Here is a 72,089-nt window from a genome sequence, read left to right on the forward strand (position 1 = left end):
TGGGGTGGTATTGGTGGTGGTGGAGGTGGTGGTGTGGTTTTGGCGGTGGTGGTATTTGTGGTGGTGGTATTGGTGGTGGTTATTGGTAGTGGTATTGGTAGTGGTGGCGGCATTGGTGGTGGTTGTTGTATTGGTGGAGGTGGTGGTATTGGTGGAGGTGGTGATATTGGTGGTGATGGTGGCATTGATGGTATTGTGCTATCTGGAATTCACATGACTTAATTTGCTAATCATTTCTAAATCCATTTTACTAGGGGGAGGGGGTTTGAAACAGACATGAGATAATGCCGGGTTAAAGTGATTGAAAGCCGGCGCATGTGTTACGGGCAGCCATGCTGCTTAAAAAAACACAAGCGGTTTCAGCTGAAGCAGCGCATGTCTGGACTGCAGTTAGCGAAACTCAATAAAGTAAATAGTGCTTACAGACTAAATAACAGGTCCCATGAAACAACCGAAGTAAAGGGGCCAGTCGCCATGGGAGGGTACAAATTAAGACAATGCCGTCCTAAGGAGGGACTAACAAGCCTGTTAACGAATCCGAAGGCAGTATTTACGAAATACAGTGACACAAGCCATTGAAAAATATGGGAGGAGAGTGGGTGTGGCTTCTCTCCCATACTCTACTACTGCCATCTCGCAGAGCATGTAATGCATGCCCACTGCCGCTAGGCTTGACCTAAAAATCAAAGTTGGCACTAAGTCCAGAAGGATCTGTTAAGGTTTTTTGACTGTAGCTGTTGGAATTCTAGATAAGATCCCCTATACTGAATCTTCACTTAAGGCCACTGCTTACATTTTCAACTTGAATTGTCCAGCCACTGATTAGAGTTTTTTGAACCAGCAAATTGCTCTAGTGTTACATTACTCACTAGTTCCTTAGAATCCATGTATAGATTTTCAAATTGTGACTAACCAGAGCTCTCTTGTACAGGGGCAATAGCTCATAGATAGGGGGCATTAGTAAATTAGGGCATTGGTGATAGGGTTTATACAACATTGGTTAGTACTAAGTCTTTGAAAGATGCAATGTATGTTTCCAATATCATAGGACGAATGTGCATTCCTACTTTGTGCTCAAGTTAACCCATATAAAGATGAATATATCACCCATTCCAATGAAGTAGGAGTATTTGAGAAGCCATGGGAGGAAGGGGTTCTAGTGCTATTATCGTATCCACTTAATGAATATTTTAGATCACATTCATACAAAATAAAGCTAGCTTTCTATCACTTTTCCTAGCCTGCATCTGATATTCATCCTTCATCTGGTAGTAGGCAGGAAGTGCTAGATTACTAATTCTTGTCCACCACCCTATATATTATCCAGTATACACACTATACATTTTGGCCATTCTCTCCTTTGTTACATGTCTACAAGGGAACAACGCAGAAGATATTTCAGCCCCACTAACTAAGTCACTCAATTCAATTCAAATAAACGGTATTCGATTGCTTTTTACACAATCATAAAAGCACATATAAAAAACACAATTTGATACACAATAAGATTTAAAAAAATTAAAACATGCGATTAATCATAAAATTAGATCATTATCCCTTAATTCTTGGTTTGTTAAACATTTATATTATGATGCTGTTCCTGTGCTTGTAAATACTCTTTAAAAACATGGCTACCCTCGAGACCATATGTTTGTTTTCCAAAAGATGTAAAGCAATGAACGCAGGACGACATTGTCTAATCTCCAGTAATTTTAAGATTGTGACAATCCACATTTTCCTTAATTCAGAATAAAATCTGCAAAATAAAACAACATGCGTAGTGGACTGTACTGAGTGATTGTTACAGGGACAGAGATGCGTTACTCGTGACCAGTCATTCATAGGGAAACTTACAAGCTTATGAAAAATCTTAAGTCTGAATCTGGTCAATAGATATCTATCATATCCACCTCGTACTATGGTTAAATATGTTTGAATATTAAAAGTTGTTAAAAGCATTTGATTCGACAACACCGTGGGCTTTATGATCTCTACTGATATTCGAAGTGTATCTAATAACATAAGACCTTTTTTTTTTTACTCTTTTCTTGAAATAGTGGACATAGTGCTAGGCTCAGAATAATATTCTGAACGCCCAAGGTCACGCATGAAACCATGGACAAACCGTAGCCATGGGATGGAAGAAGCCCCTTCCAATCTTAAACTGTCCCTTAGGATGTCCCGATTAAGCTTTGTTTATGGCAATGACCAGATTCTATACCATAGGAGAATGGGCTCCATTTTTATAAGATGTGCAATGTGTGGTAAACCCAGTTCAGAAGGCAAACATACGATGATGTGCCACTTGGAATCTAATTGAATGAATTTTATAATTAATCGTATGTTTTAATTTTTGTTTTATCTTATTTTGTATGAAATTGTGTTTTTATATGTGCTTTTATTATTGTGTAAAAAGCAATCGAATAAAGTTTATTTGAATTGAATTGAATAAGTCACTCTTTTGGCTGCACCAGAATACTCTAGCTAATTATCTTAGTTTGTACAATGTTTATATGCCATGAAGAATTGAATTTAATAACAGGCCCCTACTTATTAATGGAAGGGGATTCTATGTCAGGACCGGAGGCTCCGATTATGCTTCTCAATCTTTACTAGGAAGCTCACAGCAGCCAATAAAAACAGAGATAAAAACCACGTGACAACCATAGAGTCTCGTCCATATAAGGTCCCTGTCAGCACATAGAGTCCTCTTTCTTTGCTGCTCCGCAGCCAGTTAAGTACCATATGTATATTATCTCTTACAGTGTGGTATTACTTGTTTAATTATTTTAATTGGTATTACTTGTTTGATTATTGGACGCTTGTACGCTGCGGCTGTTGTTTGTTTTATGATGCGCTGCCTTTGATGCGCGATCGCGGTTAACGCGATTTGTTGGGTACGAGGGTCTTCACCTCGTCGAGGTTACTTTGCCGGTTGCCTTTCACCTAAAAGGATATTGAAGCGCTGCGAGCGCTTTCCGTGTAGCCCGTCGGTGAGTTTGTTTCCTCACGTCGCTCGGGTTCGTGGAGCGGGAGGTTTAGGGGAGCGAGGACGCTCGTCTGTCTGACGCGCAGTCCTCTTTTACTGAGTGTGAGAGCCTGGGCCAGCGCGCATGCGCGGCGGCCATTTTTGCCCGCGAAAGTCATTCGGGCTTAAATTGAACACCGGAGCAGTGTGTTGACTGCTTATGACCCGTATTTGTGCCGATTCTCGGCGAAAAAGGCTCGTTTTGGCTCCCCAGACGCCCTTCTGTTCTGCAGTCAGTGGGGCTGTATAATTCAGCATAGGCTTTGCCTAGAGTGGGGTTTTGTTGTACAAGCCCTCCCTCCCTCCACATCTAAACATTATCATTTTGTGTCACCATTGGTGACTGTATTGGGGGCTTGCCTGGGGTTACCACTCCCCCTGATCTCCTGTGTGGGACTATTGATTGTGAACTTGACGGACATCACAAGCAATCCTCAGGGTCGGTAATTGCTCACTGTGTGGCAACTATGTCTGAATACTATGAAGAGGATTATTATTATTATGATGATGAAGACCCTTCAGGGTCTATGGAATATGACCTCGTAGAGGCATTGGACGCAGGTGTGCAGCATTCAGTCAATTCCGCGTTGGTGAGGGCGATTGCGCCATTGAAGCGCCATCTTTGCTCTTACGCAAAGAAACAAGGCTGGGTTCCATCCTCAGCTTCCCGTCCTACACCTGGGGGTAAGGGAAGAGCGAATCCCCATGCTGCAGATTTCGCTAAGCTCGCAAGATCGATGGCGGAGCAAGAGCGTTCTACTCCTAGTAGAGAGGCGACAATTACTGAGATCTCCCAGGAGGATGATGGTCAAGACACCACACCTGACCCTACTACGGACGAGGATGAATCCCCTCGCCCTTCCAAGAAAGCAAGGAAGGAAAAGCATTCTGGTCCGTCCACATCACCTAAGGTGCTCACGTTTGAGCCAGCGGACATTATCCACCCTAACTCCTCTTCCTGGCTGCCACCGCAAGAGGTGGCGGAATATGTCCAGACCCACCTACGTCAAGCGTTTGACACGGACGTGCGGGCACGACTGCGGTCGGAGTGCCCTCGGCCGGAACTGGCGGATAAGGTGGCGGCTACCCCGGAGGTGGATCCGTCCATGTTGACTTACTTGAAAAAGTATTCGAAAGATCCTAAGAAAGGTTTGGACAGGTCCTGGCGATCCTGCCAGGATAAACTGCTGGACGTCATAGGCCCTCTGACCAAGATTCTCGAGATCGGCTTTAGGGCCAAAGAATCCTCCATTGCAATTAGCCCTGATGAGTTGATTGGCTGGGCGCAGCGGGCAGTGTGCCAGCTGGGCAATGCTAATTGTGCATTGTCAACGGAACGGCTCAGGTCCATTCTCTTAAAGTTGGATCCCAGGCTGGCCGAATTATCTACGTCTGAATCGGGTCCGCTAGCTCAAGGTCTCCTGTTTGGTCAGCCTTTTCTCAAAGAGCTGACCAAGTTTGTAGCCACATTTAGTGGGCTTGACAAGGCCCAGGGTTCTTTAAAGCGGGCTTTCCGCCCGGTTTTTGGCAGGGCCGGACGCTTCCGGGGGCGCTCGTTCGGCCGGGGGTATAACCAAGGCACCCAACGTGGTCAACAAAGAGAAGGTTATCAAGACAACTCAGCCAATACCTCCAACTTTTACCCCTCGCGACGTTCCAGAAACAGGTTCCGCAAAGGTGGCAGATTTGGAGGAAACTCCAACAACCAGCATGATGCCGGAAACTCAGGTGAGCCTCATTCCTTTTTCGGAGGTGACATTGGGGGGCAGAGTGGCATGTTTTCTAAACAAATGGCGCGAAATTTCGCAAGATCCATGGGTGTTGCAGACGGTACAGGGGTACAGGCTGGAGATGTACGCCTCCCCTTTGCAACACTCCCGCCCCCCCCGCTCTGTATTTTTCCCGACAAGATCAGAACTTTATCACAACAGAAATCAATTCCTTGTTGCAGAAGGGCGCGATTGCGCCCTCCGAGGTCCACCCTCACGGTTTCGTGAGCACTGTCTTTCTCGTAGAAAAGAAAGGGGGCGGTTCCCGCTTGGTGTTAAACCTCAAAGAATTCAACTCCTGGATTGTTTACAGACACTTCAAGATGGAAGGGATCCATCTACTGCGCGACCTTCTCCAGGAAGGGGACTGGATGGTCCGTTTGGACCTGAAAGACGCGTATCTCTCCATTCCCATTTTTCCCCCCCACAGGAGGTTCCTGCAGTTTGTCTGGGGAAAGGTTTGCTACGAGTACAAGGTCCTCCCGTTCGGTCTGTCGTCGGCACCGTGGTGCTTCACGAAGCTCCTGAGACCAGTGGTGGAAACTCTCAGGGCCCGGGGAGTCCGCCTCATAATATACCTGGACGACATAATTGTTTTGGCGTCCTCCCCTCAGACGGTCCAAACGCACCTCAATTGGGCGATCAACCTATTGCAAGGCTTGGGGTTCATTGTCAACCCGCAGAAATCAGTGTTAACCCCCTCTCAGTCCATCGAATTTCTGGGGTTTACGATCAATTCAGTGACGTGTCAACTCTTGCTGCCAATGCCAAAGGTCAGGGCAATCAAGAAAGAGTTGCGGTCCACCCTGCGCAAGCAGACGACGTCCTTGAGATCTTTAGCCCGCATAGTGGGGCTCCTGGCTTCTTCCATCCAAGCGATCTTCCCGGGCCCCCTTCATTATCGGGCCCTTCAGAGGCTCAAGATCCGCCATCTCCGGAAAGGTCTCAGTTACTCAGAACAGATACCTCTCTCAGAGGAGGCGAGACTGGAGATGGATTGGTGGTTAAACCACATGGAGGCCTGGAACGGCCGGGCGCTATTCGGATCGACCCCGGATGTGGTAATCGAATCGGATGCCAGCCGGTGGGGTTGGGGAGCCCGGTGCGGCACGTTGTCCACGGGTGGTCGCTGGTCGCCGGAAGAACTTCTATTGCATATCAACTGCCTGGAACTGTTGGCTGGTTCTTTTGCGATCAGATGTCTTTCGCCTCAGAAAGCAGATTGTTGTATCCTCCTTCGGATGGACAATATCTCGGCGGTACGTTACGTCAACAAGCTGGGCGGTACCAAGTCGCGGATGTTGGCGTAGATCGCCAAGGACTTCTGGCACTTCTGTCTGCAGAACAGAATTTCGGTGGTTGCGGAATACCTGCCCGGTTCCAGCAACCAAGTGGCCGATTGGAATTCCCGCCATCTGCAGGACTCCAGCGACTGGATGCTGTTGCCCACGGTGTTTCGGCGCCTGACCCATCTTTGGGGCCCTTGCCAGATAGACCTTTTTGCGTCCCGACTGAACAGACAGGTTCCCCAGTTTTTCAGTTGGAGGCCGGATCCGGAGGCGTTAGCCACGGATGCATTCCTGCAAGAATGGCCGAGGTCCCTCTGCTACGCGTTTCCCCCGTTTCTCATGATCCCACGGGTTCTAGCGCGAGCAAGAGCCTTTCAGGCGGAACTCATTTTGATCACTCCTTTATGGAGGGCTCAAGCTTGGTTTCCGGTGTTGCTAGACATGAGTTGCGCGATCCCGATTCTTCTTCCCCAGTTGCAGAACCTATTGCTGGACCCTCTTCAGAATCCTCACCCTTTGGTGGCGTCGGGCCAGCTTCCTCTCGTTGCTTGGCGGGTTTCAGGGACAGGTGGAGTGTCCCGGGCCTTTCACGAGAAGCTAGTAACTTCATCAAAGAAGCTTGGTCGGCCAATACCCACAAGCGATACTCCTCATCTTGGAAAAGGTGGTGTGATTGGTGCGCTCAACGGGACGTGGATCCCGCTAAGGCACATGTGTCTTTAGTAGTCAACTTTTTGGCTTCTATGGCGTCCTCCGGGTTGGCGTACAGGACGGTCAACAACTTTCGGTCCGCCATATCGGCGGGACATTTACCTGTAGAAGGTAAGCCCATTGGGGAACATCCTTTAGTATGTAAATTACTGAGGGGAGTCAGGATGGTGAAACCCCCTTGCCCAAAGTACTCTCACCTGTGGGATGTTTCTCTTGTCCTCCGATTCCTGGAATCCTGGCCATCCAATAGGTTCTTGTCTCGTAAACAACTCTCGGCCAAACTGACTATGCTCTTGTGTCTCGTTTCTTGCAAACGGGTTTCTGACGTCCGAGCGCTTGATTTAGCGGGGCGTAGATTTACCCCTGAAGGGGTGTCCTTCACTTTGTCCAGGAGAACGAAGTGTAACACTACTTCAGTCACATACCCGGTTTTTCCTAACAATCCTAAACTGTGTGTGGTGCAATGTATTAAGGATTACGAGGTGAGTACTGAGGAATTTCGTGCTAATTTGCAGGGGCAATTACTTATTGCTTTGCAGAAGCCTTTTCGCCCAGTGACTCCAGCTACCTTATCGCGGTGGATGCGCTGGCTCATGGGCGAAGCAGGGATTGAGATCTCCAAGTTTGGGGCACACTCTGCGCGCGGAGCCATGGCTTCCAAAGCATTTGTAACGGGTGTCAGCCTAGCGGATATCATGAGTGCGGCTGACTGGTCTAATGAGAATACTTTTAAAACGTTTTACTATAAGCCGATTGTCAATGTTGCTTCAATGGTGGTGGCTCAGCTTAGAACAAGTATAATCGGAGCCTCCGGTCCTGACATAGAATTAAAAATTTGCGAACATTCGTGACAAGAATTTTCAATTCTATTAAGGACAACGGAGGCGAGGATTATCCCACCCAGAGATACACATTGTTTGATGTACTGCTATAGATTGCATATTCGCATTCGAGATTATGATGCTGTATGTATTTGATCATGCTATATATTTGCATTGCTGTGTATTTTTCCCACCCAAATTTCTCGTGATGTACTGCTGTTGTTTTCACAACCTCGAACGGTTTTTACGGGGTGTTTCCTTTCTTTCAGGTAATGACAGCAAGTAACCCTGATTATGGTTTATCGGCGATGGGACGCTTCGCAGTTTGTTGTTCCGCTCTCAAGCAAGTTGTCTGGATCGGGATCCAGTGAGAAGTTCGGCCCCGTTGGGCGCACAGTTCGTTGGTGGGAGAAGGCCCTAGCTATCGGTGATCCTCAAGAACAGGTCGTGCATGGACTTATCTACTGTTACAAAGAAAGAGGACTCTATGTGCTGACAGGGACCTTATATGGACGAGACTCTATGGTTGTCACGTGGTTTTTATCTCTGTTTTTATTGGCTGCTGTGAGCTTCCTAGTAAAGATTGAGAAGCATAATCCTCGCCTCCGTTGTCCTTAATAGAATTGAAAATTCTTGTCACGAATGTTCGCAAATTTTTAATTGTGTTACCCTTATTCTATAATCTCTAGAACTGGTCACTGTTTTGTAAGCCAGATGATGGGAGTTGATAATCTATTTTAAGGGTTGAGTTTTTTTTCTCCAAACAATTTTATAGCACCTCACAAATATATTTGTATCCATCTATTGAGAAGGAAAGCCATGAGCCACTCTGTTTTATTAATCTAATAATAGTCACTCCCTTCTGTGACAAATGATGCCTCATTGAGGAGAGGAGTTGTTGTATGTGAACTTGAGTGTCCCTACAAAGTCGCTTAGTTGAGTGATGGAAGTGGGAAAAAAGGGTCTGGTATCCATTACTGGGGTTAAAGACCTGGGGTGCAAAACAATTTGAGTTTTTTATCAATTTCAGGGCTATTGATTGACTATTGAGGGGTCACTGAGCAATGGATGCCCTGCGCCTTAAGACCAGTGCAATAGCCACTTTATCCGATACTGGGCCACTGATGTTATTTAACACCATGCTGGACACTGTATGCAAAGCCCAGGGGCATTTTGCAGTGAAGTATTCCCTTTAACAAAATGGAATGTGGTAGGCATCAAAGAGGAGTAATATGACACTAATTAGGTTCATTTCATTAGGTCAGATGTATTTACAATACAAGAAACATGATCTACAGAGCCATGCCATTTTGATCGGTACTAGGACTACAATGTGACAGCACAGTCAGGAAAGGGGGAGCCCACACCTGGAGTTTCTGACACTTGTTTAGTTACGACTTTGTTGTGTCTGTAGCTTTGAAGCTATTCTTAGGAGGTCATACTCAGGTTGCTAAAGAGATTTTTTAATTTTGACTTATTAAAGTAACTTTTTTGATACCACAGTCTCACCATATCTTTTAGCTCTCTCAGGATTTCTGCAGTGTCGTAGATACTTAGCACTCAAATGATTCTTGAAGTTTTCATTTTATTCATAAGTGGTTCTAATCCCAAACTGTCATGAGAAAACCTGATGAATCCAGATGAGGAAAGATCGCATAAGGAGCCAGGGGTGGCTCCTCCACTACGGCGGAGGAGCGTTGCCCCACTGCTTTCTCGCAATGCGAGAAACCAGTAACATAAAATGGTAATAACTTTTGGTTATTACCATTGTATGTTTCTTTCCGCATTGCTGGCGGGCAGGTGGGCAGAGCAGGAGTGGTTTGCCCACTCCTGAGTACGTATGACTGGTTTGGTCGTCCCTCTCAGGCCGCCCAAACCAGTCATGCACACTCTGCACTTCTTCATGCAGAGTGCATTGCAGCCTACATGGAGAACATGCAATCCCCTAAGCCCCTGGCTGGGTGCCGTGCTGACCAATCACAGCGCTACACTGGGAGGTTGATATTGGCTTAGGGGAGGGGAGGGAGGCCGCCTGCTTCCCTTCCATCCTGCAGGAGCAGACGGAGCAGTGAAGATGAAGGACACAGGCAGGCAGAAAGGTAGGTTTAATTTTTTTATTATTATTGTTGAACCCCCTTCCCTTGTGACCCCTCTCCCATCCTCCTGTGCTACCGCAGACCCGCCCCTCTCACCTGTGAGCCATGCTGGCTGCGACTGTAAGGAGCATCAACTGATGACTAGGAGCAAGGGCAAAATGCTCAGTGGAAAATCCTCCGAGATTTCCTAGACACACAAAAGATATATACTTATTGGGTCGTATTTCAGGGACCAGCTTGTAAGTTACACCTATAAAGGAAGGACCTCATCTAGGATGTCCATCATGATATCTGGTCATTTATCCAGTGACGGACGGTAATTCAAGCAGAGGGTGGCGGGCAGGACATACACTCACACCCATGCAGTCACACACATGCACACACATCCATTTGCAGCATGCTCTGACAAATACATACACACATGCATGCACCAAACATAAAAAAATAACACTTATTTGCCGTCAGCAGTGATCTTGGGTAGCGGGAGGAAAGCCTTGGTGATTCCTGAGGATTGAGACTGCCCCGCCTCCCCTCATTGGCTGACCTTGTTAGCCAATGAGAAGAGGCAGCAGTCTCTTACCTGTCAGAGTGGGGATTGTCAGTGAGACTGCTGACCCCACCCCACTTTGACAAGCCTCAATGATCAACACTTGGCTCTGGGCACTTCGGGGCTTAAAACTGAAGTGTCCACCCAGGTCCTATGCTATCAGGGATTCTATCTTGTCATGGACCACCAAGAGCTTTACCGCGCTGAAGTCATCGCAAACACAGGGATGTGACATCTTCAGTCCAGCAGAGTTTAGCTTAGGCAGCCAGGCTCCTGTAAATTTAGTGCAAGTACAGCACCTGACTGCCTGACCTGAACATAGAGTGTCAGGCTGACCTTTGCTCAGCCCTACACTCTTCGTGTTTAGAAAAAGGTTTGGGAGGGGCAACTCCACCCTTAAGGATGGGCTGCCTCTATCGAAGAATGTTGAGTTCTATGAGATCTCTGGAGACTAGAAAGTAACCACAATCATATAACTATGATGTTCAGTCTCCTTGTTAAAATGTAATCAACACAGATACATTGATCACAGGAGGAAGCTACACCTGTTGTTGGAAAGAGGTTGCGTTGACCCAGAAGGGCAGACTTGCCGAATTAGATATTTTGTTATCTACTTCTGTTGTATGGGGTTAAGAGCAAGTAATTTGGTAAATAGGGAGGAATTTATGAATACTAATCTAATTGCTTCTTTAAAGCTAAAATGGATATATTTAAGCACGCATATGTGGTTTAACAATAACTGAAGGAAAGCTAGATATTATCTCTGAAAAGCTGTTTAAACCTGTCCAAAGGCTCTGGAGGAAATTGTGGAAAAAGTCACTATGGATGGATTGTTCAGAGAGGCAAACAGGATTATACTTTGAACACTTAAGGACTTGTAATTAAAAAGTAATGGTTAGATTATAGGCAGTTTTGGAAGATTGTATTAGGAGGCAGAGACGAGAATACCCTGAATGTAATTATTTCAGAGGATACCTTGGTTCTCCCTTTTAGCAATTTGTTTTGTATCACAATCAAAAGTTGAGCTTGGTTAGTTGAACAACCACTCAAGGACAGCCCTGCTAATAAGTGCACAGATCTCAATGAAGTGCCTATTAATCATTTTTAGAAGTGTTGTTCTTTATGGCTCCAATTAGTGACTATTTCGATGCAGGCCATTTCCCAGACTGCGTTTTATTCTGGTGCATAAAATGGGTGACAGAACAAATCATAGTAGCTGTCATTCAATATCCGTCCTCGATTCACCAGTTGAAGTCTGTGAAAGAATACTCCTAGTAAAGTTACTAGAATTGAAATCTAGAGTGGAAGTCCTCTCAAAGGTCCAGTTGAGCTTTTGTGAGGGCTTGGGATTGAAAGAACACTGTATGAATATGTATCTCTTGATCGAGTAGTATAAGATCAAAAAAGAGGGTTGGGTCCACCAAGCATTTATGAACCGGTCAACAACTTTCGATCTTGTCATCCGGGCTGATGACTCTAAAAAAGACTTCACTTTTCCTTCATGTCTACCGTCTGTGTTGCTCTCCAGGGGGAATGCACTAACATTAGAATCAGTGAAAGGGGTTTGTCGAGAATACATACTTGCCCCCTTTTTGTTGTCCCAATAAAATTTTGGCATGGAAAAGAAGAGTATTTTGCATCATGCAGACCTCCACCCCCCACTCCTCCAAAAACGGTTACTTTCTGATATGTGCAGAAACAATGTTGCTAGCTAGGATGGCACCTGATAACTTAATCTGACAAGTTGATAGAAAGGAATGACTTGAAAATATGCGTCATTAAGTTGAAGACTGTATCTGTTGGCCCCAAAAGCATGAAAACAAAACCTTTTAAGATGGACAATGTGACATTGGAGAATGTTATCCTCTTTTCTTATTTTGGAGTTACTTTTGATGTTGCTTTTAATTGGTTGCCTCTTGTGTACCAAATCCAAAAAATTGGCAACAATTAATGGGGTATTTTGAGCTTTGCTGTACCTAAGGGTGGATTATTTCTTGAATCCATGATTTATGCCTACAAGGTTATGCATCAGTAGCTGTATATGGTACTACACTGGAGATATGCTAAATCTTAGCTATTGCTTTATGTGCAGTCTGCGTTAGAGGTTATTGTCTGTGTTGAAAAACACAGTAAATCTGAGCGAATGCTCCCATCTTATAAGAATCTTTGGGGTATATTCTCAAGAACGTGTGATAACTACCGCAAGAGTAGCTTAACGCAACTCTCAACATTGCAGCCTATCGTGGTAAAATTACTCCGTGTCAACTAAGTATTCACAACACGGCGGTACCATGCGATAGTCATCAGACAACACGTAAAATGGCCGCGATAAAATAAACACCACGCCGCAAAAATGCAAAACACGAACGCAAAAAAAGCTGCGATAAGGCCAATCGCGATACAAAAAGCAGAGAAAACTAGCGGCAGGCCTGCAAATCCCACGCGTCTGGCGGGAAAATGCACTATAAAAGCTACAAAAACAACACACCAGTAACAATCCGAAGTGCGTAGCAACATGGATGCACCGTGACCGAGCGCAGAGGCTAACGTGAACCCCACAAGCCCCACAGACCACCAGCAAGGAACAACGGAGTAGTGGAAGGCCAAGGAGAAGAGGGAGAGGAAGACGGGGTGCAGTCCGCAGGAAAACAAGACCAGCATCACAGAGGTGACAGAACACAACCATCAACTGACCCACAATTAGACCACAGGGAATGCAGTCGGAGTGTCGAGGAGGCCAATGGAGGAGGCCAAGAGGCGCTGGCATGATGTGAAATTCTAAACCAGGCACAAAGCTGCGGCGAACAGGGTGGCAGCAACGGCGACAGAAGGTGGGAGCCCTGCGCCACAGGAGGAGCTGGAGGAAATGGAGGCCACAGTCAACAGTGTGGAGACGGTGCAAGGAGTCAAGAGTGCGGACACAGTTCTGGAGGACCTGACACAACATCAACAGGGTGAGTAACAACCAGGGACTGATGGGACGGGGAGATGGGCACAACAGCACACATGCACAATTAAGTATAGCACACTGCACACCCACAATGACCCAGGATCATGTCCCTCATCCCCGGGGCACACTGCAGCACACTCACATAGTAATAACAGCACATCCACATTGACGACAATGTGGCACAATGCGCAACCCCGACACTGCAGAACAGAGGACACAACTGGCTCCGCATACGAGCAGAAACTGGCCTACTACATCTGACAGAGCTGGGAACTGTGAAATGGAAATCTACGCGTACAACCTCACATCTGTCATGTAGTCCAAATATACACTGTCAAGCAGTCTGCATGTAACAAAGAACAATTTGCCAACATACATGTCAACACAATGTCAGCATGCATCTCCCCTTCACATAGCAGAGGGACACACAACACCTCCAGCAGAGCACAGAAGACCACACATCAGTGATGCCGGAGAGGACAACCACACCTTCAACACCGACGCCCAACAACAACCCATGGACATCCCACGCAACCCACCACCAGGACCAGGGCAGCCAAGCTACTTAGAGGAGAACCCAGCCCCTTCAACAGACCACACAGCATGAAGCATCCGCAAGCACGTCTGGCTCACAACACCTCACCTACCCACACATGGCACCCCAATGCCAGGTATCAGAACGCCAAAAGGAGTCTGCCGAACAGGTGCGGGTGTGGTCCAAACCCATGGAAGGCGAACTAGACCACATACGTGGGTGTCTATTACCCTTCAGGGACAACCCACACCCCACAAAGGTGACCCACACGGCCATAGACACATGCAGATGCACTTTCCCAGTACAGAACAATGCCCAGGGGCACACACATATCAGTCACACACCCACGTTGGCTCTGCGTACGACGGCACAATCCACTCCCCTTATGAATTGAGTGAGTGACGACAAAGCTACATGTCCAAGCCCAACCCGCTGCCTGCAGTGACATGTCCGCGTCCGCTGTACATAGAACAATGTAATGTCATAGTGCCCAGGGCCCTCATGCATACAACAAGACCACAGGTACACACACAGATATTACGTTGAACTGGCTACAGGCACGTGCACCCGGCCCCTTTATTGGCAGGGCCACATGTACAGTGACGCCGGTGCTGGATGTGTGTGGGGTGAGAATAAGCCAGCCCGCACTGAGTGCTTGTTGCTGGCAACAACTTGAACAGTGGGCACCAGTTTAATGAAAACAGAAAGCACCAGCATAACAGAGTCAACTGCTGAGCAACATGGATGGAAATGGAGTAAGTACAGAGGTCACCCAATATTCAGTCTGATGGTTCCGTGATTTGCAGTGCACTGAGGTAGGGGCACCAGAGCTGAGCGTGCTCATGTGAGAAATCGTCTTGGATTGTGTCCCTTTGGGATATTCCTGCTGCAGCTGTAGTAGGGTGTGTTACACCTGCCATATCTCACCCATCATCGTCCCAGGTCCTCCACACTGCCTGAGGTGACAGTTGCGTCCACAGCGCAATACCCAGTAATCGATCCGGGTGTGTAGCTGGACTACCACCTCCAGTCTGCATTCCTGCCTTCTGGTTGTTGCCTCCTGCCCTCCCATTGTCTGTGCCTTCTCCCGTCCGCACACTTGCCACAACTTCCTCATCATAGTCCCAGGTCTTCCACTCAGCATGAGGTAACATTGTTATGTGCGCTGTCCACAGCACATTACTCAATCAGAATAGGGCCATGAGTTGTGGTGCACAGAGTTAGTGGCCCCGGATGCAGTGCGGCCGGCACAGGCACACCGCCACGGGACGGTGACTTACTGTGCATTGATATAGGGACACCAGAGCTGAGCGGGTCATCGTCGATGTCCAAGGTGAATGTCGCGGAGTCTTTCAAGGGACAGTGGAAGGTGTTCTTCCAGGGCCTGATGCAGAGGGCAGAACCAAGCAGACACAGGCAATATTTAGGAGATGAATGCTACAGACACATACTTGACAGCAAATCAGTATCGGCTACATGATGATGATGACAACACCCAGGCCATAGTCTCACATGCCACCAAAGTTCAACCAGGGAGTGTACATGGATTACGGGGCACAGAGTTAGTGGCACCCGTGCTGGATGGGGATGCAGTCTGTGATGATGTATGTACAATGGCATGAAATCTGCCATAAATAAATCATGTCTCAGTTCAACATGTGTGACCTACTTGTCCACATTGTAGTCCGGAGCCATCGCTCAGCAGAGGCCCAGAGCCATGTGTCGTTGGTGGCACCACATCGAATGGAGTATAGTGACATACAATCAGCTATAATTATGTTCTCTGCCACTGTGTAATCAAGACTCAGTTCCAAATGTGTAACCTACTTGTCCACTGTGTATGCCGGTGAAGTATGTCAACGAGAAAGGAGGACTGAGGGCCTTGCTCGAGGAGGCCGTGATGGTCTGAGCAGACTTCCAAGGTTGCGGGCCTCAGCCTTGGAGGTTGCATCGGCACGTGGTGGGCCCTCCTTGACACACGCCTGTGTCGGCAGGTGAGCAGTGAGGCCTGGCTGCGCCGGGGCGGGTAAGACGGGTTCGCGGACCAGCGGCCCCGGGTACAGCAGGCACACAGGATCGCAGGAAACTCCGCTCAGGACGACGGCCTCAGCCTCTGGGCGGTGTGAGAGGCGTCGCCCTGGAAGAGATGTTGGGCATTCCGGAAGAGGACCACGCCCAGGGCTACGTGCTTTTTATTCACACCCCTACGTTGGCCTGGCGTATGCAGGGTCAGCCCACTCCGCTCACGCTTACAGGGGGGACGTAACAGGCCACATTTCTGCGATCTTACCCCCTGGCTGGGGGGACATGGTTGTGTCCACTGTCCAATACACTCCATACACCAGCGGTGTATGTCGACATGGATATGGGTGTGGTCTGCATACTCCAGTCTGTCCAGCACATCTACGCCACACTTAGCATTGTGTACATACTCATTCATGGGTCATTTGCCTACTTCGCACATGCCTGGTGCCCACCTCTTCACACTATCTGCTATGGTGTGGCCGAGGTGCCATGCCGTTGATGGCTAATGTACATGGCTGGCCCAGGTTCCCACAGTGAGTTGTGCTGTTGTGTATGGTGGGTGTTCATGTTGTATGTGAGCTAATGACATGTACATTTCCTGGGTCATGTGTTGCATGATTGTGGAGTTGAGGTGTGTGGTGTGTGCATTTGCTATTGGCCAGCGAGCAGTGCATTTCCGTAGGTGCCATCCTGGTGATGCAGGTCGATGATGGACTGTTGGAAGGTGTAGGAACCATGCACACTGCCTGGGTGGTTTGCGGCGACGTTGGCAGAGATTCCCAGGTGGTCCACTATTGCCTGCACATTGGTGGGATATGTGCGCTTTCTGTTGCGCTTATTGTGTGAAGTGTTGCCAGGGCCCACTAGTGGGACATGTGTGCAGTCAATTGTCCCCTGACACGTGCGGGAAGCCAGCAGTAGCGTACATGCCTTGCTTGGTCTCTAGCTTTTCCTGCGCAGTGTGTGGGAAGTATAGATAGTGGGGTACCAAGCTGATGGTGTCATCCATGGCCTTTGTGAGGGACTTGGATTGGCCTGGCTGTGTGACACCTCCGTCTTAGGTGGATGTTGGTTGGAGGGTACCAGAGGCCAACACGTGCAGCACAGCCAGTAGCTTTGTCTAGGGTGGGATGTTGGTGTTGGTTGTCTGCTGTGTTGGTACCGTCAGCCTGTGGGCAATGGTGGTCAGGATGCGGAGGAGGGTTGTCCCTTTGGGCATGTAGTGGTCAATGACATTCTTTGGTGTTGGGTCTGTGAGGTTGGTGCATTTTCGGAAGGGTCGCTGTCTTTGTCTGCGCTGCCTCAGTGTTGGTCGGGCGGGGGTCTGTGGGTGTCCAGGGGTGGGGGTGGCCCTGGGGGTGGGGGCGGTGGGTGTTGTGGCCCTCTTGGGTGTCCGGCCCGCATGATCGTTGGCTCCATGGCACCTGTTGTTTCTCAGGTGTGGCTCTGGGCTGGGCTCCCTTTTGTGGTGCAAGCTGCCGTACGACTTTACACCAGGTCAGAGCAGGTGTTCATTTCCTGCAGCTAACGCACCTTATCGCATGTTTCGCGGTCTTTTCGCCGATCTGGCTGGTCGTTGAGAATGTTGTGGTGTGGTGGTGTTGCGGCTTTTTGCTCGGGAACGCCTACGCTGCATCTCACTAGCGATAGTTGCCGGGGTCATCTGTGGCGATGTTTTTTGCGGCTGCTATCGCGGGTAAACTGGTGCTATGGGCTGTTAGCACCAGCTTGTGAATGGGGTGATAAATTTATTGTGACTTTGGCTGCGATGAAGTGCTGTTAACTCGGCAATAGGTCCTTGAGAATATGCCCCTTTGTTTTATACTGCTGCTTTACAGCCATGGGAAGCAGCTGAAGTAAGCCGGCTGTTAAGGAACATGCCTTGCTAAAGACCACTGGGGCAGGAGCAGTATGGTGGAAGGTGTGAACTACAGTATGTTGAATCTTTTGGTTAGATTTAGAAGTATTCTTTGCAGACTTGGTTTTCCCAAAAGGTAGAATCTCTGAGGCAATATCCACTTTGTGTTGTTGTGACCCTTTTCAGTCTTGCATGCTGTGAGAGGCTGGCTTAGTATATGGCGCTCACTTATGTAAGTGTAGCACCCTGCACTAATCCAGACAACCGTTGGTCTTAAACAACCGTAGTGGTCTTAAACAACCTTAGAAAGCTCTCTAAGTGGTAGCTGTGGAGAGCAGCCTTCAGGCTTAGTCCAGAAGGAGTGTAAATCAGCTTGTTTTACCAGTACTTAATCATATGGTATAGGTTAAGTGAAAAAGAATCACACTGTGTAGTTATAAAAATATGTATTTTAGTACAAACACTCACTAACACGTATTATCTCATACCCAGCGGTACAAACACAATACACACAATACTTAGGGAATAGAACACGTAAGTAGCACAAATACACAGTGGTTTCCAGGGGGAGACCAAACCATATACTAAAATAGTGGAATGTGAACCACGACTCAAGTCAAGAATAGACCCAGAAGATGTAGAAGAGCCTGGGACCCAAGGAACCACCCTAGGTGAGTATCTAGGTAACCCCACGGAGATCGTGTGCAGTGTGGGAACACGACTGCATGCTCAATATTAGTCCCTAGGTAAGTTGCAGTTGCAATTTTAAAGAAGGACGCTTCCTGGTGGACCCTGAAGAAACTCTGTGGAAAATGGAGGTTGGTGAGTCACCCCACCCATGGATACCCCAGGAACCAGGATACCTACACCAGGGAATCATTGGGTGCATAGGTGTCAAGTGACGTCGGAAACTGTTGTAGACCACAATAGAGAACTTCAGGAAAGAGGCCGCTGGAGAAGAAGACGAAGGAGTCTGGTGGAACCCAAAGGTGAATTCAGGATGAGGTAAGCAGAGGGAACATAGTCTATGCCACTCAGGAGTGACCAGGAGGCACAGAAGACGAATGCCTACCGATGTCGTAGATGCAGGAGAGGTTGTTGGTGCCCTTGTAGTTGCAGTTGTGCGGAATAGGCAACACTGTAGAAGACCAGGAGCCATTCACAAGCTGTCCCACGTTGGATGTAAAGAGCTAAGGGGTCATTGTCCGGCAGGGGCACCAACAGGCCTTGGCAGCGGCAAGCAACATAGTCGATAAAAAATGTGCAGTGTCTGGACCAGAAAGGTCCAAGTGACTAACCATAAGCAGAAAACTCAGAGCAGGCCCCCAACAAGCAGGGGAGCCCACTGAGTCCTCAAGAGGACCCACAGGCCGAAGGCACCGGAGTCGAAAGAGGACCTCGAGCAGCTCACCAATGAAGAAGGCTCATGGTGCAGAGAGAGTGGTGAGGATGAATATCTTGGCTGCAGGAGTTGCTTGAGGTTGGAGCTTCTTGACACTTGAAGATCTCTGGAGTAGAGTCAACAAGCCTTGGCAAGTGCAAGTCAACATGGTGCACAGGATTTCTGTTCCAGCAGTTCTGACAAGGGATACTGGCCTCAAACTCAGTATGAAGACAGTGCAGGCCTCAAGGAAGCTGCAGAACCACACCTGTGTTGCTGAGCCTTTCAGAGTCTGCGGGAGCCCACAACCAGTAGACCAGTCAGCTGCATTGCGGTGCCTGCAGATGCATGGGAGTGACTCCTTCACTCCAAGTGAGGTTCCTTCAGGTGTCTTGGATGTCTACAGACCTGGTGAAGAACCTGTATGGAGCACAGGCACAGACGTTGCAGAAGACCAGCATGACGACGAGACCAGGAGCAGCAGGATCTTCCCCGTTGCAGTCCCTGTTTCCAAAGCGAAGTCCAGAGTGTCCAGACGGTAGAAGTTGAAGTGGTATATGATCTGAATCTTGTCCCACCATGAATCCAGGGACCCACCCACAGATAAGCCCTTAAGTGCCCTTAGAAAAGGGTTGGGACGATTCAGCGGTCCCTTCCAGAGGAAGGGCTGGTCAGTGGGGAGGATACTCCCATGTCTTTTGTCCAGTCCCACGCCAGAGCGGGAGCCAACGGCACGCTGAACAGTTTTGAACTTGAGCCTGCAAGGAGGGCACCAAATGTGCCCTTCAAGCAGTCTCAGTGGCACTGACATGCACCCACACCCTGCCACAATACACAAAAGCCTGTCTGGGAGGTGTTCAAACTTCCATGTGCCAGGATATATTTTGTTCTGCATTCCCCTGCTCGAGCTTGGCTCAGCAGCAGGAGGGCAGAAACGTGTCTCTGGTTGGCAGCAGCCCTAGCTTGCTCTCCGGTTCTCGAAGACTGGTACCGGGAGCACTGGGGCCTCCTGGAAGAGCATTACAGTGCATGGAATCATACCACCCACACCGTTTACAGTGTGGAGGTATGATTCCAACAGGGTTTGTTACAGCCAGTCAAGAGATGGTCATTGCGTAAGGACACCTGACCACTCTATATGTCATAATGGCTGATGCACTTACAACCCGGGAGAATGCATTTCGAAGTTTGTAGGGGTGTCCTGCTCATGCAGGGTCACCCTCACACTTAGGACCCAGCACCCTGCCTTCAGGAATGAAAGGCCTGCCTTAGGGATGACTCTAGGTTGTAAGTGTAGTGACCTTAGTAATAGATGAACCTATATCTGTTGTAAGTGGTGCTAGCACCAGCTTACACAGGCTGCAATGGCAGGCCCGGAGTCACAATTTAAGTGGTCTCCCATGGGTGGCATGCTTCAGCCCATTGGGCACCCCTGTTGTACCTATGCCCTGGGTACCTTAGTACCATGTACTAAGGACTTATTAGGGTTCACCAGTAGCAAATCTGGAGTGTACCTAAGTACTTACCATGTCCAATTTAGGGAAGAAGCACAGAGACCGGGGTTCTGATTAGCAGGATCCCAGTCAGACTAGTCAGAAAAATAGAATGGCACCAGCAAAAAGTGGGTGTGACCATGAAAGCAGATCCTACTTTCCAACACATGAGTATATTCTCTTTTTTTTATTTGTTGTCAAGACTGTAGAATTTGACCCTGATACTACAGACTTTGGGACACTAAAAGTAGACCTGTTTTTTTTATATCTAATTTCCTTCTTAGTTACTTTGTCACCAAATTTATTCAGGCGGCCCTTAAGGTTCTCGATTTTTGATGGTTAACTAGTGTGATATTTGTTTTAATCAGTTATTAGGAGTTGCACTTTGTGTTTTTAGATGTAGATAGTAATTTTACATTGTAATGTACTTGTTATCAGCTGCGCTGATATTATAGGCCACCGTATCGGGCTATACCGGCCATTAGATGGGCGGCACAGAATTTTAACGCTGGATTGGGACTTTAATGGCCAGTATAGCCCAGCTACGGAGGGCTATAAGTCTATTAGAAATTTTTTGCCGTTAGAGGGCAGAATGTTCTATTAAATAAAACAAAGGCCTCACAGAGGCCTTTGTTCACAGCTGTTGCTGTGAACAAACATTGGAATGTTGGAGCTCCGGGCTTCTACCAGCCATTAGAAGCCCGGCGCACTCCATTGTTTTCAATGGAGCTCCCAACATTCCAATGTTCTAATAAATGCTAAATCATTTTATGTTTTAAGGTTTTTAGCTAAAAAGTATTTTGAAAGAGAATATAATGCAGGTTTTATTTAAGTTTAAATGACAGATCCACAATTCAATCTGAAAAATGCCAAATGTCCTTTTGATGCTGACATTTGGGAGTCTCTATTAACTTTTTGCCCAATCAAGAAGGCCAATAGCACATTTTGGGCTCCGTGTTTGAGACCTTGCTTCTATCCTATGGCATCCTGTGCTCCTCCCTGGCTTGTAATGGCAATCACCTCTGTTTCTAAGCCAGGGACCATGTGGGAGCCTTTGCCTCAAGGAGGTAGCTCTTAATTAGCATTCCAAAGCAAGCAACCAGACAGTTTGCCTGACGGCCGTGAGGTTACAGCAGTGATCCTCAGACCGAGATATGCCTTCCCGTGGAGACGACTGAGGATCTGGCGGCCTCCACATCACTGAAACCCAAGTAAGTTGTCGAGTCGCTACACACAAAGACTTGAGGAACTCTGTGCGGTGGATGTTGGTGCGGGCCATTGCAAGTTGAGCCCCCTGAGCAGCTGGTGATGGCAAGCTCATGATCCCGGCCACTATGAGCACCACCCCTTTTGTGGGATGAGTGATGTGTTAAGCAGTGTTTTGGGAGGAGGGAGGGTCTGTGACAGATTCCATTAAATTAAGTCCCTTGCTTCTATGACTGAGGGTTTGGGGGAAATCGTGAAGCGAATTGTATGAAAGCTATTACTGCTGATTGCTTATCTCTCGATTATAAACAGTGGCTGACAAAGCGATACCAAAGGGGATGATGGACGGAGTGTTTGAGAAAATCAAACACTCACCCCCAGTCAACTGATCTGGGTTTAATCCATCATCATTCTTTAGCTCACTCCACCACCCCAGTTCAGACATGGCCATATGCAAATCAGTCTGACCCTGTGCCTCATGGGAACAGTCCAGCCCGACCTGCCAAGCCATGTCTTCCCTGGACCGGAAACAAGCATTCTGGGACCGGTTTCGGGTTCATCAGCCAGGCTATCTTGAATCCAGTGGCAAAGTGAGCAAGGGACCCACGTCTGGGCATACCCTGCCAACTTAGGGCGAACAAAGTGATACCAAAGGGGATGATGGATGGAGCATTTGAGCAAATCAAACACTCACCCCCAGTCAACTGATCTGGGTTTAATTCATCATCATTCTTTAGCTCACTCCACCACCCCAGTTCAGACATGGCCATATGCAAATCAGTCTGACCCTGTGCCTCATGGGAACAGTCCAGCCCGAACTTCCAAGCCATGTCTTTCCTGGACCGGAAAAAAGCATCCTGGGACCGGTTTCGGGTTCATAACCCTCATCAGCTAGGCTATCTTGAATCCAGTGGCATAGTGAGCAAGGGACCCACGTCTGGGAATACCCTGCCAACTTAGGGCGAACAAAGTGATACCAAAGGGGATGATGGACGGAGCGTTTGAGAAAATCAAACACTCACCACCAGTCAACTGATCTGGGTTTAATCCATCATCATTTTTTAGCTCACTCCGCCACCCCAGTTCAGACATGGCCATATGCAAATCAGCCTGACCCTGTGCCTCATGGGAACAGTCCAGCCAGAACTGCCAAGCCATGTCTTCCCTGAACCGGAAACAAGCATCCTGGGACCGGTTTCGGGTTCATAACCCTCATCAGCCAGGCTATCTTGAATCCAGTGGCAAAGTGAGCAAGGGACCCACGTCTGGGAATACCCTGCCAACTTAGGGCGAACAAAGTGATACCAAAGGGGATGATGGATGGAGCGTTTGAGCAAATTAAACACACCCCCAGTCAACTGATCTGGGTTTAATTCATCATCATTCTTTAGCTCAATCCACCGCCCCAGTTCAGACATGGCCATATGCCAATCAGTCTGACCCTGTGCCTCATGGGAACAGTCCAGCCCGAACTGCCAAGCCATGTCTTCCCTGGCCCGGAAACAAGCATCCTGGGACCGGTTTCGGGATCATAACCCTCATCAGCCGGGCCATCTTGAATCCAGTGGCAAAGTGAGCAAGGGACCCACGTCTGGGCATACCCTGCCAACTTAGGGCGAACAAAGCGATACCAAAGGGGATGATGGACAGAGCGTTTGAGCAAATCAAACACTCACCGCCATCAACTGTTGTTTTTGCATTTGTCACCTGAGTGGGAAGGGTATGCCCAGACGTGGTTCCCGTGCTCTCCATACCACTGGAATCAAGCTATCCTGGCTGAAGAGGGGTGAAACCCCGAAACCGGTCCTAGGATGCTTGTTTCCAGTCCAGGGAGGACCTGGCTTGGCAGTTCGGGCTGGACTGTTGCAAAAAACATCAACTGTTGTTTTTGCATTTGTCACCCCGAGTGGGAAGGGTATGCCCAGACGTGGGTCCCGTGCTCTCCATGCCACTGGAATCAAGCTATCCTGGCTGAAGAGGTGTGAAACCCCGAAACCGGGCCTAGGATGCCTGTTTCCAGTCCAGGGAGGACCTGGCTTGGCAGTTCGGGCTGGACTGTTCCAAAAGAAATCAACTGTTGTTTTTGCATTTGTCACCCCGAGTGGGAAGGGTGTGCCCAGACGTGGGTCCTGTGCTCTCCATGCCACTGGAATCAAGCTATCCTGGCTGAAGAGGGGTGAAACCCCGAAACCGGTCCTAGGATGCTTGTTTCCAGTCCAGGGAGGACCTAGCTTGGTAGTTGGGGCTGGACTGTTCCAAAAAACATCAACTGTTGTTTTTGCACCTGTGCCTCATTGGAACAGTCCAGCCCGAACTGCCAAGCCATGTCTTCCCTCATCAGCCAGGCTATCTTGAATCCAGTGGCAAAGTGAGCAAACCCCGAAACCGGTCCTAGGATGCTTGTTTCCAGTCCAGGGAGGACCTGGCCTGGCAGTTCGGGCTGGACTGTTCCCATTGGGCACAGGGTCAAGACTGATTTGCATATGGCTGGGTCCAAACTGGAATGGCATGGTGAGCAAAAAAACAATGGATTTAGGCCCAGATCTCTGTACTAGGGTGAATGTATGACATTGCTCTGCATTCTGTCCATCAATAGTTATTTTTATATACAGTGGCTGGCATACATTAAACAAGCATTTACCATATTATGGGTTTCAGAATTGTACTCCAAGCCAGAGAGTACTGTAAATAAAGCAAAGGATCTTGTTAGAAACTTGTTCTTTAATCCTTGGCATAGGACCTGTATGGAAGAGACTCAAAAATCCGACTGGAAGCCATTGCTGGCTCTTAAAGTTGACACCGGTATCAGTCTGATCTAACTGCTTTCAAATGCGGGAAGTAACTATTAGACAAAATAAACTGCCCATCTTTTTCGAGGAAGAGGTATGGAATCTGTTTGTATGTAAATGTATTTACTGCTGTATGGTGGTTTTTATTGCTGTAAAAAGGCAAGATGACTTTGAGCGCTTTTCTAATATTTAACATTGTATAGAAGTTGTTTTAATGCATTCTTATAGTAGTATTTGATTTCCTGCACTCTCCACCATTCCCCTCCTTCCCCTCTGCCCTAAACCGACACCTGCACCCCATAGCTCCAACACCTCCTCCCCTTCTCTCGCCTACCATCGACCCATCCATGCCCATCCCCCACACAGCATAGGCGCCTGCAACTGTCCCTATCCCACAACCACGCATAACACCCCCCACCACTATATCCCCACCATATATAGCGCCAACCCCACTATGGAACGCACAGGCTTACACACTTACACTATTACCCCCAACCTTTAAAAAAAAGCAGCCAAGAGCTTTAAACACAATTTATTAAAATCACACCCGAAACCCCTCTCTAGGACCCCTACTTCTCAACAACCAAAGGGCACATAACCACCGATAATATTTTCTACATCAAAAGAAGAGCACAATGGAGGAAAGCCTTCCTAGCCATGTTCTCGATCTCCTCCACCAGGAAAACTGCGCATGGTCTCACAATTTCTATCTCCCACTCCCCAATCTACAAAGCCGCATTAATAATCACCATTTATCACAATGGGATCATCCTCATGCAATCATCGGACCGTAGCTTAAACTTGCTAGAGAATATCTTCCCCATCATCAAGGAAAAAGTGGCAAAACCCGACCCTCCCTCCCGTGCGGCTCCCACCCCCAGTACACATCCTAACACCCCCTAATTTGTCGTCCAGTCACTCTCATCTGAGGACACCATCAACATTTATACCCAAACCCAGTGCTACCCCCTCCCCCGCCCGATTCCCTTACAAGACACTCCCCTTTCATTACACTACCAGCATTTACACCCATTCCAGATTCAGCAGTCTCCCCTGAAAAGGACATACAACCCCCCAATTCCAACCCTCCCACCTGCAAAATCACCTCTCCCATGACCCCATCCACACCTCACGCCCCTGCGATACATACATCGACTCCCCCCACCAGTCCACCCCTCCCCGACCCGGATAAGCAACCAGGCAGGATGCAACACAACAACCCAGAATACGTGCCACCCTTATGAATGAATGAATGAAAATGGATTTATACAGCGCGGTTGCTGCCCTGGGGCGTCCAAGCGCTAGAGGAACCAGATGGGGGGTGTAGTGAGGATAACAGAACTGGGAGGAGGGGGGAGGGGCTGAATTGTTACTGAGATTTGAACAGATGTGTTTTTAGTTGTTTATAATACTTATGGGATGCAAGCACACCTCCTGCACCCACAATCCAATCACCAAGCATACTACCACCTACATCAGACTCTAGACTTGACGAGATTCTAATTTCTCTACGGCAAGTCAAAGAGGATCTACAAGTTCTATGTGAACTGTTTCTTCGCCAATCTTTGACCAAGAGATCTGAACAAAAGGCCAGGACAAATTTCCACACTAACCACTCCAAACTCACCCCAAAACAACAGCCCCCTAGGTGGAGATCAGTTCCTCACCACAATACTGCAACCCGCCCAATCAGAAGGACCAATCCTCTATCGGATACCCTCCCTATTACGCTCATATGATCGCCCACAACCCAACCTCAACTTAGTGCTTCCAGACATCTTCCACAAACATTCCCCAATCCAAACTATTACTTCCAATACTCACAGACTCACAAAACATAATCCCAGAGGTGTAGTTGAAAACAACCTTAGTCAAGTTCCCCTTATACAGAAACCCAACTCAACCCTCATCAAGCCCCGTCTTAAATATATACTGCCAAATTGTAGATCTGCCTCAAGACATGCAGCAGATTTAGCTGGCCTCATACTTACGCAAGAACCGGACCTACTAATTCTGACTGAAACATGGTTAAATGAATCTTCTACGCTCATCCTTGACATTTTGGTACCCCCAAACCATGATATCATCAGACTAGACAGAATTGATAAGCCAGGGGGTGGTATTGCCTGCATTCACTGGAACAATCTCTCAGTGAACCGATCCAACTCTCCAGTATTCCCCTCTTGCGAATACCTATGCCTAGACATCACTAGCAATAGCAAACCAGTTTGCTCTCTGCACATTCTTTATCATTCATCAGGTGATAACCTCACCTTCATCAAACATCTCATGGACATTGTTTCTACTAATGCCGGACTACAAAATACCCAAATATTCCTCGGAGACCTCAATCCCCACTAGAATGACCCTAATGATTCAGTGGTCAATAGTCTCAAAACCTTCCTCGCGCACCTCGACCTCACCCAAATTTGTAACTGCTCCACACATGATAAAGGATCAATCCTTGACTTAGTCATCTCTAATGCAGATTCCATTCAGCTCGATACGATCTGTCCATGTGATTGGTCCAACCATCATATCATTAACTTCTTCATCAACGAAACAGTGAAACTTAATTCTGCGCAACCCACACGATCTAAAATAGGGAAGAGGGATCTGAAAAATATCAATACTAACCGAATCACAACCTCCAGCTCCAACTACCTTCTTCCCCCAGTAGGGCTATACGATGTTCAAGATCTCACCAACCACTACTTCAACTCCATCAACATGGTTTTAGACGAGGTCGTCCCCCTACAACTGAAGAGAGTCTCTATCAAAGATTCAAAACCCTGGTACGATGGAAGACTCAATGAGGACAGACGATCCTTAAGACTAATTGAACGTAGATGGAGATCTACACCATCCGCTAACCACCTCAAGCTGCTAAGAATTAAAAGAAACGCCTCCTACAGAAAGATTAGACGATCTAAAGCAGACTTTTTCAGTTATCAATTAGACCAGGCCAAGAAGCGTCCCCAAAAGCTTTTTGAGCTAATCAAAACACAATCTAAGGATGCACCCCCCCCAAGCTAACATAGGTTCACCTCCCAACTGCGAAGCGTTTGCCTCCTTCTTCACTCTGAAAAACGAAAACATAAAGAAGGATCTACTCAACAATTTATCTATACACACTGACACACACATTGACTCTTCATTATCCCTTCCAGGAGTCCCACACTGGAGCTCACCAAAGTTCGACTTAAAAATGTATGCATCTTGGTCCTCCTTCAATACTTACTGCGAAGTAACTATACTAAAAATACTCATGACTTTGATACCCGCCAACCACTTCACTGACCCTCTTCCCGCAAACTGCATAAAAGACTTCATCCCACTGCTACTGCCTCTTTATACCAAGATTATAAATACCTCTCTCCTTCAAGGAACCATCCCTGAAATCCTTAAATCCAGGCAGGTATCCCCAATCTTAAAGAAGCCAATGGTTGAACCCGCGGACTTAACTAATTACCGACCAATATCCAACATCCCTACCCTGGCCAAACTCCTAGAAAAATGTGTACACCTTCAGCTTGGAAAACACATAGACCATTTCAACCTGCTCAACCAATACCAATCTGGCTTCCGTGCAGGACGCAGTACTGAATCAGCTATGACCCACATAATAGACAATGCACTACAAATCCCAGACCAAAACAAACCTGCTTACTTATCTTGCTTGACCTTTCTTCGGCCTTTAACACCGTCAAACACGACAACCTGCTAGACCTTCTGAAACGCAGAATGGGATTATCCGAATCTATTCTAAATTGGTTCACCTCATTCCTCCAAAACAGATCACAACGATTCAAGGTTAATCATTCCCTGTCTGAACCCCTCCCAGTCACCTTAGGAGTCCCACAAGGATCATCCCTCTCTCCAACACTTTTCAATGTATTCATGGAACCACTCACTGAAATTCTCAACTCCTCCAACGTGCTGTATCATATGTACGCAGATGATACACAACTATACTTAAAGATCCACTCACTAGAAGACATCAAATCTCTCAACACAACTCTAGGAAAAACTCAGACCTGGCTGGCCAAAAACCATCTAAAACTGAATACCCTCAAAACCAAATTCCTTCTAATCGCTCCTCCCTCCCAAGGACCCATAATTCAAGATTGGCTCAAACACCTAACAGCACTCAACTGCCAACCTCTTATCGTTGACTCAGTGAAATCACTGGGAGTAACTCTGGACAGAAATCTAAACATGCAGAAACACATCAGCACTGCAAAAAAAGGAGCAAACTTTCAGATGAATACATTGAGAAAACTAAAACTTTTCCTGCCTGAAAAGGACTTCATACTGGCAGTACAAGCTCTAGTTATCCCAAGAGGGGAATATGGAAGTGTCCCTCTCTATGGCCTTCCCAGATCCTCATTGACCCCTTTAAGAGCGTCAGTCAACACAGCAGCTAGACTTATTACTGGCTCTAAAAGAAATGCTCACATATCCCCAGACCTATTATCCCTTAACTGGCTACCTTTCGAAGCCAAAATTCAACAAAAATTGCATGCATGATGCATAAAGCCATTCATCCCAACACTCCCAGCTATCCGGCACAAAAGCTGGTGCCTTCATGTGGCAACAGAGCGTCCAGAAGTGCCAATAACCTTTTACTGAAACCAAAAAGATTCATCAAGAAGAAAACATACAATCGAGCCTTCTCTGGGTCTGTAATGATTTGCCCCCAGAAACTAGACTGAATCCCTCTGCTGCATCTTTCAAAAAAGAAGTGAAATCCCTTCTCATGGCTAAATTCTCTTGAGCCAGGGTCATCGTGATTGTACTATTCTTGATTTGTATGGAACTATATGTTATTTACTATATGCATATGTATCTTCGATACTGACCTTGTAAAGCACTCTGATACCCGCAAGGGTCTTGTTCGCGCTATATAACACCTTCAAACTAAATTTAAAAAATGAAAAAAATAAACATGGCTATATCAGCCGAATAAAGATGAATTGACTGATTGAGAATGTTCATAGAGCGTTGTTTTCCTCGCCCACCCGTGGATTCCTCTCCAATGGCGCTTACTGCTAAAGTTCTTAACTACAGACCGAGAAGTGGTATATTACATTGGGTCTGAAGTCAAGGAGACTGTCAGTTTGAAGGCCACATTATAAAAATGTTCCCTGACTAAACCAGAAAGTTCAGATCCAGACTCTTTCTTGGTGGATAAACAAAACTGAAGAAGTTTGACATTCAATTTATGCTCCTGTTTCCCACAAAGCTCGGGGTGATACAAGGAGGCCGGCCGACTCATTTATGTGGCTGAGAAGGTATGAGATTAGCTGGATGGTGAGGGAGTTGAATCCCAGAGTCTGGGAATTGGGCAATGTGGGACCCACAGCAGACCAAATTGTTTAATACAAAGGGAGATGTTTTGGTTACAGCACTTGAGTGATTGAGCCCCCTCAGAGGTTCCACATGGTCCTACTTTTGGAATGATTGATATTCTAGTTGTGGAGACACCTGATACACCCGGAGAAGGTTCCCAGGCAGATATGCTAGACAACAGGACTGGGAATAAGTAATCACTGCTGAGACAGGCCACAGTGTGGAATCCCTGGTGTTGGATGGACTTTCTACCCTTTCGGAGGCAGGTTTGGGGCAACCTTTGTAGTTGGGACAATTCGCCTTTCTGAACCCAGCGGGGCAGAAAAACACAATTGCCCCTACTGGGTCTGGGATATGGCTCGATGGCAGGATAGGCCACACCCTCCTTTTTTGTTCTTTAGGTTTTGGTACCTTTTTGAAGTCACTGGTGTGTAGTGGACTTTCTGTCCCCCTAAGGGGAAAATTGAAGGAAAAACCCCTGTCTGCCCCTGGGGAAGGGGAAGGGGGGATTGGGGAGATCAGAAAAACTGGCATTGGCCAAACCCCCAACCCAAATGAGACCAACCAGTTTTCAAACCTAGGTCAATGGTACTCCCCTTGCAAGGGCTCCCATTGACCTTGGTTTGGTCCATTCCTGTCACAGGTGCTAGTCCCTGCCCTCCAAGTGACGCACCGTTTTTATCAGCACAAGAGGGGAAATGCTAGGTGGTAGGTACCTCATGGATTTTGGATTTCCATCACAAAAACGTAAGGGAAATGTGATTTCAGGCATAGTTTGAGGTTTGCAGGGCACTGTAGGTAGGAAAATCTCATGGGATCCATGCAAATCACACCACCCTGGAATTCCCTTGTTGTCTAATTTTCAATAATGTCTGTGGTTCATTGGTTTGCATGGGTGGAGCAACAGCAATGCCCCAAATACCGCTACTACCCCTGTTGCCTATCTCAATGTAGCACTTTAGGTCCTTTTCTGTTGTGGTCTTGTGGCCAGCCCACATAAGTGGGGTACCTTTCTGATTGGGGGCAAGTGGGAACTCATGGTGGTAGGAAAATGTGGTTCTCCCCTCTAGATTCCAGAACTTTGTCACCAAAATGTGAGGAAAATTTGTTTTTTTATTAAAGTTTGATGTTTGCCAGGGTTTCTGGTTAAAATTACCTAGCGAGGGCCACAAAAGCTATGCACCTCTATACTCCTGTGGTTGCCTGAGTTAGGGCCCAAAATTCTCAGTTACCTACTTTGCAAAAAAAATCTGTATTTTTTTTTTTTACGAAGTTTTATATAGCGCAAACTTGACCCAAAGGTATCGGGTATCAGAGCGGTTTACATAGCACCAGTTGCCTTACATGAGGACACATTCATTTTTATTAGGCACGGCGAGATTAAGTGAATTGCCCAGAATCAGAGGTTGTTCAGCGTCATTGCCGAGACTTGAACCCGGTTCCCCAGATTTGAGGTTGACCGCCCTAGCCGTTAGGCCAACTCCTCCCCCCAGTATTAAGTGGAAAAATGTGATGTATCCATGTGGGCCATTTCCTATTGCTGGCACTAGTCTTACCCACACAAGTGAGGTACTATTTTTATCGGAACACATGTAGGAGCATAAAATATTAGAACATTGGTATTACCTATTGGATTTCCCTGCATTTGTGCCTTCCAAATGTAATCCAGTGTGTAAGAAGGAAAACATTTTTAAAAATATCCTAAATCATATTCAAGTATGGGTACCCACAAATTCAGCAATTTTCCAATAATCACTGCTCCTTAACTCCATATCTTGTGGTCATTTAAAAAATACATAGATTTCCTTGATACCCTTATTTCACCATATGAATTGATCTATATTCAGTACACAATGAAAAAATATTGTACGGTGTGGCTCAGTTGTTGGCTCTGGGTACCTCGGGTTCTTGGTAAACCTATAAACCCTATTTATCCCCGCAAGCAGAAGGGTCAAGCGGAAGTAATGGCATATTGCTTTTGTAAATCTTTGTAAATCTGCCATTGTAACCAAAAGTTACAAATGAAACCATTGTTGCAAATAGCTGATTTTTTCTACTCATTTTTGAATTTGTATTTATTTCTACAGTTTGTTTGGGAAAACCCTGAGGGATCTAAACATGGCCCATTGCTGTATTCAGAATTGTGTCTGCTATTTTGACATCTATACCTTTCCTGGATCACTAATGGGTTTCACACTAGTTTTCACCACAAACTGGAAGTAGGTTGAGAGCACAAAAATAGGAATAATGGGCTACCTAATTGAAAAATGTCGAAACTGTGGTAACAAATCAGTAGTTTTTTTAAATTCAACTCTACATGTTCCTGAAAGCTGGGAATACAGTGACTTTATTACAGCAAACCATTCGATGATGCCCTTTTTAAGAGGAAAAAACCCACACTTTATCTGGAGCATATTTTTCCCAAAAACCTCAAAATGTAGCTCCAATTGGCCACTTTTCATGATCCCCTCCAGGGGAACCCACAAACCCTGTGTACTTTTAGAATCTCCAGGATGTTGGAAGAAAAGGGCGCAAATTTGGGGTGGATACCTTTTGTGGAGAAAAGGTTATGCAGCAGTAACTAAGCATGAACTACCCCAAATAGCCAAAAAGGACTCCGCACAGGGTTAGGCCCAGCAGGTAAGGGGTTAAGAGGGAGGCCCCCCCAACATATGACATTGGTGCTTGAAGGAGTGGATGGGGAGATGAGCATAAGATCATTAGTGACCTGCAATATGGTTTTAGAGAAGGGGTAGGGACAGTAGACCAAGGACTTAATTTATTCATATTACTGGAAAAGTATACCAAGGCAAAGGGTGGGAGTTTGTTTTTAACCTTTGTGGACTTAACTTCCGCCTTTGACTGTGTTAACCACAGTAAATTATGGTCAATTTTAATACGATTGGGAGTAGAGGATAACATCATTTGTTTTTTAAGGGAACTGTACAATTGGGCTAGGGCAACAATCAGATATGGCTTAAATGGAGAGTGCACTAGAATGTTTAACATTGCGAGGGGAGTAAGACAAGGATGTGTCCTTGCCCCGTTTTTATTCTTAATCTATATCAACGAGTTAGAGGATATCTTGTTGAGGGATTGTATAGATATGCCTACGGCATCACAACGTCATATACCGGCACTAATCTACGCTGATGATGCCGTTCTGATGGCAAGGACCCCCGTAGCAATGCAATCCATGATCACTTCCTTTTCCACCTTCATGACCGGTTTGGATCTGAAGGTGAATTGTACCAAAACCTTTGCTATGAACTGTGGCACTAAAACAAAACAGAGGAAAAAAATCATGTTTATAGATTCTAATCCATTAGATCACATCTCTACCTTTCCTTATTTAGGAATCCTGTTTGACTGCACAGGCCAGTGGAATACTGCAGTCAAGGGGAGAAATATGTTGTTCACCCAGTCTGTAATGGCCCTTAAACTTTTTAGCAAAAAGATGGGAAAGAAACCAGTTAATGAGCTTTTGCGCATCTACAAAACTAGTTGTGTGGCAATGGCAACCTATGGTGCGTGAATTTGGGGCATTTCAAATGTAACTAGTTTACAGTTGACAGAGAATAGCTTTTTGAAATATCTCCTAACCACGCCTGAGAGTACATCCACCCACAACAGCCACGCTGAACTTGGTATGTTATATATTGAGGATATCATTAGAATCCAGCCGGTTCTTTTGTGGCACAGGGTTTGGATCACAAATGAGTGTCATTTGAACCGTCTCATACTGGGGGACGCCCTAAAATTGGAGGGTGCTCATCGAATGAAATGGCTGAGATACATCAAAAGCTTTTGTGGTTATGTTAATCACCCCGAATTTTATGATAATCCCGAATCAATGGTGAAGATCCCGAGAAAGGAATTGGAAAGGCTATGTATCATGTATCTTGTGAATTTAAGAGATCAAACTGAGTTGACTAAAAAAACAGTGATGTCTCATCAACTGACCTTAACCTCGCAGGCTATTCAACCATACCTAACCCTGCGGTTGACGGAACATGAAAGGTTTTTGCTGGTACGTTTTAGATTTGGGATTCTTTTTTTCCTGCTAACAATGACTGGTCAGCCGGAATAAGCAAATGCCCCTGTGACGATATATCCACCCAATCGGTTATTCATATTTTATTCTTTTGTAAATATTATTCAGTACCCAGGGAAAGGTGGATCAAGCCAATTTTAAAGTATATGCATTTTAGACAATGCCGCCCTGCCTTTCTGGCAATATGGAAGCTTGAAGACATATTCACGGTAGCATCTGTCTCTGTATTTGTTAGAAACGTCTTTTATTCAAGGAAATCGATAATGTAAAGGTATTGAGTCTATGAGTTTTAATAACCTGTACGTACCCCACCTGTTTTTACATTGTGTAAATTGTGTCTAATATGTGTCTTATGTACTTTTATGGTTATCAATGTTTTATAACCGAATAAAGTCTTTGAACTGAACTGAGTGGATGGCTCAATAATAGTTACACAAGCTGCATTTAACAAATGCCTTCAGACTCAAAGTATCAACATAGCACTTGCTAGTGCAGAGATGCATAATCTCTGAGGAGCAGATGCTAGACTTACACGCAGACATTACACAAGAAGAAATACATGTGGCCATTCTTGATATTCTGCACAATAAGGTGCTGGGAAGAGACTGACTCAGGAGTTCTATCAGACCTATGTATCCTTGACCGCCTGCAGGAAGTATACCAGAAGGCCAGAAACCTGGGTGCCTGCCACTGTATAAATGGGAAGTTGTCAGAGGTATGCTACCTAAACAGGATGGAACCCTCTGTTGCTGGGTTCCTATCATCCATTGTCCGTGATGAATGCAGCTTTGAAGGTGTTGGCTAAAACCATTGCAAATAGGTTGAAATCAGTGAAGCCTTCTGGGCATACAGGCCTGGGTACTCTTTTGGAGCTTCTTACCTCTTTCCTTAGCATGAAGGATAGCAGTGGTAAAAATGTTTTTCCTTCCTTGTTATCTGTATACTTTACAAATGTCCATGTGCCTAGTGCCCTGGAATACATTTACAAAGCTGAACAGTGTCTTGGTCTAACTGATAAAGAGGGAAAACGGAGTAGAGTGGAGCTGAAGGTTGTCAAGCTGGAAAAGGAGGAGGAAGGGCTAGGACTCTCAGATCTGGAGCTTTACTACAGGACAACACAAATCCAGCATGTAGACAAATGGTTCTTGGAGGGTGACAATTTGGAGAAAAGCCTCCTTGGAGGAGGAGAGGGAGCAGAAAATGTAATTTAACGATTGATGTCTGGCAGTAGAAAGGCATGTACCCTTATATAGTGCAGCAAGTGGCCAAAGTTTGGGAAAATGTAAAAGTAGCATTGCAAAAAAACTCTTTTTCCAGGAAATTGCTGATTTGGTGGCTGTTGCCGTACATACAGATAAGTAATTAAATGTCCCTGTCGAGATGGAGGTAAGGAGGTTGTGACATCCTAGGTGAACTATTCCCTGGGGAGGAGTGCATCAATTTTCAAGAGGCTCAAGAACATTTTGAGGTGGAGGCTGGCCAATTCCTGCAACTTGCCAAGCTAACAAAGTTGATCAGGCATATGGGCGTGTTTCCCATTAGCCCTGTCTGGATTGCATCTATTAGAAGTCATATTAGATATGGGTTGACTTGGTGTTTAGTGATTCAGGTCTATCATGCATGTAAAAAAAGGTTAAGGTCCACTTGTTTCAGAAGCCAAGAATCTGGTGGGAAGAGGCCATACCAGACCCTTTATGGACGGAGAGTGGAGGAGAGCATGTTGCCTGGGTGAGGCAGTTTTCCAGTAATGCCAGGGTGAAATTGCTTCATTTCCTTATATTACTTCATACCTATCTCACAACAATTATAATATCTAATTTATCTGAATAGATCTGAAGCATGTCTTAGATGAAAATCAGTTGGAGCAGATATCCTGCATATGGTTTTTAATTTCATTATGTCTGCACAATAGTGTAGTCATCACAGAGAGACTTAGGGGGGTCACATGTTCACATAGAAATGTCATAGTCTCCTGGGTGGAGGATGCCCTCTCCAAGAGATAAATAACTAAACAGTCTCTCTGCATCACTCTGTTAGTCAGGAGGCTTGTAGTGATTCATTGGTTGGTGACTGCGGCTCTGGCTGTATAGGATTTGATTTAGGAATTTGAGGAATGGGTGCTGGCAGAGGGGAGACTTATAAAGGAGGTGAATACAAATAAAGTAGAAGATGATTGTTGGATTTGGGCCGAACTGATTGGAGAATTGGTGATCACAGCTTCTATAGGCTTGACTTCAGAAGAGTTGAAATAGAATCTTGATCCCATTGGAGAAATCTTTCTATGAATACGTTCACCGTGCATTTCTACTGTTAGTATGGGGGCTTCTCTCTAAAAAGCTGCCCTTCAGATACATGGATGGGCCTAAAATGTATGTATTTGTCATACAATGTGTAATCTTGGGTGCTCTCAGATTAAACACGTTTTGGTATCTTTTAAATGCCTATCTAGGAAGGGCATCATCTGTAGAATATCTGATAGACTTCTAGCTGCAGATGCCTCACCTTTGAATTTCCCAGGCGTCAGGCTGGATCCGCAAACTTTTGCTGAACAATACCCATTTGTGTACACCGTCGGGTGGCTCCATGCCGCTCCGTGTGAGGTCGTCGGCATCATTAGCATTGGCTATGACGTTGCGGTATCTATATAGGTGCCACCCAGGCACATGAACGTCTGTTCTTTTCTTTCCGTGCCAGTTGAGCGCCGATCCGGGAAGAGCTACCCCTCTGTCACTTTTTGATAGACGTTTTCTCCACTTTTTGTTGACTTCCAGATTTTTTCACATCATGTGCGAGGATGTTTTTGAGGAAGACCTGGTTTAAGCCATGTGGGGCCTGTCCCCGCGCAATGTTGGTTACCGATCCCCACCTCGCTTGCCTCTGGTGTCTCGAGCATGACCACAATCAGAAGTGGTGTTTGGACTGTCGGGCCATGGCTCCTAGGACCTTATGGGAGAGGGCTTTGAAGTTCCTTGTGACCCTGAATGCCAACACCATCAAGCGAGACTCCCTGTAGGTCCCGATCCCGATCGAGGAAGAGGACACAAGACCACTCTTGGAGCCTTGTTAGAAGGCGACCTCAGAGGAGACAGGGAGGGTACCTGAGCACCCTGAGACCTACCTTCAGGGTATCGTAGCCGGGCACTGGCGGGAGATTCCTCAGGGGAAGAGTCTCGGGTCTAGGATCGTACACACTGCACCACACGACAAAGAGACACCACACTGTATGTTCCTGGGAACAGATCTTTATCTAATCAGCTTCGTAGGATCTCTATGATCAACAAGGTGGATATTGACAAATAGAGCACGGGCTCAGAGAGTCTCAGTAGGGATAGGGGGAAGCGGGACAGTCTTTGGGGATCCGGATCAATGCAGGGACGTACCCGGCGCAAAGCCCACAATCCTCGAGCTGGGGGATACGCTGTGGTTACTGGGGTCCAGCTGGACCGAGGGAGTCTTCAGGAGCCGCGAGTCACTCAGCAGGGCTCAAGCACAAGGTTGGAGGTCTTACGATCTTCAGGGGAGCCGCGAGTCACTCAGCAGGGCTCAAGCACAAGGTCGGAGGTCTTACGATCTTCAGGGGAGCCGCGAGTCACTCAGCAGGGCTCAAGCACAAGGTCGGAGGTCTTACGATCTTCAGGGAAGCCGCGAGTCACTCAGCAGGGCTCAGGTGTTCCAAGGTTGCAAGGGAGCCGTGACCACATCAGCAGGGCTCTCGTCGTTCCAGAGTCGAACCTGCCAGATAGTCCCAGAGCACGCCTTGTTATAGGTCAACTCCTCTTTGATGTCCGGAGTCTGTGTAGGCAGGGGTCTTAGCACCTGGGGGTCGCTTGTTGGAGTTTCCTGCCAGGTCGTCCTTTGATCCTTTCAGGGCCGGGTCGGGAGGAGTCCCAGACATGCAGCAGGCGTGGAGCCAGCCCTCAGGGAGGCCGGAGGGCCGATCGAAACCCATCTCCCAAGGGAAGGTCAGAGGTGCGATGGAAACTGCTCCTCCCTCTCTCACTCCGTGGGAGCGCGATGTCCTCCAGCCAGGGCGGCGCCTATAGGCCGGGGTTGCGCTGGAGCCGGGCGGCCATCGTAGGTGCATGAAGTGGGCATGCGGGCCCTGTGGTGCTGGGAAGATGGAGGGCACGGACGGGGAAGTCCGGGTCGGGTGTGTGTGGGTTCTGGCGGGAAGGACCGGCTAGGCCGTGTACTCGGGGGCTGAATGAGGTGCACGGGTCAGGGTGTGTGGCTAGGGGTCAGGGATGGCCACGCCACAAGGCCGGGTCTAACAAGCCTGAAGTACTCTTCGTCCCACTCGAGGTTGTTGGGACACTCTGGGAAGTGGCACAAGAAGAAGAAGCCCAAGCAGACTTCATCTTCACTTCGACTGTCATCCGTTGACAGGAGTTAAGGCACACCGACGCTCTAGGCACGGTTCTACGGAGCCGGAGCCAGGGTTGACTTCACGCCTCCCTCCTTTTCCAGGAGCCACAGTGACCCCTGCTCAGATCAGAGAGTTCTACAAGGCCATGCGCCGCATATTTGAGCGGGCCGACCTATCTGGTGAACCTTTGGGCCCCGTCGGAATTGACGCCCTCGACTCCGACCATGGTGCCGGTGTGGCCTCAGAGATCCGATCTCGGATCTTGATTGACGCTGGTCATGCCACTGCGACCTCCCCCGGCGTCGGAGCCGAAGTCATTGCCTTTGGTGCTGCCCATACCCATCGGTGTTGCCAGCCCCATCCTTATACCTGACCACACGGAGTCGGAATGACGTCGCTCAACGCTGATTCCGACGTCGATTGAACTAGGGGTTCTATGTTGTCGCCAGAACGCTTTGAGAATGTGTTAGCCTCGGGAGAGGAATAGGAGGGGTCTATGGATGCTGTGGAACATCAGGATGACTTTGCAGAGCAGTTGGACTGGTATGGGGAACTTGGAGAAGCTAGTGGACTGGATACTTCTCCAGATACTGGCTTGCTCTCTCTGCCAACTGTGGCTATGGAGGAGGAGGCATCTTATGCCATGGTGGTCAAGAGGGCAGCTGCAGTCCTTGGACTGGAGCTGCCCTCAGTGGCGGTCAGGACTAATCTCCGGACTGAAGTGCTTCAGACTGGGGCTTCCACTTCAGAACCCCTTTTTTCCTTTAATGAGACACTTACTGATGTCCTTCTATGCACGTGGTACAATCCTAGCTCAGGGGCTCCTATGAGTAGGACAATTGAATGCTGCCATCGCCCAGCTCCAGGCAACCCAAAAGTTCCTCATCCAACACCCCACCCCGAACGTGTGGTGATGCAGGACTCTACGTTACAGGGCGTGTTCCCCTCCGCTCCTATGGATAGGGAATCCAGGAGGGTGGATTAATTTGGGAAGAGAATGTTGTCTTCCTCTAGCCTGCATGCTTATTGGGCTGTTTCTCCCACTTCCTTTGGGAGACGGTTGTGCAAGTGCTGCCATAAGTCCCGGAGGAGGCCCAGGCTGTGCGCTCTCATGCAGTTAAGGACAGGAGAAATACAGCAAAATTCACCATAAGGTGTGGCCTTGATGCAACTGATTCGCTGGGCAGATCGATTTCCACGACAGTGGCCTTGAGGCGCAGCGCCTGGTTTAAGACAACTGGCATATCGGATGATGTCCAGGCAGATGTGATGGACATGCCCTTTGATGGAACTCGCCTTTTAGGGGAAAAGGCAGATTCGGCCCTAGTGTGGTTCAAGAACTCTCGAGCTATGGCCAGATCCTTGGGGCTGTCTTCTACTCCTCATGGCCAGTTTACCTTTTGTGGCAATGGAAGGGGTATTAAGCCACATCAACCCTATCCCAGCCACCGTCCTGCGCATGCTTCCCATTCCATGAGGAGACGAGGACGCTGTTCATTCACAACTAGGAATGGAAGCCAGAAGTAATCGGCCACCCTGCCCTCGGCAGCCCCAGCCTTCAAGTACTCCTAGTCTGACTTTACAAGACCACACCACTCCAGTTGGTGGGGGAATTCATCACCTCCCCATTGGAGGTCCATAACATCAGACAAGTGGGTCTTGCAGATCATTCAGGAGGGCTATTCTCTTTCTTTGCTTTCTTTTCCTCCTCCCATTCTGCCAAATCAGGAACGGCTGACAGAGGATCATTTAAAATTGCTCCAGGAGGAAGTTATAGTTCTCCTGGCCAGGTGAGCTACAGAAAGGGTCGCTGGTTCAGAAGTAGGCAGGGGCTGTTATACTCACTACTTTCTGTTTCCAAAGAAGAACAAAGGGTTGTGGCCCATTTTAGCTCTTCGGACCATCAATCTCTTCATCAAGAGGAGAAATTCTAGATGCTCTCTTTAGATCAGGTCTTGTCTGCCCTAGACCAAGAAGACTGGATGGTAGACTTGGATCTTCAGGATGCGTGTTTTCACCCCCCATCCTGCCTGGTCACAGGCGTTATCTGTCATTCAATGTAGGCCTCAAGCACTTTCAGTTTACCGTGCCTACCTTCAGCCTTACCAGTGCCCCTCGGGTGTTCACCAAGGGGATGGCGGTGGTTGCAGCTCATCTGCGCAGGTTAAGGGGTGTCAGTCTTCGCCCTACCTTGATGACTGGCTGTTGAAGGCATCCTCTCCCCAGGCTGTCGTCTCCCGCCTTCAGACTAAGGCAAACCTCCTGCATTCGCTGGAGTTCTCTATGAAGGTGCTGAAGTCATACCTGACTCCTTCTCAGATGCTCCATTTCATCGGAGCTGTTCTAGACACAGTGCAGTCTCGGGTCTATCCTCCTGAGCAGTGAGTCCAGGATATTCAGGTTATGATTCCAATGTTTCGGCCTCAATCCTGGATTTCGTTGAGACTGACTCTGAGGCTGTTGGCCCTCATAGGCTCCTTGATCCTGTTAGTAAAGCACACCAGGTGGTGTATGTAAGCTCTGCAGTGGGACTTGAAGTTCCAGTGGGCACATTATCAGGGGCATCTCACCAATGTGGTTCAGATCTCAGAAGGAACTGCAAAAGATCTGCAGTGGTGGTTGACGGACCGCGATTGGGTCAATGGCAGACCCCTCTTCACTCCCCAACCAGATCTCACAGTCATGACAGATGCGTCACTCCTGGGATGAGGCGGCCATCTGGGAGAGGTTGAGATCAGGGGCACTGGTCTCTGGCGGAGTCCGGGCTCCACATAAATTTGTTGGCGCTCAGAGCGATTCGATTGGCATTGAAAGCATTTCTTCCCTCCGTCAAGGGGAAGCTAGGGCAGGTGTTCACGGAGAACACCACCACCATGTGGTACTGCTGCATCACGCAGGGCAGGGTGAGGTCATGGACCCTTTGTCGAGAGGCCCTGCATCTCTGGACATGGCTGGAACAGCAGGTCCTAATCCTGGTGGTCTTCCTCTAAGACGGTATATGCCTGTCGTGGGCAGAAATTTGTATTATACTGTACAGAAAGGTCTATGGATCCTCTTTATGCTTCTCTTTCCACTGGTATTTTATTCATGCTGACTCTTGCCCAACAGGGTTCTGCTTCGGGAACTCTCAAGGGTTACTTTTCTGCTCTGTCTGCTTTGTTGCATTTGCCAGACCAGCTCCATCTATTTAAGTCTCTGATTGTACATTGGTTTCTAAAATGGCTGGCTCACTTGTTTCCACCCACACCCTTTGTTATGCCACAGTGGGACCTTAATTTGGTCCTCACCTACCTAATGTCGCTGCCTTTGAGACTTTACATAACTGTCCTCTCCAGGTGTTGACCATCAAAACAGCCTTTACAGTGGTGATTACACTTGGAGGGTAAACGAGTTACATGCGTTATCTTGCTCGCCTCCCTATCTGATGTCTTTTCCAGACAAAGTGGTGCTTTGCACCTGGGCTTCCTTTTTAACAAAGGTTGTGACCCCATTCCATCTGGGTCAATCCATCATGTTGCCCACCTTCTTTGTTCCCCCGCATCCCAAGAGGAGGAGCATCTCCACCGACTGGACCCAAAAAGAGCATTGTTGTTATACCTTGACCGCACAAAAGAGTTCCGGGTGGACAGCCAACTCTTTGTGGGGTATGTGGGAGCTAAGAAGGAAAGAGCAGTGCAGAAAATGGCCATCTCTCACTGGGTCGTTCTCTGCATTAAGATCTGCTATCAAGTGAAGAGCAGAGCTTCTTTTGGTCACTACTACATTAACACCATTCGTATTAAATCACTCAATACCCTAATATCAGAACCGCTCTGCCACCAGGAGGTTATATTAAATGCCCAAACAGTACACCAAAGGTACGTCAATAGTAGAAGATGTGCAACATTTTTATTAAAAAGATATTTTTTAAAACAAGAGTTCTTTATAATGACATAAAAAGTTTTAAATATACACAAGAAAATACAAGAAAAACATTTCATATACAATATAGAATCACACCAATAACAAAAAGCAGCAAAATGATTATAACTACCAATTACACAAACAATGAGAGAAGGGGAAGACAGTACACTTTGTCATAAAAACCAAATTTGTGTGAAACAGTTATACAGACTGAAACCAGATACATTAACACTTGTTGGATATCTATGGTTCCAGCCCGCTACATGAATTGTATATCAGAGGCGTCAAAGCGTTTCGATGGTGTTGTCCAAATTTATACCATCTTTATCAAGACAATAATACAACTATCATAGTTAGAATTATAGTTGATCCTAATCGAAGTCCTATCTAATTATACATTGTTATTTGCCTTGTGATGAGGGGGCAACACACTGAAGCCGGCGACTTTACTCTGGTATATGAAATGTTTAATTGTATTTTCTTGTGTCTTTTTAAAACTTTTTATGTGCACCAGGACTTCTATCACAGATGTGTCCATACTGGTAGACAGTACCCACATGGCCAACACAACGGTGTGGCCCAGTCCACCCCCAGGGTGTGACTCCTGCCCCCCTTCCAGGGGCAACCCTGTCCACCAGGACAACCAGCCACAGGGGCCACTGACAACTGTCAGTGATGAGAGCCAGGCCTCATGCCTGTCAGGCCTCTCTAACCTCTGTGGCGTCAGAAAGTGGGGGGCAGTAGCCCCAGGTGCCTGGCACCTTTCCTCCACTCTCCCTCCTGCCAAGTCAGTTAGGGCATCCTGACACTGGCCCGCCAGCCCAGGGCCTGTACCCTCAGACTGACCAGAGGTCACGGGCGAGGCTCTCCTCCCCCTCACTCTCCTTCTGGGGTCCTGCCCTCTCCTCCCCGGAGAGTCACCCTCAGAACACCACTCACCCATCAGTTCAGGACCTCTCTCCAGCAACTGGTCTTCCAACCTAGAGTCTAAACCCTCAGGTTGCACCGGGGCAGAGGCGAGGACTCTCTCCCTCTGCACCCCCTTCCAGAGTGCTGCACCCTCCCCACTGGAGTGGTACCCCTGGAAGCCAAACCGGTCAGGACACAGCTTACAGATGTCCTTCCCTCCAGGTCAGGCAGATCCTGAACCTGGCCTCCCAACCCAGGGACTAAACCCTGCGGTTGCACACCTGCCTGGCATGCCAGGACTTCTGGGGACCCACACAGTATCTCCCCGAGGGTGACACATGACTCATGTGTCTCGTGACAGTCTGCCTGGCGCAGATCTCCCAGCCCCTGTCCACCTGACAGTGCGTGAAGATCCCCCAGGACAGAAGTGGTGTCACCATGGTCACTCCTAGGGGACTCAGCCCTTCTGGCTGGTCCCTGACCCACTGGTTCTCCCACTGGGGAACACATCCCCCTCTCAACCCTCAGTCTGGACTTCTGCACCCTCCCAACTGGAGCGCTACCGCCAGACACCAGAACCACTGGAGCTCTGTTTACAGAGGCTCCAGGTTCCTCTGACACTAGCAGATCATCCTCAAATGGCCTACTAGTACTGTCTAGGCCCCCAACCTGGTGTTCCCTTAAGGAACCCACCAGGCCCTGAGACTGGGTTTCGGGCACATTGGGACCCACAGTCCCACACTCACCCCTTCTCCACTGAGACAGGACGTGAGCCCCTACACCCCTCCCACTACACTGGGACCTAACTGGGCTACACTGAACCTCCTCCACCTCACAGGTCTGGAAGATATCTGTGCCACTCTTTTTGGGATCACTCCCCAATGCCTCTCCAGACCTTCCGGCATCCGACCAAAGGTCTGCCTCCAACGCAAGCTCTCTGGAACCAGAGAACTCACACTCCACCGGGTGTTGGCATAGCTCTGGAAAACAGGGACTTAAAATATGCTCTCCAACAAATGAATCACACAGCCCCCCACAGTTGTTAACCAAGCTACCTTTTGCCTCACCCTCCAGTGCCTCACACAAGTACCCCACACCACTCCCCTGAGATTGGAGAGACAGTACCTGACTGTCTCTGTCACACAACTCACATTCTTCTGGGCGGTCTTCACACTCACACACCAAGGTTCCTACCATGGGGGAACCCCTCTCCCTGTACCTCTCATCTAGGGTCAGTAGAGTGTCCCTCCCACCACTAGGAATATGGTCCCCTGTGCCAGTTCCCCAATCCACTTCAGGGACACTGCACTCCACTGGAACTACATCATAAACCTGAACCCCCTGGTGTATGTCAACCCCCTCCTTCAAGTCACGTGCCACATCTCTGGGTGTTTGTACCTTTCTCTCAGCACTAGAAACTACAATCTTGCTGCCACCATCTGAGCTGGACTCCACCTCCAACTCAGCAAAGCTCACTTCTTGAGCTACCCATTTTTCTTCTTCAGCTGAGACACTCATGGCCTCAAGCCTCTCGAGCTCCAAATCAAGCTCCCTCATCCTCAACTCATGAGCCAAAAGCAATTTTCTTTCCTCCAACGCCTTTTCTACTTCCAATTGCTTCATTTTCATTTTCATTATTTCTAATTCATGGTTTCTCACCCTTTGATTCTCCTCCAACTCCTCTGGAGTGAGCCCTCTACTGGAATGGGAGCTGCCAGCCCTTGAGACTGGTCTGCCCATGGGCAGATCTTGGGGAACAAAACCATTCTCTTCATTTGCATCATCTTCCTCTTGGGCCTCCCACCAGGCCTTCAAGACTCTTTGTAGCACATCCTTTCTAGATCCGCTTTTCACAGGGCAACCAAGGTCTTTGCAGAATTGCTTGAGCTCCTCAACTCTGTATGAATACAAATCCGCAATGGAAAACTCCAATTCTGCCCTCTCACTTGTTGCCACCTGAGACATGATGCTCTTGAAGAGTTACTCAAAAATAGAATAAAAAATACAGTATGTGGTTGCGTATTGGTCTGCACTCAAACTAGTGATGAACACCAATTACTGTGGGTCAAGTACAAATACAAGTTCAATCCCACCGCTGCAACCAATGTTAGATCTGGGAGTCTCTAGTTGGCAGGGTAGGTACCACTGTCCAAGTAGGGACCCTTGCTTCTAGTCAGGGAAAGGGGGATACACTGTTGAGATAACCCCTGCTCACCCTCTAGGTAGCTTGGCCTGAGCAGTCTAGGCTATCAAAGGCAATGTGTAAAGTATTTGTACCAACACTCACAGTAACACAGTGAAAACACCACAGATTTACTCCACACCAGTTTTAGAAAAATAAGGTATCTTTACTAAAAACTTCACAAGACCAAATACTACAGACAAACCAACATACAATTAAAAAGATTACTTCAAAGATAGTTCAAGGGTTTGCAGAAAGTACTCCAGGATGTAAAAGTCAGTGTCCTGCACAATGCGACTCTCAATGCACAAAATGCGACACTCTCGTGCCCAACAGTACCTGTAGTTGCGATAAGGTTCCCAAAAGCTATCACAAGGAAGATGGCAAAGGCGATGCGATACTCCTGAGATCCTGGGGAGGCTTTGCAGCAGCCCTGCTTCACGCAGCAGAGGTGGATGCGCCGGCTCCGATCTGTAGGGGGAGGATGCGATGACTTTGGCTTTCGTTGCGTAGGTTTCTTAGGGGGAAGCTTCACGCACAGGTACGATGCGACGATCTTCGGTGCGGCGCGATGCGCGGCGCAGCGTTGACTTCTGGCGCCGCAACCCTCGATGCATCACGGTGCGCGGCGCAGCGTTGAATTCGGGCGCCGCAACCCTCGATGCGTCATGGGACGGGACTCTGCGTCGACACACGCAGCGACTGGATACTTTCATGCACCGGCAGTGGTGCGGCCCGCAAACTGGTTCTGCGACGACCCTCGCAGCGTCAGGAATCTTCTCACACCGGGACGATGCTCGACGCACTCGGCGATGCGGGGACTCCGGGCGCTGCGATGACGCCGCTATGAAATTCTCCTCGCACTCTCGTTCTTGCGACACGCAATCGGATGATGCGTTGGGTATCAGTTACTCTTTTTCACGCTTCTGCTTCCCAGCTCCCAAACACAGCAAAACGACCTCCTGAGGCCCCAAGACTGGGCAAGCACTCCAAGGCAGGTCAGAACTCCTTCAGTAGAGTTCCAGGGGAGCTGGTGGTGAAGTCCTTTTGTTCCTGGGACTTCTTAACAGGGAGCCAGCTCTTCTCAGGCCCTTGGAGATCAGAATCAAAAGAAGGGGACACAGCAAAAACCTTCCCCTCTTTTTGGCAGCAAAGCAAAACAGCAAGCAGGCAGTCTTCTCCTCTTCAGTCCTTTTCAGCTTTCTCCTTGGCAGAGGTTTCTTCTTAGTTCCAAAGTGATCTAAAGTTTAGGTGTCTGGGGTCCTCTTCTTACACCCCTCCAAGTCTTTGTCTCTCTTTGTTCCAGTGGGGGGATTCCCCTGCTCAAACCGGTTCCTGGGTGTGCTCTGCCCTGGAGCACCTGGTTCCTTTCAGAGTGAGGGGCAGGGTCGTTAGACGCTCAGCAGGAGGTGGAGCCTTCTTTGTGCCAGCAGAGGCAGAGTCCTCAGCCTGGAAAGCAGGGGATGGAGCCAGCATTGTGCTGGCAGAGGCAGCCCTATTCAAACCCAGGGGCTACTCCTCCCACCCATCTAAAGCAGATCTCCCTATTCACCCTGCTGCTGACTCATCCAGGCTCCTGGAGCCACCTAGCCCATCACATGACACCAGTCAGCCAACCAGCACACAGGTTAAACAGGAGAATAGCTACTTTCTAAAAAGTGCTAGTCTCACACAGTGAATTTAAAAACCATCTTGCTAAAAAGATGTATAATTAAATTCTGAACACAAAGATACCAAACTTGGATTTTCTATCTTGCCCTTATGGGAAGGTAGGCATGTAACAGCCTCCCCTATTCTATCCTATGGGCAAGATAGCCTGTCAGCAGTGAAAAACGAAAATGGCTGTAATTCACTACCAGGGCATGTTACACACCTCAGTACATGCCCTACCTTTCAGATACACTGCACCCAGCCCAGGGGGGTACCTAGGGCCACCATAGGGATGCCTGACATGTACAGAAAGGGAAGGATAAGGCCGGGTCAGTGGTTGCACTGGCCAGGTCGACATGGCAGTCCTGGACTGCACATAGGCACTGCAAGCAGGCCTAGGACATCATTTTAGCGCTACTCCTGTGGGTGGCACAATCAGTGCTGCAGCCCCCTAGTAGCATTTGAATCACCAGTCCTGGTACACCCATTGCACTTTACTAGGGGCTAACAGGTGAAACAAATATGCCAATCATGGATAACCAATCAATATAACAATTTATACAGAGAGCATATGCACTTTAGCACTGATCAGCAGTGGTAAAGTGCCCAGGGTCCTATTGCCAACAACCACGGGTCAGAAAAAATAAAGGAGGAAGAAGCAAAAAGTTTGGGGATAACCCTGCAAAAAGGGCCGTTTCCAACAGTCATTATAAAGAACTCTTGTTTAAAAAAATATGCACATCTTCTACTATTGACGTACTTTTGGTATACTGTTTGGGCATTGAATATAACCCCCTGGTGGGAGAGTGGTTGTGATATTAGGGTATTGAGTGATTGAATATGAATGGTGTTAATGTAGTAGTGACCAAAGGAAGCTCTACTCTTCACTTGTTAGTAGTACCCTATTCCTTTGGTGATAAGGGGTCCCTCTCTTGACAATTTGCCTTAACATCTGCTATGCCTTGGCAAAGGAGTAGCCCACTCAGAGATTAAGGGCCCATTCCACCAGGGGAATGGCTGTGACTATGACCTTGGCTTGGGGTATCCCAATTCTGGACATCTGTCAGGCAGCAACTTGGGCATCTTTGCAAACGTTTGCCAAACTCTACTGCCTGGACAGTCAGGTCCGCAGGGATGGGCATTTTGCCCATTTGGTCCTGCAGGACTTTGTAGTTACAGGCATTGATCTGCAACCCGCTTCTGGTATGGTATGGCTTAGGTCTCTTTTTCAAAGGTGAGAAATCTGCAGCTAGAAGTCTTTCAGATGAACAAGTTAATTACCTTCGGTAACGCATTATCTGATAGAGACTCTAGCTGCAGATTCCTTACGTCACCACCCATGCCTCCCCCTCTGCAAACTAATGTTGTAGGGCTAGGATTACTCCCTCTTTTGAGGGCCCTAGTTTTGCACACGACTACGTCAGTTACTTTGTGGCTCGCCGCTTCTGGAGTGGAAAAAACTAAAAGTACTGACGTCCGAGCACCTGGGTGGCGCCTATATAGGTACCACAATGTCATAACGGATGCTAACAATGTCACACAGAGCTGAATGAAGCCACCTGATGCTGCACGCAAGGGGTATTGCTCAGCAAACGTTTCCGGATCCAGCCTGACGCCTGGGAAATTCAAAAGTAAGGAATCCACAGCTAGATAGTCTATACCAGATAATGTGTTACTAAAAGTAAGTAACTTCTTCGATATTACCTGTCATTGATGTCTGCCTTCATAAGTATTAGGGGAAAATTCTGTGCCCTAAGGTTTACTTTGTTTCTGGAAAAATTATAACTGTTTTTTTTTTAAAGCCCCTAACAGAGAGGAATTTAAAAATAGTCACTTTCTACCCTCCTAAATTGATAGGCTAAGTGGCCCACTCACCTACTTATGAGTTATGTGTGATTGGTTTGCAGTACGTCTCTGAGGCTCCCAGTGGACCCTCCCACATTTGGACAGTTCACAAGATACATTGGTGTCCTCTTCAACATACTGCCCAGATTTATTCGAGCAGAAAACATGTATTCTCTGTGGCTCTCCTCCTGAATTCTTAACCCAATTTTAACTTCTTACATGGTGTTGCGTCAGTAGTAAGGGGGCTCACCTTCAAATTGGTTCTGCCTACTAGGATAGTCTACCAGAGTTGCCTGGTCAGTTTGATGCTGCAGCTACATCTAGCCTACTGTTATGGAGAGTGAAGAAATGCTGGCTGGAAGCAGTACAGTACTCCTCTTTATTCAACATGCCTCAGTTAAAATGTGTCTAGATTATAAATGATGATTCAAAGAAATTAATTTTACTTGTACATATTGGTGGCAGACTAGACAAAGTCTGTATAATTTTGTCTGATACTTGTGTATCTTTTCAGTTTCTGCAGACCAAAGAGGACTGTAGGTCAGCTGACCTTTCTAAATGACAGTGACGTCTAAGAACAAGGTTAGTTATGCCTCTGCTCTCCTCTGAATTTCTAGATAATTGAGTGGGTAATATTAGTCTATGCAATTTGCTTATGATTTTGAGGTTCTAGATGATCTAATTTCCTGTAAAATAACTTCCTTATATGATAAACGCACTGGACGTAATTTATAGATATCTGCAAATACAGATTCCGCAAGGGTACCCCAGGGCTCTTCAGGACCATCAGGTTCCTGGTCGCTTTTAATCTGGATTGTTTTATACATTTTACTAATTTTTTATTTTTTTTTAGATGGAGGGAAAATGTATGTCGGGAGAATATTCCCTTCACTTTCATAGACCTTAGGGACAGGAATTGTAGCATATAAATCATGTAGGTAATCTACCTCTTTACTTTTGGGAGGGATACGATCTTTTGCATTAACGAACCATAAAGTCTTTCTATTACTCGCCAAAAGTCTTGTATTTCGAGAAGAGGCGTACGCTTTCATTGAACACCCTAAATCAGCCTTCCTAGTTTCATTATAGGCCTATTTGTCTTCTGATGTGGCATATTACATTAGTTCTACCATTGGTCAAATGTTTAATGTTCATGGATTTATTTATATGAACTTCTGAGCCAGTCTCTCATTGTTTAGTATTGGAGATTTATGTCTGCTTAGATAAATATTAAGTCTTGTTCACAAAGGCGATCGAGGCAGACATAAATCCCCAACACTAAACGATGAGAGACTGTCTCAGAAGTTAATTTAAATGAATCCATGTACATCAAACATTTTAACAATGGCAGAACTAGTCTAATATGATTTGTGAACAAGCTCAATATTTATTGGATTGGATTGACATTTATAGAGTGCACGAATGCCGAAGAGTTTTGGCTCTGGGGTGAGAGAAAGAAGGATAGGAAGCACCAATGTCCACAAAACAGACACCTTAGGTCCTAGGACACAACCAAGTTTTTATTTGCTTCCTGAACACTGTCATGTTTGGTTGGAGTCTGGCTGTGATAGGTAGTTGGTTCCACAGCCTAACCACACCATGAGATAAGCTCTTACCACCCCATCTGGCTCTACGAACGTTCATGGCAGCAATGAGGCCATAATTGGCTGATCTAAGATTTCTTGTGCGGGCGTACCAGTAGAAGATTTTGCGCAGGTCCACAGCACCTCCACCATAAAGGGTCTTATGAGCCAGACATAGGGCCTTAAATTCTATGCGTTGCTGAATTGGAAGCCAGTGCAATGACTTAATGGCAATCAACGTAGGGTGGCCTTTGGGGATGTTCAACACTAGCCGCGCCCCAGCATTTTGAATAGACTGCAATTTAGACTTCTGTGCCTTGGCAATGCCCAAAAATAGGGCATTGCAGTAGTCTAGCCGTGATAAAACTAATGCCACTACCACGGTTTTCCTTAATTCCAATGGGATAAACGGAAACACCTTCCTGAGTAACTTCAGGATGTAGAAGCAGGTGGAGGTAACGCGGTTAATCTGGCCCGCAAAGCCCAGTTGTACGTCGACTATAATCCCCAAGTTCTTAACTTTAGAGGATGGTACAGGACATATGCCAGCCTCTGTTGGCCACCAGGTAGGGTCCCACAGGGATGGGCCGCCACCAAACTCCATCACCTCCGTCTTATCTGTATTTATTTTCAGATAGTTGTTACTCATCCAGCTCATGATGTGAGCCAGACATGCATGGAAACTTGCGGCCGCATTAGCAATTCCTAAAACGTATAGAGTACATCAACCACAAAGGAGCAATATTTATAAGAGATAATTGAGTGAACTTATGTACGTGGAGTCCAAAAATATTTAATTATACTTTTTGCTACCAACACCATTCGAAGCATTGATATTCTAGCGTAAGACCTTTTGATAAGATTATACATACATAATACCAGTATATTGTGATTGGTTTGAACAAACATATAAAATAAATGTGAAAAAGGACTATCCAAACTGAAGAAGTAACAAATCACTGTACCACTACTAGAAGTATGTGTGCTGTCCGTCACTTTTATTTCTACCTTTAGTAGACCCAAACAGTTGCATTGTCATTCAGTAACTTTTTTCTCTTATCCGCTCTTGCATTACTCCTTTTGGTTTCTGGAGTTCCCCTAACCATTAAATATTCGAAATTTTCAATTGATTTGGAGATTGTGGTTGTGACTTCAGCCATAATAACAATAAAGGTTATCCTTGAAAACCCGAGCAGGAATATCCAGGTTCCATAATGTCTATCGATTAGGATCAAAATAACTAGATTTTGTATGCAGAACCAAAGAATTGCATATCAATTTAGAATTCAACATTGTGAGGCCACCAGGCAGTCAGCCATGAAGCGTTGGAGATTAAAAAATACTTGGATAAGATAGAAGATCTGTGAACACCAGCTACCATACAAACTCTGTAGAGCATTATATATTATATATTTCTCTGCAACAAAATTTAACAACTGCCTGCTGAGGGGGAACTAGCAAACTCTAATGGCCACCAAACCAGGGTCCGTATTATAGAAAATTCCCTGGGGCCATAGGAACGAACAGACGTGTGTGCCTGCTTTGTGCTCCCTCGCATCACTTGGGTACTACAGGAGCTGCTCCAGGCGCTTGTGCACCAGCTCTATCGTGAGAGTTGTTCCCTCATTTGCGTGGAGAGATGTTCCCATGCAAATGAGGGAATCCCTTTGCATCACAGCCTGCGCCGTATTATGAATGCGAGCCCAAGGCAAATGTGTCCTCAGGATTTGAACTGGCAATGGGCCACAAAAAGGTAATGCGCTGTCAGTATGCCCCCTGAGGGCAGCCCTCTGGAAGGATGAAGGCGGTCCCATGGACAACCCAGACATCCCCCTGCAGGCTGGTGCAGCCACTCACTGCACCTGCCTGCAGGGGAATCCCTAATACCTCTTGAAAGAGCAAGCAGATTGTGAAACACAGAGAAGCTTTTAAATAGCTACCCCGCATTTAACTTGATTGCGGTGCCTCCAGGGCAGAACATTCATCACAATGATGCACTTTTCTTGTTTCCACCTGGTCCACCTGTTTAAAGGAGTGCTGTGGTGCAAACAGGGAAAGTGTGCCCTACTGTTAATTCAGGACCAGAACTCCATTAAAAAAATTGTCAAAACTTGCACTGCAGTCTCTCTTCGCAGGCGAGGACTTGGCCATCTGGTTGCTGCTGTGGTGTTCCGCGACCTTTGCAGGAGCAGTGGGGATATCGGGATTTTCGGCGCTTCTCTACCTGAAAGGCTATTACCCGACGCTGGGACTGCGAGGCCCAGGGTGCTTTTGGACATCGCACCTGGCGCCTCTTCCCGGCCCCTCCCCTCATTAACTCTCCTTTAATACGCCTCACGGCCCCCACTTCGCGGGAGCCGTTCGCAGGCGAGGACTTGGCCATCTGGTTGCTGCTGTGGTGTTCCGCGACCTTTGCAGGAGCAGTGGGGATATCGGGATTTTCGGCGCTTCTTTACCTGAAAGGCTATTACCCGACGCTGGGACTGCGAGGCCCAGGGTGCTTTTGGACATCGCACCTGGCGCCTCTTCCCGGCCCCTTCTCCCCCTCCTACTTAAGCCACGCCTTCTACCGCGAGAGCGGGACGCGTGCGGGTCGCAGTACGGGGCGAAGACCGGGCAAAGAGCGGGCCGTTTGAGGCCGTTCGAGGGCGACCGAGGACGGGACGGACCACTTATTTAACCCCCGCCATGCGGTAAAAGTTACAACCTCCCGTTTTCACCGTCATTTGTACTCCATATGTTTGTATTGTATATTCCCTTCAATTTGGATCTGCTTAATTGAGGTCTCTCTACAGCATTGTGCAGGCTAGTTGATTAATATGTCTCTAGAAGCAGGGAAATCACGTACCTTAACTGTGAACACCTCGAATGGACCTGTCTCCGGTACAATAGATCAATTTTTTAAACGAGTGACTACTGTTCTGGAGAAGGAAATTGCAGATACCGAAAAGCGTTTGTCCTTTGATTTGTTAACCGGTAAACGCTCTTCATTGGGTAAAATTGGGAATGTACTTTCTCCGGGGGCGATAATTGAGAGACCAGGCCCTATTCCTGAAAAGGATGTAACAATAACTCTCCTGACAAATCCTCCATGCACGCCCGCCTTGTCTGACCATTTAATTAGCCTAACTACATCAGGGCTATCAGACTCACCGAACCTGGATATTTCTCCCCCACCGGCTATAGGGATTCCTAAGAAAAGATATACCCAAAAAAAGAGACAAAGTCGTCCTGTCAAAACACTTATAGCCAAAAACAAGAAGACTAGATTCCCCGTACAACCCTCAACGCCCACTGGACCAGCAGTGTTAAATAACCCTAGCTCTAACACTATAGAAATCCCCATTGATCAAGACTCGATGGGCGAATTATTTACCAAAATTGAGACCATGGTTAAGTCCCTCCTACTTCCCCTCTTAGAGAGGACAAGATTAATAAGCTTGCACTTGGAAGATTTGGGCAAACAAATTCAAGGGAACAGTTCGACCCTTTCTGAACTTCTAAAAAACCAGATTAAAATTAGTACCATTGATTCAGCTATCTCTCCCTCTAGCTTGCTAGAACAACCATCAACTAGCGGCATTCATAGTAAAATGCACACCGCTCGGGGGGGGGGAAATCAGCGGAAAAACCATCCAAAAATACTATAGACATGGGTAGAACTATCCCCCCACCTAAAAATAAAGAAATAGGTGGGGAGACAAGGGTGGACAGTAGACTTATACCTGGAATGACAGGAAATGATGAAGACCCAAAAAACGATAGTAAAAGCAACCCTGTGGATGTAAACAATATGAGTAAAAAAGACAGTATGGATGTAAGGAATGGTGAACGACTAATTCAGTCTATGAATACACCTCCAAGTAGAAGGGTCGATCTTCCCCCAGAATCAGCCCCGTACACTATCATCATGACAGGGGTACCCGAACTTCCAGAGGGCACCAGTGAGGACTTTTATGCTTTAAAAAATAAAACCATTTATTGGTTAAATAAAAATCGACCACTTCCGGCCCATATAAATGGGGAAATTCTAATGGTGAGACGTACGAGCTGGGTGGGAACTAGACCAAAAGAAAAGAAGGGGGATGCGATAATCATCAACTTTAGGGACCATAGAGCTGTTAGATGCATTGGAGACTGGTACGAAGCTAGAGGGGGGGACGCTATCTCAACGCATTACGTAAACTATTTTTACCCACGAGAATTGGCTTCCCATTCTAAATCTCACCCTGCAAAAAACCTCTTCACTGATTGGAGAGAAGCAAACCAGCAAACTCCCTATCAAAATGCTCGTAATTACCTGCTTAATCCGCACCCTAGGGGGAGGCCTTTGATTAATGATCAACATTCATTTCAACACTCATTTCAGCGCCTAAACTATTTATCTCAGAATAATTGCTTTGAGCCATATCACAGGTTTAACCTACCTACCCGAAACTATTATTCAGTTCTGAGTGATCTGGAAAATGTAGACTGACTCAGAGTAGAACAGGCACAAGTACAAAAACTCACTACGGTAAATCAAATTACCCCTAACGATACTGTTCTCCGAAGCGATAGCGCAGAAATGCAAGCAAGGGAAAATAATAACTCATTATTAGTTAGTGCAGAAATGCAAACAATGGAAAATAGTTACTCTCATTCTGCATCTATTTCACCATTGCCTAGAGGTCCTGATAATATCACTCCGGGGAACATTCGTGCCCATCAATTTTTGGAGAAGGGAGAAGTAGAGCACCAATTAGTCGCGGAGGTAGCCCATATAAATAAACGTACAAATAATGACATAATAATACAAATTATGTCATGGAACATTGCTGGCCTACGAACTAAAATATTGAATGGGAGTCTGTCTGACTTTGTTCAGGACTACCACATAATCTGCTTACAGGAGACTTGGTCTACTAACGAACACCATATGATAGGCTATAAAACCTACTTTTCATCGGCAGTGGCCAGTGCCCATGGAAGGGCTAAGGGGGGCCTGACGGTGTTCATAAATAATACTATAGTGGGGCTAAAAATAATATCTCTTGGCCTATATCCTAATTATCAGATATTGAAACTCTCATTCCCGAAGAACGGGACAATAATTCTGGTAAATATGTATGATAATTTACCAGAAAGTGAGAGAGTAAATTTACTTGGGAGTATTCGTAATAAACTTTCAATCCTGATAAAAAAGATGCAAGGATTAGACGTCCCAAGCATCGTTTGGTGTGGTGACTTTAATCATCACCCCTGCGATAAAAAAAACACCAATATCTGTGGTATGGCAGAAAAAGCAGAAAATTATATGACTCATTTCCGCCACACCAAGGTAGGAGACCTGCTCAATGAAACACTGTCAGAACTTGGCCTAGTGATTTTAAATGACATTAACACTGTCACTAGACAGCCACAGGCTACATATCTGGGTTGGGGATGGGACTCGACGATCGATTACATACTGGTTTCCGCAACATTCGAGAATAAGGCTCAGAATTTTAGAGTATTAATTAACACTTTAAGTGACCACGCCGCATTGGTCTTCGAATTGGTTACTGACCAGGTGCAACTCACACCCCAATTGATGATGACCGCACTCGCCCAGAACAATATTTACCTCGCAAAAACAAATGGCTATGCCTTAGGCTGGGGAAAGATAGACCCAGCAGTCATAACAAACAAGGTAGTCCATGCGGTATATCCCGCAATTGTGAAGTGTCTGGACACTGATACCAGTGAAGATGAACTTCCCCACAATTTCGGTCTAATTATGGAGAAAGTAAAGGATCTCTTAACCGGTAACAAGAAAGGGATTAGGGGCGGTAAAAAAGGGTGGTTCGGCCATAAATGCACCTTGGCACACAAATCCTTAAAGAAAGCACTGGCAAAACCTGTAAGAGATCAAGAGGAGATTTCTAGTCTAAGGAGGTCTTATCGACTAGCCTGTAAAACTAGAAAACAAGAACTGAAAAAAGCGCTCTGGGATCAATTATATGAGAGCTCCCAGAGCAGAAACAGCGAGCAGTTCTGGAAGGTCGTAAAGACCCCCTTTTTGAACGATCCCTGTGATCAGCCCATAGTAGAAGCAACAATTGAGGGCCCAACATGGGTAAATCATTTCTCCAAAGTTTTTGGCAAAACATTAGGAACTGAATCACCGGTAGAAAGCGAACAGACCACACAAAATAGTTTATTTCCGATCCTCTTAAACTTTGAAATGAATGAAATTATAAATGCTGTGGAAAAAAGTAAACGCGGAAAAGCCCCTGGCCCAGATGGCGTACCGGTTGACTTTTTTAAGTTCCAATTAGACTTATGGGCTCCAATTTTAAAACGAGTGTTTGACGCAGTTATGAAGCGTGGGCTAATTAAGTCTTGGACCCAATCGATTATGGTCCCCATCTTTAAAAAGGGAGACAGGGAAGACGTGACCTGTTATAGGCCAATATCACTATTGGACTCGCTCGGGAAAGTCCTGGGCAGAGTGGTTCTTCAGCGTCTCCAGGAGTGGGTAAATGAACATAATATACTATCTGATGTCCAATTCGGCTTCAGAGAGGGGTTCGGTACAATTGAACAGGCATTGAACCTAGCCCTATTGATGGGAAAATATGTATCTGCAAAGCAAGGAAGGTTATACATGGTCTATGTCGATCTCTCTGCGGCATTTGACTGTGTCTCTCATTCAAAACTTTGGTCAGTGCTCTCTGATATGGGCATAGACACCTCCTTCGTGCACTTTATTCCAACGCCTCATCCAGGGTTCGCTTTGGAGCAAAGGGCGAACTATCCGACTCTTTTAAGGTGGAGCGGGGTGTGAGGCAGGGATGTTTCCTGGCCCCCTTTCTATTTTCTCTTTATACCAACAGTCTTGAAGTTGAGATGCTGAGAGGGGCCCAGGACCTCCCACGAGTAAAAAATCGCCTCGTGCCTGCGCTTTTATACGCGGATGACGCCGTAATACTGGCACGTACCCCGCGAGAGCTGCAGAAAGCCTTAAATAGATACTCAAATTTTATGGGTAGTTTGGATCTTAAAATAAACATCAAAAAACATATGTGATGGTGGCAGGAAAGGGAAAGAACAGGGGAAGGACTATCATTTCCCTCGCTAAAGAGAGAATTGATCTGACTACGCAATATCCATATCTTGGGGTCATGATGGATGATAAACTCGACTGGAAGGCGGCTATTGAGGCTCGCAAACACCAACTTCTGCGTGCAATAATCGCTCTTATAAAATTCTCCCAGAAGCTTGGGAAGAGATCACCAGTAGAGCTTCTCCGCATTTATAAAGCCAAGTGCCATTCCATTGCACTTTACGGGGCGGGCCTCTGGGGATATAAAAACACCAACGCTCTGCAGGTAGCAGAGAACACATTCATGAGATTTCTTCTGATGGCACCAAAACGAGCATCGACCTTTGCTTGCCATGCAGAACTTGGCATCCCCCACATTGAAGATCTAGCTAAGATTCAACCTCTTTTGTTGTGGCGCCGCATCTGGACGTCAACAGATAACTCACTTACAAAAGACATAGTGGCCGATTGTATGTCCCTAGAACACATGGGGAAAATTGAGTGGCTGCTCTACGTGAAAAACCTTCTTACAGATCTAGGCCTCAACAAATATTTTGTTAACCCCGAATTGATTGCAGAGATCTCGAAGAAAGATTTAAAAATAAAGGCCCTTAGCCATATGGAAGAATCCCGGCTGAGTAAGGAGATAAGCAAAACATCTGTTCAACACTCCTTAACAGTCATGACCACATTGGAAATGGAACCCTACTTGGCCTATGTCGAGTCACAATTTGAACGTTTTTTGTTGACACAGTTTAGACTGAATGTCTTTCATAGGCTTTGTAGCCTTTCCTAAAAACCCAAATTGGAGTGAGCGTTTAATGTTATGCCCTTGTGATGAGACGTCGGAACAGTCAACTATGCATACTGTGCTGTTTTGTAAATATTATTCTACCCATCGTAACCTCTGGCTAATTCCACTGCTGAGAACCCTTGGTTTTAGAAGGTGTAGTCCCGCCATGTTGTATTTGCAATTTTTGAATACTACATTTACTACGAAATGCCTCAGCACGTTTTTAAAGTGTATTTTTAAACACAGAGCGAACCTTGGTTAAAGCATTTTTAGTCGATATAAGGAGCCTTTTAAAATATGTACATTGTTTGTGATATGTTTATGCATGTACTTTTATGGTTATCACTGTTTCATTATAACCGAATAAAGATTTACCTTACCTTACCTTACCTCTCTTCAGTAAAGTGTTAGATATGCATGTTTGCAAATAACAATATAGTCTGGCTTTGCTCAGTAGTCTAAAGACCGAATTCCTGTAGACTATCAGTAGATTTAGCATTTCCCAAAATAGACATTTTTGCATAAGTGTTTCAATCCTGCAGAGTTTCAGATATCAATGAAGTTTGAAAAAGAAAATCTGTTCACAAAAGAGACAGGATTTTTAGTGGTAAAGATTCCAGGGGCCCTACTATAGATAAGGTGCACTTTCAATGTTTGCCCATTTTGCACCATAAAACAGGTGCGCTGGGCACAAACAGGGAAAGGGAGTCCTATTACATTGAATGTGCTGCCCCCAGGGCATCTATGAAGTCGTGCTTACCTGGAGGCAGCAAATTCAAGTGAAATACAGAGCGGCTTTGAAGCAGACGCCCCGTTTCTCATTATGCAGGTGGCAACCCGCCTCCACTTTTAAGATGGAGAGAGATCCTCTTGCAGGTGGGTGCAGTGAGGGACTGCACCTGCCTGCAAGGGTATGTCTGGCGGGGGTGATCCATAGGACCTCATTTCTCCCTTCCAGAAGGCTGCTATCAGGGGGCGCACTGACAGTGTGCCACAGTTTATGTGTCTCACTGTCAGTGTGTCTCCTGACAGCTTCTTTCCCTCTGCACCCACGTCTATAATGCGATGAGGGTGCAGAGGCAAACAGATTCCCTCATTAGCATGGGACCAGGGCCCCATGCAAATGAGGGAACACCCTCTGATGATAGCGCTGGCGCTATATGTGCGCCAGCGCGATCTGTATTACAGAAAGGGCTGCACAATCATCTGAGGTCCCTTCTATAATACCAACATGCCCTGGGGGCATACAAAGTGTGTGCACATGCCCGTTGGGCCCCTGGGGCACATTCTATAATGCGATCCCAGGTAGCCAGACCCACGTAGCATGCAAAGGTTTGTGTTTTATCATGTGGTGTCATAGTGGTTCATGTACCTATCTGTCAGTCCCTGATATGTGATATGTAAGATTTTGTAGTGGAGAATAAGATTTTTTTTTGTATCTACCAATGATCTAGACACATTTGTTTTTGTTTTCTAGGGTGATATGAGTGGGAATAAAATGACATCAATACCCATCATTTGAAAATAACCTTGGGCAGAAAAATTATTCACATTAATTATTGTATTGGATGTTAGTTACCCTTGAAATTGTGGTGCCTCCTACTTCTAACAAGACTGCCTCTGATTTGTCCATAGTTTTTAATGAACTAAAGAGTGAGTAGTATAAAACGCATTCAACAGCCTTGAGCAATTTAGATAAATGGATGATGTCGAACATTGTCCACAAAATCAAGTTATGTAAATGTGTCATTGTCCCTGGCTTAGTCGTACCCACTTTTATTTTATTGGATCCAACTTCTGCAAAATGTGACCTTCCATCCTCCATTAATCCCACTATCCCACTTAGACGGGTTAATTACTCAGTGGTAATTGACTCAGTGGTATTCAGTAGCATTGGGGGAACCTTTAACTTATATACTGAGAGCAGTTGTAAAAAGTTTCTCCTCTCCATTGCATTGTAGAATGTTTTAGACCATTGGCATGAGATAAGTCCTTGGCAGAATAATAATTCATATGGTCCTTTTCAGTCAAGCTGCTCAACATAATTTTCCCCAAGTAGGAGTATACTTTTACAACCTCCAAGTTCTCTCAACCCAAATACCAACAATAATTGCAGAACTTCCTACTACTTTTGCTATCCTTAAAGATCAATACTTTACTTTTTGAAATATTGACGTTCAAAAAGTAACAGGAAGCAAACTGCTGAAGGGAGGCTAACAGGTGATTAAAGCCCTTGGAGTAAGGTTCATAACAACGATATCAGCAAACATCAGACGTGGAAAATATAGCCCCATATACTAGTAGAATCCCCTTTGCTATTCAATAAACTTTCCAGGAGGTCAGACACATATATTGAAAGCAAAGAGGGGCCAAAAGACAGCCCTATTCCAGCCCATTTTTAGTTGGAGTTATGGATGAAAGTCAGACCATTTTTATTTGGAATTACGGAAGAAAGTTCCCTATCGCCACCCAATTACGCTTGGCACCAGGTAGAGAAAAGAAGAGCAATAACGAATACAAAGAGGTTTTCGAACGTACCTAATTCATTCAATTACTCCTTAAAGTTGGGCAATCTGCCCTAACAAAACATGTAGTAAAATCAATAAATCAACGTAGACCTTAATCTACAAAGAGATTCCTACTTTTCCGCAATTATTTTCAGTATCAAAATCTTTTCAAATGTGCAGCGTTTCTTCCTAAACTCAGCTGCCTCCACTGGAAGATTCCCTTCCTCTTCCATTCATACTGAAAGATGGTCAAGAGTACTCTTAGCAAGTATTTTTCCTATTGCATCAAATAAGGCAATTTGCCAGTAATTGCAAGAAGGATTCCTGGGACCCTTTTTTAGTAGGAAAATTAAACAATCCCTGACCAAGAAGAAGAAATTGTGTTATATTCCATATAGGTAACCCGATATAGGCCCAGGTAACATCACAACCTTACACCTATATTAGTCCCTACATTACATACATAACGGCTGCTAGGACAGACCCTTTACCTAGTTACAGTAGTCCTTACAAAACTTGGGGTTTTCCCTGAACAATAGCCTCATACATTATGCATGCGGGTTCTGGATTCTCGGAAACTCAGCAGGACTATCATCTCCTGCATAATAACTATGTACCAGGTTAATTCCCGACATCATCCTATGTCCGACAGTGGCACAGCAAGGTAGAACCCCTGGGGATACCTTCGGGTATATAAACATCACATCTTGCTGAGATAGGCAGAGGAGATCACAACTTCCATGCCGACACACTGACGTGAGATGCTGAGATTCCTGCATGCAGACACTGCAGCGCGCAGTGTTCTGAACATCCCTTGCGGGGTGTCCAACTCAAGACCAAGACGGGGTCCCACAGTATCTCACTTCAGGTAACTGAGTTGACATTATCCTAGAGAGATTCTTGGCTTTAACACCTACACACATGCTAGGTACACTTAGGTACATCTAGTTAGGATTGCATCGTAGGAGTACGCATTTTATTGTCATGTATTATATATACTTCCCTGTATTCATGATTATAGCAAGATGGTAGAAATGTACCATCATTTTACTTTCTTAGTGCTTCTCATCATTTATATCTGTTACTGTCTAGTGGTTGTTTCAGCACACCTATTTTACACTAGAATGACAAATGGAAACGTCCATATTGTTTATTCTGTGTACATCTCTGAGACTAAGTGAGCACGAGTGACTAGGTGAAAAGTATTGCACTGTTTCCATGATTCTGAGGGATCAGGGTTGTCATGTTCGATAGTTGCCAAGAACTATTTTCTCCTTGATAAGAGGAGATTCCAGTGGCACTGTGAGCTAGCTGGTATACAGGCCAACATACCCAGTGGGGGTGTCTGGAATCAGTTCAGATACCAAGTCCGCAGTGTATGTTGTCTAAATGTGCAGATCCTATATAGGTTTTATAGGAACTAGACAACAATTGTTCATAGCAATGGGCTAAAATAGGTGCGAGAAAGCTAAACCATAACAAGGCCTCTCTCTTAGGGAGATGGGAATCTCATCAGGCCCCATTACCCTAGAGTTTCTCATACCCCTAATTAGAACTTCGATCTCCTTAGTAGAGTGAGGACCAAATGTGGCGGATTGGTGGTTTTAAAGAGCCAGGGGGATAGTGGTTAGCTCTGTGCTGCAATTAAAGGAATAAAGATTGCCAATATAAGTGTACCATTTCTCCTCCTTTACTCCTTTATATGGGGTTGACAGGTATGTATAATTTCCTAATATCTTTTAGTGTCCTTCCGAAAAGCGGCTTCTTTTAACATGAATGTACTAAAAACGTAATAGTAAACATGCATATGTTAAATTACTCACAAGTGTTACCTCTGTGAATACCCCCCTAGAAACCATCAACTTTCAACATTTATTAGTAGCCAAGGTCTGCTCGGTTGTCAACAAATGGTCACATAAGTTGACAAAAATGGTAACCTAGCTAGTCTTCCCATTGCCTTTATTTTAACAAGGACCAGAAAAGTCATCATTGTTATTACAGTCACCAAGGTTAAGCATTGCATGCACAAGGTTTTCATATGGTGCTAGCAAAAACCTACTGGGATATAAGTGGAGAGCCGATGCTGATTGGTTCCCATTTAGGGGGTCCTAGGACTAAATCTAAATGGCAAACTGAAGGGTAATGCAGATCAACTTCAATGCAAAGACCTTGTGTCCCACTGTGTACTAAACCCCACAATGACATCCCATTAACTTGAGGACTGACGCATATTGGCTTCCTTGCAAAGGGAAGAACTCAAAATGCTATTTCCATGATGACAGCCATATCCGTTGATGTACTATGCAGATTGATTTAATGTAAAGGGAGGAACTACAAAATACCAAGCCTACCAATGTTAGCCATATATATCAAGATTCAGTCCTAATCAACTTGCAAAAGTATCAACTCCCACTGAATGCCTATTATCAGTTGATCCCTGTCGCACTACAGTTTGTTTGTCATTTAGATTTAGTTCTAGGAGCCCCTGAATGGAAGCCAATCAACATTGGCCCTCTACTTATTTGTAAAGGCAGGAATATAAGGACAGGTCTCACAAGGGGAGGCTATGAAACAAGGGCAAGACCTTAAAGTAAATGCCAAAATCCTCAATGACACCCAAATACTTCAAGGGCCAAATGGGTCATCTTGAGTAGAAGAGATAATAAGTCCTGTCTCCCCGCACAGTGACTTCAATGCAGGGTGATTGACTCTCAGGAATACAAAATCCCCAAAATGGCAACCACTAGAGGCAAGATCATACATGCATTGGCCTCAATTCTATGTCAGGACCGGAGGCGAGGATTATGCTTTAGCTTTCTTCACTTTAATTGCAGCTCTTAAAAGTCAATAATAACAACCATTCCCATGTAACACAGGGAATAAACAAAATCAATCATAGACTGTCTCAGGCTAGAGTGTCCTTCCTATGCACCAATCAGCAGTCCCCATGGGTTGATAGTCCTTTGTTTATGACCGTCCCTCTTCCTCTTTCTTCGCTGCTGCAGCCGAGTTAAGTCACCTTTTTATAATGCTCTCATGATTCTTACCTGTTAAGCTTGCGCTGTTACTTGATACTGCCAGTATTGTTTGTACAGTGTTATGATTAAGTTACCGTGACCCGGTTGTGGTTTTCAGCGTGTGTTGTTCTACGGCTGTTGTTTCCCTCAGGGAGCAATTTTCTGTTACGCGCGCTGTTTCCGTTGCGCATTTTCCACACCTCGAGATATTGCTATGTTTGTTTTGGTATTCCTTTTCAGCGTTTTGGACGGGGATTCCGATTAAGCAGTCCGCCGCTACTCGGCGTCTGCTTCAGCCGCGGGAGGTTCTCCCTCCCTAGCGGCGATGATGGTGCTGCTCGCGGTGGCCTTCCGACGCCACTAGAGGGCGCATTGTGCATCCTGTGACGCGGCGGGCGCGCTGGGATCTCCGAGCGTTCTTCACAGCATCGGATTCCAGCGCTGACCCGCCGCGCAGCGAGCCTTGTCTTCTGTCTGCCTGACGCCCCTGACAAGGGCCTGTAATGTATAATAATTCCTTCTTTGGAAGCTTTTACGCCCCGTGAACGCCCAGTGTACTGGGTCTGTACTGCTGTTAGGCAGAGTTGCAGGTGGTGATTCCTGCTGTGGGGTCGGTACTTGTAGGCCTTAAACACCCTATTTCCTAAGGGTCAGTGGCGCAGTTTTACTGCAGGGACCTATATTTGGCAGACTGCCCTTTTTACAAATATCGCACCAGGGCGCTTAAGGTCCCAGGCTTCGAGCCTCTACAAGTGCGAGCTTTGCCCGCCCATATCCAGGCTGCTGACCAGCCGCCCTTACCTAGGTGACCAACCTTTCCGGCTTGGCCTTCCTTTTCTTTCTGCGCTTGCTATGGACGCCTCCCACGACGCTGGTTACGACGAGCAGTGGGAAGAGGACCCCTTAGGGGCAATGCCCTGGGGCGACGATTTCTACGATGCGGTGGATGAGTCCATTTATAAAGCAGTGGAATTGGCCATGACTCCCTTAGAGGAGCGACTTTCACAAAAAATTGATAAAGCCTGTGAGAAATTGTCTAGGGCCGCACAGGCCTCCACTTCTAGATCAGCTGCCATGGCTTCTGCTTCAGGTGCCCAGTCACCTCCTCCCAAGCGGGCCAAACTTGCGACAACAGATTCTGACCCCTTTGCTCGCCTTAAACAGGCGTTCCTTTCTAGTTGCAACCCCCGTTAGATTCTGTTTCGAACCCGCCACCGGTTCCTTCTTCCCCCCCAGGAGGAGACCCGGATGATCAGGGTGATGGGGATGCCTCCCCGGAGCAGTCCCGCCCATGGCTCCCTGCCAAACCCCCCGTTACTGATACTAGTTTGTGTGCCGATATGCTGGACCCAGATGATGTTTTACATCCGAGGTCTTCCGATTGGGCTCCGTCAGAAAAGGTCGCCCAATATGTGGCGAACAGAATTCGCCGACCTTTGGAGCCAGCCACTCGTAATTGCCTTAGGGCAGAGTGTCCACGTCCCACCCTACAGGGCAAAGTGGTGGCAACGCCTGAAATTGACCCCAGAATGGCGACATTTCTTCAGAAATTTGTTAAAGACCCCAAAAAGGGGATAGATCGCTCATGGCGTGCTTGCCAGGATAAATTGTTAGATATTTTAGGGCCCATTACCAAAATTTTAGATATGGCGGAGGAAGCCAAGGTTTCGGGCTCGCTCATCTCTCCAGACCATCTCTCTTCTTGGGCCCAGAGAGTGGTAGTTTTTCTAGGCAACGCCAACTGTGCGCTGTCCACTGAGCGGCGCAGGTCCCTTCTAATCAAGGTGGATCCAAAGCTGGGAGACCTGGCAGACACGGAGGCAGGTCCTGTGGCTCAAGGCGGGCTCTTTGGAGAACCCTTCATCAAAGAGCTCGGGAAGTTTGTCAATACTTTCACATCCCTGGACAGAGCCCAGTTTACTATTAAGAAGGTCTTCCGCCCCCGGGTTTTCAGAGGGGCCGGACGAGGCAGGGGCCGCTCGTCCGGCCGTCCAAATCAGAACAGAGGACAAGGCTCTAATCAGGGGCAGTACCAAGATCAAGCACGCTTCGGAAACTTCTACCCCACCAGGGGTAGACGAGGAAAGAACAGAGGCGGCAGAGGTGGAGGCGGCTCCAATACTTCCGGTGAGTGTTCTCCCTTCTTCCCATCTAAAAGTGGGGGGCCGTCTGGCGCATTTTTTCCCAATGTGGACTTCCATCACGGGGGATGCTTGGGTGCTTCAGACAGTCAGGGGTTTTCATATAGAGTTTCTCGGCTCGCCGGTACAATCGGCGCCCCCCCAGACGTCTTTATTTTTCAGAGGTAGATGCGGAGCTCATCGACCAGGAGGTCGCGGCCCTGTTGGCCAAAGGTGCTATAGAACGAACAGTGTTGCACCCCCGAGGTTTTGTCAGCAACCTCTTTCTGGTGGACAAGGTGGATGGAGGTCAACGCCCAGTTATCAATTTACGGGAGTTCAACGAGTGGCTAGTCTACCGCCACTTCAAGATGGAGGGAATCCATCTCTTGCGAGACCTCTTACGCCCAGGGGATTGGCTGGCACGCCTCGATCTCAAGGACGCTTATTTGGCGGTGCCAGTTTTTCCACCTCATCGGAGGTTCCTTCAGTTTCAGTGGCGCGACAGCACCTTCGAGTTCACCACCCTCCCCTTCGGTCTCTCATCCGCCCCTTGGTGTTTCACCAAGGTTCTGAGACCGGCAGTGGAACGCCTACGGGCGTCAGGTATCAGACTCATTGTCTACTTAGACGATATACTGCTGATGGCGCAAGATCCGAACACTTTGACACGACAGCTGCAAACAGCGGTAGACCTCCTGCAGAACCTGGGGTTCGTCATAAACGAGCGCAAATCCACCCTAGTGCCTTGGCAAACAGTGGTGTTCCTAGGTTTTCAGATAGACTCGGTGGCGTCTACCCTCAGCCTGCCGGCACGCAAGATGACGAAAATTCGCCACGAGCTGCGGAGAGCCTTAGCTCTGTCTCGAATCTCTCTCGGACAGCTGGCCCGGATAGTGGGGCTCCTATCGGCATCCATCCAGGCAATCTTCCCGGGACCCCTACATTACAGGGCCTTACAACGCCTGAAGGCGGTTCACCTTCGCAAGGGTCGCCCTTATTCGTTCAAAGTGGCCTTAACAGCGGAGACCAGAGAGGAACTTCAATGGTGGTTGACACACATGGAAGCCTGGAATGGGCGTGCCATCTTCGGTTCAGCACCCGATGTGGTAATCGAGTCAGACGCGAGCAGGTCCGGTTGGGGCGCGCGTTGTGGCGACTTCACCACCGGAGGAGTTTGGTCTCCGTCGGAACAGCAGTTGCACATCAACTGCCTGGAACTTTTGGCTGGTTCGTTTGCCATCAAGTGCTGGACCAGAGACTCAGTTCATTCGTGTGTCCTTCTCAAAATGGACAACATTTCCGCGGGCTGCTATATAAATCACCTTGGAGGCACTCGCTCCAGAGCGCTTTCGGACTTAGCGGTGAGCCTCTGGCAGTACTGCCTGGACCGTCAGATCTCGGTCTCAGCGGAGTATCTGCCAGGACAGGACAACCAGGTGGCGGACTTTCAATCACGCCACTTCCACGATCTCAGTCTCTGGAAGCTCCATCCCGGAGTATTCGCGGATCTGCAAGCCCGTTGGGGTCCTTTTTCGGTGGATCTTTTTGCCTCACGGCTAGACTTCCAACTTCCCCGTTTTTTCAGTTGGAGACCGGACCCCCTGGCGGAACGGACAGATGCCTTCCTTCAGGATTGGAGGAACGAGCAGGGCTACGCGTTTCCTCCATTTGCAATGATAACCCGGGTCTCAGCCCAGATTCGCCGGCAGGCAGCGTCCATTGTTCTGATCTCGACGATTTGGAGATCTCAAGTCTGGTTTCCGGTTCTACTGGAACTTTCCTGGGATTCTCCAATCCTACTCCCCCTGTTTCCCGCTCTTCTTCTGAGTCCGGAAGGGTTTCCTCACCCGTTAATCGAGCAGGGATCCCTAGCGCTGATGGCGTGGCGGATTACAGGGGACGATGGTCGGTCCCAGGGCTTTCGGGAGCGGTGAGTCTTTCCTGTCCAAGGCATGGGCGGATAGCACACTCAAAAGATATCGATCCTCCTGGCGACGATGGTGTCGTTGGTGTCTGCGATGGAGTTTCAATCCTGTGGCAGCGGATGTTACCGCCATCTTGAATTTTTTGGCCTCTCTTGCTGAGGAGGGACTGGCATATAGGACCATTAATACCTTTCGGTCCGCTATTTCCGCCGGTCACGTCATGATTGATGGTACACCTGTTGGTGAACACCCGTTGGTTTGTAGACTCCTAAGGGGTATAAGGCTGTCGCTTCCCCCGGAACCTCGATATTCCCAGTTATGGGATGTTAATAGAGTCCTGAATCTGTTTTTGTCCTGGCAGCCTAATAGGTTTCTATCTAGGAAAGAGCTGTCAGCCAAGATGGCTATGCTCCTGTGCTTAATTTCCTGCAGACGCGTCTCTGATGTCAGAGCCTTGGATGTTTCCGGGAGGATATTTTCCCCCACGGGGGTCACGTTCACCATTCGCAGGCGCACCAAGTGTGGAACGTCTACGGTCTCATATCCTGCTTTCCCGGATTCTCCTAAGCTCTGTGTCGTGGCCTGCCTCAAGGCGTATGAAGACATGACGGAGGAACTGAGACCTCCTGGTGAACGACAATTGCTTATCGCGCTTAAGAAACCTCATAAAGCGGTTTCTTCCCCCACGATTGCACGTTGGATTCGTTGGGTCATGCGTGAAGCAGGTATATACCTGGGTATCTTTGGTGCGCACTCCACAAGAGGAGCTATGGCCTCTAAGGCTTTTACCCTGGGAGCTCGTCTAGAGGACATCCTCAATGCAGCGGATTGGTCCTCGGACTCAACCTTTAAGCGGTTTTATTTTAAACCGATTATAGACATGGCTCATTTGGTTGTGAGCAAGCTTTAAACGAGCATAATCCTCGCCTCCGGTCCTGACATAGAATGAACAATTTCCTAGCTAGCGTAACGGAAAGTTTCAATTCTATTAAGGACTCGGAGGCGAGGATTATCCCACCCAGGGTACATCTTCGTTGTCCTCCCTCCCTCGTACTAGGGTGAGTAAAGTGTTTATGTACTTTTCAAGAGGACTACTGATTTGCATGCAATGTTGTTTCCTCCACAGGTCTAATCCTTAGACATGACTGTCGCTTACGGCTTCTTATTTTTTCCAGGAGACTCCCACAAACAGGATTCCTGAAGGGTTTTACCTGGCTGACCGAGCGACGAAAGAGGAAGAGGGACGGTCATAAACAAAGGACTATCAACCCATGGGGACTGCTGATTGGTGCATAGGAAGGACACTCTAGCCTGAGACAGTCTATGATTGATTTTGTTTATTCCCTGTGTTACATGGGAATGGTTGTTATTATTGACTTTTAAGAGCTGCAATTAAAGTGAAGAAAGCTAAAGCATAATCCTCGCCTCCGAGTCCTTAATAGAATTGAAACTTTCCGTTACGCTAGCTAGGAAATTTTTCATCCTAGAAGGCAACCTCCAAAGAGGACAGAAATATGAAAATAGGTTGTCTGGTTTCAAGACAGGTCAAACTTGAAGCAAGTTGTCAAATTCCTGGCTCAAGGACCAACTGCCAAAATGGTGGCTGCTGAATAAGATGCAGAATAGCTTGCATCTGCTTCAATAGAAAGGGTAGTTCCAGACCCTAAAAAACTTAAGCTAAACAAATAGTTATTATTGAAGCAGTGGGGGCAAACTTAATCGGGTACATACAACCCTCAACATGCAGCCAAAGATGTACTGATCTTACAGCCAGCCTATCTCTAACTAGATGTGAGAAATTAGGTTGTTGGATGAGGGGAGAAAAGACCCTTCTCAAATAGCCTCTATCCTTGTTAATATGAACCTCAAAGTCACTAAATTAACTTATGCTTAACCATCTGGCAGCTTTTAAACTTTTTAACTGAGCGACAATGTGTACAGTATTTCTGCAGCACTTAAACAGCAGTAAAATGAAAACACAACACAAGAAAAGTCCCATACAGCTGTAGATAGAGTAAAATTGAATATATTATTTGACACTAAGATGAGAAAGACCCAATCAGTAGAACTAGAGTTATGAATTTGTCATATTTTTAGCAAAATCTAGCACCATAGTGATCAAACTGTCTAGCGCAGACATCTAGTTGCACAAGACCGGGACAAAGTCGATAGTCATGGCTGACCACGATGGAACACAGCTTCGACACTGAAGGTAGATTGGTCCCAGTCTCCGCTTACCTTCGGACTCAGAAGATATTTTGGGAAAAAATGTCTTGAGAAGGTAAAGTTCAGTGGGGAAGCCACTGCCCGAAGTCATGTTCACACATAGTTTCTTTTAGGAAGTTAAAAATCTCTAGTTGGACGAACCTTCAGGCTGTAGCTGATGAAGGCTCCACAAATCCATATACCCGTTCTGCGAGGAGCCACTTAACAGGATTTGCTGCTGCAGAGAAGAGTATATCAGGAGCTACTGAAAAATCAGACTGACCAGTGATGCATCTTGAGCGTAACGGTGAGCGAGTATGTCCTTGTCTTCTCTCAGTTCTCAGGGCACGTTTTGGCTGAAAATTTCCCAAGTCTCACATTTTGGATTAGGACTATCTGGGTACCTTTAGCACCACTTCCAAAGGCCCAGGGTTGGAGTGGCACCACTTGGAGAGTCAGGACTTGCTCAGGCTTGGTCAAGGTGCGGGTCTAAGATGGTTTAAGCCTTTCTGTTTGAGGCTCTTATCAGGAGGCAAGCATACAAGCCCTTGGATTCACTCTGAGAAACCTGGGCTCAAGCAGAAATGCAGGTCTCATGCAGCTGGACAGTCATCTGAGGGTACAGGGCTGGCTTCATGCAGCATGGCAGTCCTCCTGGTGCAGCTGGGCAGTCCTCAGAGTCCTCCGCAGGTCAAGAAGTGAACTGATGAGTGGGTCCTAATTTTATACCTGGTAACAGCTATAAAATGGAGAAAAAAAACATTTGAAGTTTTCCCCACAAAGATGGTGTTGGGATTTTTTCTCCTTGCCCTGGACCCAGAGCATGAAAGTCTGGTGTGAAGTTTTGTGTGTGGGCTGAGGCAGCTGATTTTGAAGTGCAAGTGGGGCTGCGCACCGCTCCGCCGCTCCTGTACTGTCAGACAGGTCCATCCTGCCAACACCTAATTCCTTTGTTGTGACTGTCTGGAAGGAATAGGCAAAGGCAAACTGCCAGCTCCCCCTAGTCATGTGCCCCGGGAAACAGGCTGCAGGCACCAAATGGTTAGGACAACTTTCTAAATGTAGCATTTTCATAGTTGACTTAATATCTGACTTTACCATTAAAGACTATTTTAAATTCCATTCCTTAGACACCAAACATGAGACTTTCACCTGCTCCCAAACAAAATGTATCACTTATTAAATGTAATATTGTAACCTAGTGATCTCCTACGAAAGAGGTACTCACTCAGAGTAGTGAAAAAAAAGTGTGAGTTTTGCACAACTAGGGCATGTAAAGCTTAAAAGTACATGTCCAACGTTTTAAATACAATGCACCCTGCCCTATGGACTGTTTAGGGCCTACCATATGGATGACTTACATGTTTTAAAAACGGGATTTTAGGCTTGGCAAAAGTTTTACCTTGCCAAGGCAAATTGACAGTTTAAAATTGTATACAGGCTCCAATGGTAGTCCTGACACCTGTTTTAAGGGGCTACTTAAGTGGGTGGCACAATCTGTGCTACAGGCTGACTAGTAGCATTTAATGTATCAGCCCTGGGAATATAGTGTACCACTTTAGTAGGAATTTATAAGTAAATGAAATATGCCAATCAGATGCAAGCCAACTTTAACATGTTTTATGGAGTGAGTACAAACACTTGGTAATGTGCACAATCCTGAGGCCAACAAAAAAACACATTCTGCAAAACAGGAGGGGAGAAGTCAAAATGTTTGGGGAAAACTACCCTAATGCTAAAATGTCTAACAGTAGAGTAAGCCAAAGACTCCTTTAAAGGCTTAAATAAGGTAAACGTGAATGCTGCAACAAAACATGCATTAAAAACAAGGTGTCCACAACGGCCAGTTCCAGCGAACAGCTCAAAAAGTACAAGGAGAGCATCTCCAAATAACAGCCTTAAAAGGAAGGCAAAACGTTTGGTGGATGCAAAGGAAGTTAAACTTGTTGTACCATAAAGGAACTTTAAAAAACTTACCTTTTTTACCTGAATTACTTCCATAGAAATGGACTCTAGCTTAATAATGCTTATGCTCCAAATATACGTTGATCACATATGCTACATACAGTATGATATCCAACAGGCGGACTACATATCAGAATGCATACAGG

The sequence above is a fragment of the Triturus cristatus genome, chromosome 1_2 (genome assembly GCF_964204655.1).
Source record: "Triturus cristatus chromosome 1_2, aTriCri1.1, whole genome shotgun sequence".
NCBI classification, from domain to species: Eukaryota; Metazoa; Chordata; class Amphibia; order Caudata; family Salamandridae; genus Triturus; species Triturus cristatus.